This window comes from Xyrauchen texanus, chromosome 13, assembly GCF_025860055.1.
Source record: "Xyrauchen texanus isolate HMW12.3.18 chromosome 13, RBS_HiC_50CHRs, whole genome shotgun sequence".
Lineage (NCBI taxonomy): Eukaryota > Metazoa > Chordata > Actinopteri > Cypriniformes > Catostomidae > Xyrauchen > Xyrauchen texanus.
The window spans coordinates 29,515,822-29,587,910 of NC_068288.1; positions in this window are offsets into that span (position 1 = coordinate 29,515,822).

The window sequence follows — 72,089 nt, forward strand, 5'->3', positions numbered from 1 at the left end:
CCACCGGGGGACGTACCGCTTACCCGCTCCGGAGCTAACATCTTGGTTCCTGGATCGATAGGGCCATGGCATACAGGGTGGAAACGTCGTGTCCAGTGGCTCTGTAGGCTTTGGCAGTCAATGAAGACGTTGTCCTACAGGCCTTGGAGGGGAGTATAGGGTGACCCCGCCAGGTGGTAGGGTTCTAGGGACACAGGTGGAGCGCAACAGCATTAAAATGAATGTCACCAACATTTTAGTTGATCGCGCTGCCTCTGTCATCTTGTTTGCACTCTGTGTCGGAGGCGGGGCTCAGGCAGCGTGTCCACACACACACACACACACACACACACACAGAGAGAGAGAGAGCGGACACCGTCAGGTGAAGAGAAGGCGTGAACCAACTGCATTTTAAAGTGTTCTGTTTCGTGACATCTTCAGCGAGCCAGTTAGGAAGAACGAGTCCAACATGGAATTGATTTCAAAGCCGCAATCTTCAGCTCCGGTGTGGGAACATTTTGGCTTTAAGCCGAACGAGAGAGGAGAGCTAATTAACGTTGCGATTTAAAGTTGCCTTTTCAACATTGCTCGCATCTTCACGAAGGTTTGTCGGTTGTATACAATGTTTGCCTGTTTGAACATTCAAGCGATTTTACACTATTCAACTCAGCAAATGTGAAAACAACTCAAATACATGTTTGCGAGCAGATTGAGTGACACAGCGATCGAGCCGCGTCGTGTCTAACGCTCGCTCGAACGCCGATGAGATTTCGCTTTCGCTGCTGCTTGCGTCTGAACGGACAATTTCATACAACAAAGTGTAAAAATACATGATATATTGAGGAGTCTGTTATGTCTCAAGTGAACAAACAGTTGAGAAAGAAATCTGGTATAATTATACTGAATTCTGGCATTATTCCAGATGACGTCCTGCTATATTTTTCTCTCGAAACAGCGGAAACAACTTAAACAAAATACTACGTTATTTGTGCCCATACTGATACATTTAATACATCATCACAAACTAAGAAAGTCGTACTTTTATTTCTGTACACTTAAAATAACAACAAAACCTTGTGCTTTTGTAAAATAAAGAAAATAAACCGGCTGCGCTGTCTCTGTCTTCGCGATAATCTTTCTGAAACACGTCACAAAATTCAAGTGAACAAAATCAGCCATTCACGCAGTCTGTATTTTATCATCTCACAATGAATACAGATGCAACAAGCATGGCACAAAACGAAAATAATGATACTTCTCAGTTCTCAAAAGATTAAAATGAACTGTGCCTTGAATATCGTAACATGCGATAAAACCCTCTTAAAGAGACAGTAACAATTTAGCCTTCGCCCTGAACATAGACATCCCAAGTCATTGAAAAGTACAAATGGTATTATTTTAAGTTTTTAATTTCTCTCTTACGCTGTAAAATGCCACGTTTTTGAATGGCATGTAAAATGTAAAAATAATCACTCAATCTCCATTTTTTCTCTGATCTGTTGCTATTTTAATGATTTAAAAATCAAAGCACTGACCATTTAAAGTGTGAGCTTGTACATTTTGAAATGTATAAACAGTCACAGCAATGCAGTGTTATTATGTACCTAGATAGTCTTTCAAATAAAATGAGTTTACCCCAAAAATATATTTCTCTCATCATTTACTCACCCTCAGGCACGTGCACACATAGACATCAAAGGGGCTTGAGCACCTGCCCTTTTTCTTCCTCGAGAGAAAGTGCCCTTTTTTCTGGGGTGTTTATTTTTATTTTTTTATAAATAAATTAATATATATATATTCCTGTTTAGCACAGCTTCCTGTCAAACAAATATATTTATTAAATAAAAAATCAAAACATCAGGTCGGTAGATGAGATTTTGTCGATGCCCGCCCTCCCTCCCTCAGCGTCGTGTACAGTGCCTCGACTATACAGCTAATTAGCCAAAAGCAAATATAGTTAACTTGTGTCTTACTAACATTCATGACTCATGAGCTACTAGCTAATGTAATAGGTTAGCTAAAGTCTAGCTAAGGCAATATATCATGGCCATACAGGCCAATATACTGTACTTATTGGAGACATTACAGGTGAATACAGTCACATTTGTGTGATGTACTTAACATAATGATAAATAATCTTAAGATATTATATCGTATGCTATGTATTGTGAATACACCCATGTTAAACATAAAAATGTACTTCCATTGCATATCATAGGAACACATAAGCGTAAATTATAATTACATTGATAAACCTGTACAAAGACCTCCAGATAAATACTGGCCTTCTGGATTAACACATTTAAGTGCTGCAAAAGATTTTGACCTATGACATCCTATGACATTAAAAATTATTCTACATTTGAATTACCTCATAGATGTGACTATTGTGGTTCACGGTCCTAGGCCCTGTCCCAAATGGCACACTTCATATGAATTTTCAGTCTTGTGTACATATTTCATGTGTCCATTAACTCCATGAGACCGTAGGGTGTGTCATTTTTCATTTTAGATATCAGAAGGGTGCTTGCGCATACTTTGTGGTTGATATGTGCACTCGATGCGCACTTTTGAAGAGCTCACACTGATGCAAGCTCTACAGCACACATCTTCTCGACGGTCAAAGCAAGGTTACGTTATTGCCCATCGTGCACAGTAACCCTAAAGGCACGGGGGTGGCGGTGCCACCGGCTTGGGCCCGTCATCGCTGCTTGCAGCTATATTTAGGGCCCAAGCCTTGAAAAGGCAAGGCCCTATTGTTTTCGTTAGAATTATTAGGGCCCAAGCCTTGAAAAGGCAAGGCCCTATTGTTTTCGTTAGAATTATTAGGGCCCAAGCCTTGAAAAGGCAAGGCCCTATTGTTTTCGTTAGAATTATTAGGGCCCAAGCCTTGAAAAGGCAAGGCCCTATTGTTTTCGTTAGAATTAGGGCCCAAGCCTTGAAAAGGCAAGGCCCTATTGTTTTCGTTAGGATTAATATTATTATTTTTTTTACGACTATTGGGGCACTTTTGGGGATCTTAATGTGCTCGAAAACTCTTGAAACTTTGCACACGGGTCAGAACCCGCGGCCATTAGGGCCGGGCTGAAGCTGGTACCCGGGCGTGGCAGGGGGGCTCGACGGCGCCCCCTGGAGCGAGGTCCGAAAACTTGGTCCATAAATCAAACACGCTTGCATGTAATAATATGAAACTTGGTACACATATAGATCTCATCGTTTCATATATCCTTCATAATTTTACTTTTTACCTCAGCCCAACAGGAAATCGTCTATTTAGGGTTTTTGGAAAACGCATGCAATGGAATTTGAAATACTCCTCCTAGAGAATTCCACCTATCACCACGAAACTCGGTCAGCATGAAGTCAAGACATTGAGGATGAAAAATTGCCGGCTGATTTTTGATATGTCGAACGGTTTGGCCGTGGCGAGAAACGAAATGATGGCGTAAAAGAGAAACAGGAAGTGTGTTATAACTTCTGCATACATTAATTGATGTCGATGAAACTTCAGCAGTGTGTTCGCTGTAAGAGGCCGATCGCATGGATGTGACTATTGTGAGTCAAAGTTATAGCGCCACCAACTGGCAGAAGGAAATGTGTCACTTTCACAATGCTTTGAAATCACCCTCTTATTTTTACCCGATTTACTTAAAACTTTAGGTGTATAATGTAAACACACGGCAGATGTAGACATGTGAAAGGATTATTGATATCTTCGATACTGTTGCCGTGGCAACGCTTCAAACTCGAATATTCTTTTTGATGCTTTTGAGACTCTTAGCATACTTGAAATTGCATGAAACTCGACAGACACATCACATTTATTAGCCAGTAGACATGTGCAAAGTTTCAGAAACGGGCGTGGTGCAGGGGCTCAGTAGCGCCACCTTTTGACAAAAGTGGGGGGGTTGCTTTACACTTTGACCCACAGTCACAAAACTCAGTAATTATATTGTTCTCATCGAGCCGGACAACTTTCTAATTTACAGTCTTTAGCTCAGACCAACAGAAAGTCAGATATTTTGGTTTGAATGTGGATGTTTTGGAGAATTTTCTCTGCCTCTCTCACTGACCCTACGTCTCTCTGTGTCTGGGGGGAGGGGGGTGATTTGGCTGTTGAATGAGAATGCTTTTATTTTGGTTTTTCAAGGTTTTGGGGCCCTTAACGTGCTCGAAAACTCTTGAAACTTTGCACACGGGTCGGAACCCGCAGCCATCAGGGCCGGGCCGAAGATGGTACCCGGGCGTGGCAGGGGGGCTCGACAGCGCCCCCTGGAATGGGATTCGAACACTTGTCCATATATCAAACATGCTTGCATGTAATAATATGAAACTCGGTACACTTGTAGATCTCATCGGGCCGAACAACTTTCGTGCTCTAAGTTTTATGCCAGCCCAACAGGAAGTCGGCTATTATGGGTTGTTTGGAAACACATGCTCTGGAATTATATATATTCCTCCTAGAGAATGAATCCAATCGCCACCAAACTCGGTCGGTATGAAGTCAAGACATTGAGGATGCTACATACCGGACGGATTTTTGATATCTCGAACGGTTTGGCCGTGGCGAGGAAATTGATTTATGACTAAAAAAGGACACATGAAGTGTGTTATAACTTAGTTAGTTCTATCTACAGTTACAAAACTCGGCGTGTATATTGTTCTCGTCAAGCCGAACAACTTTCTAATTTACAGTCATTAGCTCCGACCAACAGAAAGTCAGATATTGTGGTTTGAATGTGGATTTCTTGGAATTTTTCTCTCTCTGACAGACAGAGTGGTGACTCCTCCTGCTCTGTGTTTTTTCTCTCTCTGTCTCTCTCTGACAACCTGCCCCCTGCCAATTCTGTGTGTCTGGGGAGTGGAGGGGAGGGGGAGGGAGAGGGGATTTCTCTGTTGGGTGAGATTTGCATTAAGATATTGTTTTTCAAGGTTTCCGGGACTTTTGTGGCCCTTAACGTATTCAAAAACTCTTGAAACTATGCACACAGGTCAGAACCCGCGGCCATCAGGGCCGGGCTGAATCTGGTACCCGGGCGTGGCAGGGGGGCTCGACAGCGCCCCCTTGAACGGGGTCCGAACACTTGTCCATATATCAAACATGCTTGCATGTAATAATATGAAACTCGGTACACTTATAGATCTCATCAGGCCGAACAACATTCGTTCTCTAAGTTTTACGCCAGCCCAACAGGAAGTCGGCTATTATGGGTTGTTTGGAAACACATGCTCTGGAATTATATATATTCCTCCTAGAGAATTAATCCAATCACCACCAAACTCAGTCAGCATGAAGTCAAGTCATTGAGGATGCTACATTGCGGACGGATTTTTGATATCTCTAACGTTTTGGCCGTGGCGAGGAAATTGATTTATGACTAAAAAAGGACACAAAGTGTGTTATAACTTAGTTAGTTCTATCTACAGTTACAAAACTCTGTGTGTATATTGTTCTCGTCAAGCCGAACAACTTTCTAATTTACAGTCATTAGCTCCGACCAACAGAAAGTCAGATATTTTGGTTTGAATGTGAACACATTGCAAATTAATCTTTGAAGCTCCAGAAAGCACATAAAGGCAGCATAAAAGCAATCCATACGACTCCATTGGTATAATTCATAATTCCCGCAGTGTACTTGCTTGTTATATTAGCTACTACAAAATATATAAATACATTTACTATCTTAACTTTAATGATGTACTTAACATAATGATAAATAATCTTAAAATATTATATCAGTATGCTATGTATTGTGAATACACCCATGTTAAACATAAAAATGTACTTCCATTGCATATCATAGGAACACATAAGCGTAAATTATAATTACATTAATAAACCTGTACAAAGACCTCCAGATAAATACTGGCCTTCTGGATTAACATATTTAAGTGCTGCAAAAGATATTGACCTATGACATCCTATGACATTAAAAATTATTCTACATTTGAATTACTTCATAGATGTGACTATTGTGGTTCACGGTCATAGACCCTGTCCCAAATGGCACACTTCATATGAATTTTCAGTCTTGTGTACTTATTTCATGTGTCCATTAACTCCATGAGACCGTAGGGTGTCTACTTTTTCATTTTAGGTATCAGAAGGGTGCTCGCGCATACTTTGTGGTTGATATGTGCCCTCGATGCGCACTTTTGCAGAGCCCATACTGATGCAAGCTCTACAGCACACATCTTCTCGACAGTCAAAGCGAGGTTATGTTATTGCCCATCGTGCACAGCAACCCTAAAGGCACGGGGGTGGCGGTGCCACCGGCTTGGGCCCGCCATCGCTGCTTGCAGCTATATTTAGGGCTCAAGCCTTGAAAAGGCAAGGCCCTATTGTTTTCGTTAGGATTATTATTATTATTATTATTATTATTATTTTTTTTTACGACTATTGAGGCACTTTTGGGGCTCTTAACGTGCTCAAAAACTCTTGAAACTTTGCACACTGGTCAGAACCCGCGGCCATTAGGGCCGGGCTGAAGCTGGTACCGGGGCGTGGCAGGGGGGCTCGACGGCGCCCCCTGGAACGGGGTCTGAAAACTTGGTCCATAAATCAAACATGCTTGCATGTAATAATATGAAACTCGGTACACATATAGATCTCATCATTTCATATATCCTTTATACTTTTACTTTTTACCCCAGCCCAACAGGAAATCGTCTATTTAGGGTTTTTTGGAAAACGCATGCAATGGAATGTGAAATACTCCTGCTAGAGAATTCCACCAATCGCCACGAAACTCGGTCAGCATGAAGTCAAGACATTGAGGATGAAAAATTGACAGCGGATTTTTGATATCTCGAACGGTTTGGCCGTGGCGAGGAAACGAAATGATGGCGCAAAAAGAGAAACAGGAAGTGTGTTATAACTTCTGCATACATTAATTGATCTCAATGAAACTTCAGCAGTGTGTTCGCTGTAAGAGGCCGATCGCATGGATGTGAGTATTGTGAGTCAAAGTTATAGCGCCACCAACTGGCAGAATGAAGTGTGTCACTTTCAAAATGCTTTGAAATCACCCTCTTATTTTTACCCGATTTACTTAAAACTTTAGGTGTGTAATGTAAACACACGGCAGATGTTGACATGTGAAAGGATTATTGATATCTTCGATACTGTTGCCGCAGCAACGCTTCAAACTTGAATATTCTTTTTTGATGCTTTTGAGACTCTTAGCATACTTGAAATTGCATGAAACTCGACAGACACATCACATTTATTAGCCAGTAGACATGTGCAAAGTTTCAGAAACGGGCGTGGTGCAGGGGCTCAGTAGCGCCACCTTTTGACAAAAGTGGGGGGGTTGCTTTACACTTTGACCCACAGTCACAAAACTCAGTAATTATATTGTTCTCATCGAGCCGGACAACTTTCTAATTTACAGTCATTAGCTCAGACCAACAGAAAGTCAGATATTTTGGTTTGAATGTGGATGTTTTGGAGAATTTTCTCTCCCTCTCTCACTGACCCTACGTGTCTCTGTGTCTGTGGGGAGGGTGCTGATTTTGCTGATGAGTGAAAATGCTTTTATTTTAGTTTTTCAAGGTTTTGGGGCCCTTAACGTGCTCGAAAACTCTTGAAACTTTGCACACAGGTCAGAACCCGCGGCCATCAGGGCCGGTCTGAAGATGGTACCTGAGCGTGGCAGGGGGCTCGACAGCGCCCCTGGAATGGGATTCGAACACTTGTCCAGTATATCAAACATGCTTGCATGTAATAATATGAAACTCGGTACACTTGTAGATCTCATTGGGCCGAACAACTTTCGTGCTCTAAGTTTTACGCCAGCCCAACAGGAAGTCGGCTATTATGGGTTGTTTGGAAACACATGCTCTGGAATTATATATATTCCTCCTAGAGAATGAATCCAATCGCAACCAAACTCGGTCGGCATGAAGTCAAGACATTGAGGATGCTACATTCCGGACGGATTTTTGATATCTCGAACGGTTTGGCCGTGGTGAGGAAATTCATTTAGGACTAAAAAGGACACATGAAGTGTGTTATAACTTAGTTAGTTCTATCTACAGTTACAAAACTCGGCGTGTATATTGTTCTCGTCGAGCCGAACAACTTTCTAATTTACAGTCATTAGCTCCGACCAACAGAAAGTCAGATATTGTGGTTTGAATGTGGATTTCTTGGAATTTTTCTCTCTCTGACTGACAGAGTGACCGCTCCCATTCTGTGTTTTTCTCTCTCTGTCTCTCTCTGACAACATGCCCCCTGCCAATTCTCTGTGTGTGGGGAGTGGAGGGGAGGGGGAGGGAGAGGGGATTTCTCTGTTGGGTGATATTTGCATTAAGATATTGTTTTTCAAGGTTTCCGGGACTTTTGGGGCCCTTAATGTACTCAAAAACTCTTGAAACTTTGCACACAGGTCAGAACCCGCGGCCATCAGGGCCGGGCTGAATCTGGTATCCGGGCGTGGCAGGGGGGCTCGACAGCACCCCCTTGAACAGGGTCTGAACACTTGTCCATATATCAACATGCTTGCATGTAATAATATGAAACTCGGTACACTTCTATATCTCATCGGGCCGAACAACTTTCGTGCTCTAAGTTTTACGCCAGCCCAACAGGAAGTCGGCTATTATGGATTGTTTGGAAACACATGCTCTGGAATTATATATATATTCGTCCTAGAGAATTAATCCAATCGCCACCAAACTCGGTCAGCATGAAGTCAAGTCATTGAGGATGCTACATTGCAGACGGATTTTTGATATCTCGAATGTTTTGGCCGTGGCGAGGAAATAAATTTATGACTAAAAAGGACATATGAAGTGTGTTATAACTTAGTTAGTTCTATCTACAGTTACAAAACTCGGCGTGTATATTGTTCTCGTCGAGCCGAACAACTTTCTAATTTACAGTCATTAGCTCCGACCAACAGACAGTCAGATATTTTGGTTTGAATGTGGAACACATAGCAAATGAACTTTGAAGCTCCAAAAAGCACATAAAGGTAGCATAAAAGCAATCCATACGACTCCATTGGTATAATTCATAATTCCACGCAGTGTACTTGCTTGTTAAATTAGCTACTACAAAATATATAAATACATTTACTATCTTAACTTTAATGATGTACTTAACATAATGATAAATAATCTTAAAATATTATATCGTATGCTATGTATTGTGAATACACCCATGTTAAACATAAAAATGTACTTCCATTGCATATCATAGGAACACATAAGCGTAAATTATAATTACATTAATAAACCTGTACAAAGACCTCCAGATAAATACTGGCCTTCTGGATTAACATATTTAAGTGCTGCAAAAGATATTGACCTATGACATCCTATGATATCAAAAATTATTCTACATTTGAATTATCTCATAGATGTGACTATTGTGGTTCACGGTCATAGGCCCTGTCCTAAATGGCACACTTCATATGAATTTTCAGTCTTGTGTACTTATTTCATGTGTCCATTAACTCCATGAGACCGTAGGGTGTCTAATTTTTCATTTTAGGTATCAGAAGGGTGCTCACGCATACTTTGTGGTTGATATGTGCCCTCGATGCGCACTTTTGCAGAGCACACACTGATGCGAGCTCTACAGCACACATCTTCTCGACATTTAAAGCGAGGTTATGTTATTGCCCATCGTGCACAGCAACCCTAAAGGCACGGGGGTGGCGGCGCCACCGGCTTGGGCCCGCCATCGCTGCTTGCAGCTATATTTATTATTATTATTATTATTATTATTTTTTTTTTACGACTATTGAGGCACTTTTGGGGCTCTTAACGTGCTCAAAAACTCTTGAAACTTTGCACATGGGTCAGAACCCGCGGCCATTAGGGCCGGGCTGAAGCTGGTACCCGGGCGTGGCAGGGGGGCTCGACAGCGCCCCCTGGAACAGGGTCCAAAAACTTGGTCCATAAATCAAACACGCTTGCATGTAATAATATGAAACTCGGTACACATATAGATCTCATCGTTTCATATATCCTTTATACTTTTACTTTTTACCCCAGCCCAACAGGAAATCGTCTATTTAGGGTTTTTTGGAAAACGCATGCAATGGAATGTGAAATACTCCTGCTAGAGAATTCCACCAATCGCCACGAAACTCGGTCAGCATGAAGTCAAGACATTGAGGATGAAAAATTGACAGCGGATTTTTGATATCTCGAACAGTTTGGCCGTGGCGAGGAAATGAAATGATGGCGCGAAAAGAGAAACAGGAAGTGTGTTATAACTTCTGCATACATTAATTGATCTCGATGAAGCTTCAGCAGTGTGTTCGCTGTAAGAGGCCGATCGCATGGATGTGAGTATTGTGAGTCAAAGTTATAGCGCCACCAACTGGCAGAATGAAGTGTGTCACTTTCAAAATGCTTTGAAATCACCCTCTTATTTTTACCCGATTTACTTAAAACTTTAGGTGTGTAATGTAAACACACGTCAGATGTTGACATGTGAAAGGATTATTGATATCTTCGATACTGTTGCCGCGGCAACGCTTCAAACTTGAATATTATTTTTTGATGCTTTTGAGACTCTTAGCATACTTGAAATTGCATGAAACTCGACAGACACATCACATTTATTAGCCAGTAGACATGTGCAAAGTTTCAGAGACGGGCGTGGTGCAGGGGCTCAGTAGCGCCACCTTTTGACAAAAGTGGGGGGGGGTTGCTTTACACTTTGACCCACAGTCACAAAACTCAGTAATTATATTGTTCTCATCGAGCCGGACAACTTTCTAATTTACAGTCATTAGCTCAGACCAACAGAAAGTCAGATATTTTGGTTTGAATGTGGATGTTTTGGAGAATTTTCTCTCCCTCTCTCACTGACCCTACGTGTCTCTGTGTCTGTGGGGAGGGTGCTGATTTTGCTGATGAGTGAAAATGCTTTTATTTTAGTTTTTCAAGGTTTTGGGGCCCTTAACGTGCTCGAAAACTCTTGAAACTTTGCACACAGGTCAGAACCTGCGGCCATCAGGGCCGGTCCGAAGATGGTACCCGGGCGTGGCAGGGAGGCTCGACAGCGCCCCCTGGAATGGGATTCGAACACTTGTCTGTATATCAAACATGCTTGCATGTAATAATATGAAACTCGGTACACTTGTAGATCTCATCAGGCCGAACAACTTTCGTGCTCTAAGTTTTACGCCAGCCCAACAGGAAGTCGGCTATTATGGTTTGTTTGGAAACACGTGCTCTGGAATTATATATATTCCTCCTAGAGAATGAATCCAATCGCCACCAAACTCGGTCGGCATGAAGTCAAGACATTGAGGATGCTACATTCCGGACGGATTTTTGATATCTCGAACGGTTTGGCCGTGGCGAGGAAATTGATTTAGGACTAAAAATGGACACATAAAGTGTGTTATAACTTAGTTAGTTCTATCTACAGTTACAAAACTCGGCGTGTATATTGTTCTCGTCAAGCCGAACAACTTTCTAATTTACAGTCATTAGCTCCGACCAACAGAAAGTCAGATATTGTGGTTTGAATGTGGATTTCTTGGAATTTATCTCTCTCTGACAGAGTGACCCCTCCGTTCTGTGTTTTTTCTCTCTGTGTCTCTCTCTCTGACAGACAGAATGGCCCTGCCATTTTGTGTGTGTGTGTGTGTGTGTGTGGGGAGGGTAGGGGGAGGGAATTTATCTGTTGGAACTTTGAAGCTCCAAAAATCACATAAATTCAACATAACAGTAACCCATAACACTCCAGTGGTTTAATCCATACTTTCAGAAGGGATATTATAGGTGTGGGTGTGACAAAGATAAATAGTATATATTGTATGTAGTATATATAGTATTTTTATATTTTTTACTATAAATTGTCCACCCTGCTCAGGAGGGGTGATATGCTTAAGTAAATCACCAAAAAAAAAACACAACTGAAAAAGAACTCTTAAGAGAGAAGAGCGCTTGTGAAAGTGAAAGTAGAGATTTATAGTAAAAAATGACTTAATTATTGATCTGTTTCTCACCACTTCTCATTTACTTACATTGAAAGGACCAACAGAGCTGAGATATTTGTAACCCAGATGATCCAGGCTACCAGTAGAAGAGTTGAGAGATGTGTAAAAAGATTGGAAAATTAAGAAAAAGCGAATAAGAGAGAACAGCGAGTGCTTTAGAAGAGAAAGTGTTTCATCCAATTATGGATCGTGCTGCATTGACTGACACTCCAAGGAGCCAATGGTAGCAGCGCACTGAGACTGCGCGGGCCACACTGCTGCTGTCAAAAAAACATTGGGAGAGAGCGAGCGAGTCAGACGAAGCAGATGCACCCTGAGTGATCTTCAGATACTCCTCATTAAAAAGTAGATATTGAGGAAAAGAAACTTGAATGCAATCAAAAGATTACATTTGAGTGAAAGTGATAACGTATCGGTTACCTAACGTAACCTCGGTTCACTCTAGATGAGGGAACAAGTATTGCGTAAGCTAGCTTACGCTACGGGAAAGATTCATCTTTTCTGAGATATTGAAGCCAAAAAATTATCCTTAATTTTGTATCCATTGTCAACGCAGTGCGGCAGCTGCAGACCTTGAGCGGGCTAGCTAGCGAGCTCATTGGTTGCTCTGCGGCAACTGCTGCAGCCTATAGACGAGCTTGGGCGAACTCGCATCCAATGAGAGGCGTCCGCGCGCTCACTGCATCAAAGCCCGCCAAAAAAGGGCGTGACTAGAGTGCAGATAAGCGTAGTTCGTAGGCTGGAACCCTGGTTTTCATTGACTGAAGCGAAAAGTCGCTCGTGGCGCGAGCACGGCCGGCTACGCAATACTCGTTCCCTCATCTAGAGAGAACCGAGGTTACGTTAGGTAACGATACGTTCTCTTACGAGAGGTTCTCTCATATTGCGTAAGCTAGCTTACGCTACGGGAACCCATTGTCAATGCCGTGCGCGCCAAGCATCCACTGTATGAGCCCCAGGGAATTAAGGGGGAACCCGGGGGAGCCCTTATGAGTGGGGAAATAAGATTTGGCCGGCAAGAATGCGGGTCAGTGTTTGTGTAATATATAAGCACATAGTGGGAAGGGAACGACAGAGCAGCGGTGCCGGTCTGTGTGGAATGTGTCCCATCAGTGCAGCTCACCAGGGGAGCTGTAGCGTATTAAACCGCTAGTAGTTTTGCCTGCAGAGCGGGCACTTCCATATTGTAAAATCTGACAAATGTGGAGGGGGAAGTCCATCCCGCTGCCACACATATGTCATGAATGGGAATCCCGCTGGACCATGCCCACGAGGATGCCATGCCTCTAGTGGAGTGAGCCCTAATGCCCAACGGGCATGGCAGGTCTTTTGACGCGTATGCAGCAGCAATAGCGTCCACTATCCATCTAGATAGTGTCTGTTTCGAGGCGGCGAGACCTTTGGTGCGCCCTCCGAACGAAGCGAAAAGCTGCTCAGAGCGTCTGAAAGCGGCGGAGCGCGCGGTATACAATCTCAGTGCTCTGACTGGGCAAAGGAGATTGGCGTCGCGTTCACTACCGGATGCTGGTAGCGCCGATAGGGAAATGACCTGTGCTCTGAAAGGAGTACCGATCACCTTGGGAACATAGCCGTGTGTAGGTTTTAAAATGACCTTGGAGTCACTTGGGTTCTAGCTCCCCTAAGGAAGCGGATGACCAGCTCGTTTTTTCCCCATGACTGGCCGTGCAGGGGTTCAGCGAATGCCGCAACGGCTGCCACATACACTTTGAGCGTGGATGGGGATCTGCCCTTATCCAGCAGCTCTTGTAGAAATACAAGCAGCGACGACACCCCACATGTCCGCGGGTCCAGGTCTCTGTCGGTGCACCATTTTGAGAACACAGACCATTTTGACGCATAGAGTCTTCTTGTGGAAGGGGCTCTAGCGTGTATAATGGTATTTATTACTCCTGGCAGAGCGACGGGTAGTCGTTGATCACCCACGCATGCAGCGCCCAGCGCTCTGGGTGGTGATGCCAGATTGTGAGAGATCTGCTCTCACTGGGATGGGCCACGGCGCTGTCAGTGACAGCTGCGTAAGCTCCGGGAACCATGTCTGATTCTCCCAACGCGGGGCTATGAGGAGCACCGAGTGACGCTTTCCCTGATCCTCTGCATTACCTGTGGCAATAGCGAGACGGGGGGGGAAGGCGTAAAGCGGGCGTCTGGGCCAGTCCTGGGCCAGCGCGTCCTCGCTTTTCGAGAAAAATATCGGGCAGTGAGAGTTCTCTTCTGACGCAAAGAGGTCTATCTCTGCTCTGCCGAATAGGTGCCATAACGTCTGGACTGTTTGAGCATGCAGGGACCATTCCCCTGGGGGAATATTGTCTCTGGACAGTCTGTCCGGGCCGTCGTTCAGGTGGCCTGGCACGTGCGTCGCCCTCAGCGAGCGCAGGTGGCACTGGGACCAACTCAGTATGCGTTCCGTCAGATGGAAAAGGTTCCTGGATCTGACACCGCCCTGACGGTTTAGGTAGCATACCACAGATCTGTTGTCCGAACGGACCAGGACGTGGTGACCCTGAATGACCGGGAGAAAGCGCACGAGCGCGTACTCAACCGCTATCATTTCCAGACAATTTATGTGAAGGAGCTTTTCCTGAACTGACCATAGGCCGAAAACCGGAGAGCCCTCGCAGACCGCGCCCCAACCTGTGTTGGATGCGTCTGTCGAGATGACTTTTCGGCGAGATACAGCTCCCATTGTCACTCCTCGCTGATACCACTCGGCCACTGTCCAAGGCTGCAGAGCTGAAATACAGGTCTGAGTCACCTTGATGGGCTGGCGGCCTGTGGCCCATGCCCGGCGAGACGCGCGGGTGCTTAGCCAATGCTGAAGCGGGCGCATGTGCAGTAAACCTAGCTGAAGTACTGCTGCGGCTGAGGCCATGTAACCTAGCACTCTCTGGAATTTCTTCAGAGGCGTGAGGCTGTTCATCTGAAAAGATGCGGCTAGTCGCTGAACACGGCGCTGGCTGTGTAGATAAGCGAGCCGTCATTGCCACGGAGTCTAGTTCTATCCCAAGGAAGGAAATTGTCTGACTGGGCTGTAGTGAGCTCTTGGTCCAATTGACTGCAAGACCCAAACTGTTCAGATGGCTGAGGAGAACTGCTGTGTGAGACAGAAGCTCCATATGTGACTGAGCCATAATCAGCCAGTCGTCCAAATAGTTCAGAATTCGCAAACCCTGACTCACGCAGGGGTGCGAGCGCCGCATCCATGCACTTCGTGAAAGTACGGGTGCTAAGGACAGGCTGAACGGAAGGATGCTGTATTGATAAACCTGGCCGTCGAGGCGAATCTCGAGAATGGCCTGTGACGGGATTTATCTGAATCTGAAAGTATGCATCTTTCAGATCGAGAGAAATAAACCAGTCCCCTGGCGCACATGCGCGAGGAGTTTCCTGATTGTAAGCATTTTGAATGGTCTTTTGCAAGCACCTTGTTCAAAACCCTGAGATCTAATATGGGTCTGAGGCTGCCGTCTTTCTTGGGAACAAGAAAATAACGGCTGTAAAGCCCGACTCGCTCAGAGAGGGTGGCACTTTCTCTATGGCCCTTTTGCACAGAAGGCTTGCTATTTCTGAACGAAGCATGCACGCTGCTTCCGTGTTCACAGTGGTTTCGAGCCGCGCTCTGAAGCGAGGAGGGCGGCGATCGAACTGTAGCAAATAGCCCTGTTGTATTGTGCTTAACACCCACTTGGATATCCCTGGAATAGCTTCCCACGCTTTGAAGCGTAACGCTAGAGGGTGAATGGCCAATTCGCTCTGATTGCCGCACACAGAGCGCTGAACAAAATTTGTGAGCGCGTTTAGTGTGTTTATGCATGATTGCTCGCAGACAGCATGAACAGGCTGTTTTGTGAGTGACTTCCGATTGGAATGAATGGGGAAAGAGTCACATCTGTTACGTGATGCGCAAGCATAGTCATGGGCACGCGACTTACACACAGAGGAATGTTTGCTGGCCGTGTAACAGAGCGGGCAGAGAATGGGCGCGCGCACGTATTCGTGGGCGCATTTATTGACTCTAGCGCTCGAGGGGTTCGTGAACCGCTTTATGTGAGCGTGCTCTGGTGGGGACACGAGACATGCAGTGCTTGTGTGCAGAAGTGAACACTGGATTGTGGGCACGTTTTCTACACATAGGGCTGGTCGTGTGACAGAGCGGCCAGAGAATGGGCGCAAGACGCATTTGTGGGCGCCTTCATTGACTCTGACGCTCGAGCGGTTCGTAACCGCTTTATGAGAGAGTGCTCTGATAGGGGCACGGGATGTGTTATGCTTGTGTGTAGGGGCGAACACAGGGTTGTGGGCACTTTTTCTACACATAAGACATGTTTGCTCTTTACAAGATTTATTTGGGTCGCCGTGAAAACGGCGTTTGAGTGCAGGCAAGCGGGCAGTGTCACCGGCTTGTTGGCTGCTAAATTCACCACTGCAGTAGCCTGAGAGAAGGGGACTGACAGGGGGCGAAGCTTTGACGGCGGTCCGGCCGCGGCGGGACTGAGCCGTCATTTGTTCAACAAAGCTATGAGGACTTTGGTTGTTCAGGTTTCAGCGCAATCTTAGGCCGAGGCCCGCGGGGGGCAGTGGTCTACGGCGGCTGTCTGAGCGCGATCTGGGGCGGCCGCCCTGTCGGCGCTGGGAAGTCTGGCTTTGTTGAGCTGGGCGCTGTGAAGATGCTCGTGCAGGAGGCTGGTTACGTGGGCGGCCTGCAGAGGAGCTAGCGCGGCGAGGCAGGAAGAGATTCATGGCTTGGGTGGCTTTCTGGACTTCCGAAAAACGGTCAACAATGCCACTTACCGCGGAACCGAAGAGACCGGACGGAGAGAGCGGCGCGTTGAGGAACGTGGAGCGCTCAGTTTCTCCCATGTCGGCTAGCGTTAGCCGCAGGTGTCTCTTGGTTACAGTCAGCGAGGCCATGCACTACCCTATAGCTTGGGCTGCAGTTTTGGTGGCACGAAGGAAGAGGTCCGTCGCGCTCCTTAGATCTGTAACAGCCTCTGGGTGCCTGCCTCTCTCATCCCACTCCCGAAGAAGGTCCGCTTGGAGGATCTGCAAGACGGCCATGGAATGCAGAGCAGATGCGGCTTGGCCGGCAGCGGAATAGGCGCGGCCAACACAAGCGGAAGTAGTTCTGCAGGCCTTAGACGGGAGCACTGGTTTAGACCTCCATCTCGCGGAGGGCGGGCAAAGGTGTGCTGCTACCGAATCCTCGACCGGGGGGATGGAAGAGTAGCCCTTCTCGGCGGCGCCGTCCACTGAAGCGAGAGCGGTGGAGACGTGGGATCGAGTCCTGGCAGAGAGAGGCGCGTTCCACGATTTAGAGAGCTCGGCGTGGAGTTCCGGCAGGAAGGGAGCCAGTGACGGCTTTGAAGAAAACAGCCGTCGAGTCTGTTGGGAGCCTGCTCAGGGGGCGGTGACCACTCGAGCCCGAGGCGGTCGACGGCCTGTGTGAGGAGGCGTATCAGTTCCCCTTCGACTCCGGCGCGGGTCCTGCTGGATTCCTGGGCCGTTGAGGAGGCTTGTGACCACTCCTCGCTGTCCGAAGCCATGATGGAACAGCAGCCTTTGTCCTCCGCCTCGCTCTCCGAGGTGGCAGCAGTGCGGCCGCTCGGCGGCAACTGCGTGTCCCGGGGGGGCGGGGAGGGTGAACGCGATGCTCGAGGGAGGGGCTCCGGCGAGACAGTCGCTTCTAAAACCGGTTCCGGCAGCCTTTGGGAGCGGCGCTTCTTCGGCGCGGCGAAACAGAAGGCGCGCGGCAGCTCGGTTTTGCATACTTCGAGTCGAGCCCGCAGGGTCGACATCGGAAGCTCCTCGCAGAGGTCGCATCCGCCGTCAGCGAGGGCGAGCTCTGCATGCCCCAGACCCAGGCAGAGAGCGCAGATGATGTGTCGGTCTCCGGCGCTGAGAGGAGCGCGGCATGAGCCGCAGGAAGTGCGAGGCATCTTTAAAAAGACGCTCGATACTCTTTTGTGAAGTTCGCTGAGGAACTTAGCTTGCTCTAAAAAAGGATACGTCGCCGGATGGCGTAGCTCGCAGGATGGTTGGAGGTGGCGAAGACGGCTGGCTTCTTCGAGCGCTGTCCACGCTTGCTAGATGCCCCTCGAACGGCGACGTGGCTTCCAGTTCAGAGATGTGAAGAGCTTCGCTGAAAACCAGGGTTCCAGCCTACGAACTACGCTTATATGCACTCTAGTCACGCCCTTTTTGGCGGGCTTTGATGCAGTGAGCGCGCGGACGCCTCTCATTGGATGCGAGTTCGCCCAAGCTCGTCTATAGGCTGCAGCAGTTGCCGCAGAGCAACCAATGAGCTCGCTAGCTAGCCCGCTCAAGGTCTGCAGCTGCCGCACTGCGTTGACAATGGATACAAAATTAAGGATAATTTTTTGGCTTCAATATCTCAGAAAAGATGAATCTTTCCCATAGCGTAAGCTAGCTTATGCAATATGAGAGAACCTCTCGTAAGAGAACTTTGAAGAGCTGACGCCGAAGTCGAGAATAAAAACCGATGTAGATACACGGAGCGCCAGAAAGCACTGCAAATTATCTTCTTGCAAAATAAGATGTGAAATTCTTGCCTTGGTGAGTTGTTTTTTTTGTTTATTGACTTGACATTTTACAAGAAACTGTTGCAGACGCAGAGGCAAATCAGCAGTGTGACATTAGAGTTCATATAGGCCGCTTGTGCATAGTGTGTGAGCTAGTGTTAATTTGCACGTTGGGCTAAAGCTAATCACATGTGAAGATGCAAACAAGTCGATGAAAAGTGACAATGTTGTGTGTAAGTGTCAAGATATTGAGTTAATACGTTGTTTGAAGTGTATACATGATATTTGTTGATGAAAGTGTTTGAATGGAAGATTAATTATTGTTCTGCCTTGTGTTTTTGCAAGGCTGTTTTTTTTTTGTTGTATGTGTGTTTCTTCCGAGAAATTGTGATCAACATCCTGGATACGTGCAACGCATATGAGCGTATGTAAAAGGCGAGCCACCCACGGAGACCATTTGATTGAACTTTGATCTTGAACTCATCGAAACTGGTATGAGAAACCTTTTCGTTTTCGGACAAATTGGACCGAGACTTTGTTTTTGCATATTTTTCCTCGAGCTTTGAACGGAGAGACATCGATTCTGAACTGAACGATTCTAAAGAGTCAAAAACTCTTTTGATCCGAGTCATTTGACTCTGAACTGACACTAACTGAATCAATTCAGTGGATTTTGAACATTTGATTCATTTGGCTGAAAAGACTGTTACATTTTAAATTGAAAGAGTGATTTGAGTTCACCACTGAGTCTGAGTTTTCCAAGTTTCATTTTATTATTTCATTTTCATACAAAGTATATGACAACTGTTGTCAATTGAGTTGATTTGTTTGAGTTGATGAGTCCAACTTCCTGGAATTTCAAAAAAGAGATTTGATTGTAAGCATTATCATACATTGTATGTTGTCAAATTACAGTATTGAGATTTACATGCTCCAGAAAAATTGCAATTAAGAATTTCTTCAACGAATACAAGATTCCAACCAGTAAAAAAAAGCTCTTGGTTTTCACCTACCTGCTGTGTTGTTTCCCTCTCTCCAGTAGCCGCTCCTTATCTTCTGATCAGTTGGCCCATATCGAATTATATTGAACCTTATACAAGTGTGACACACAAGACCTGGCACGTGTGCCTCGTTACATATTCTTGCATACTTTGTGGTTGATATGTGCCCTCGATGCGCACTTTTGCAGAGCCCACACTGATGCAAGCTCTACAGCACACATCTTCTCGACAGTCAAAGCGAGGTTATGTTATTGCCCATCGTGCACAGCGACCCTAAAGGCACGGGGGTGGCGGTGCCACCGGCTTGGGCCCGCCATCGCTGCTTGCAGCTATATTTATTATTGTGTTTGTTTGGGGTGGGGTTTTTTTTTCTCTCTCTCTCTCTATCTCTCTTTTTTCAATTTACAAAATGGATGTGACTAATGTTGATTTGGTGGAAGTTCCTAATGAGAATATTGATAATCCTGGGAAATCTGTAAATGTCCAAAATGATATTGAACAGACAGAGGTGGATTTTACCAAAGGTCCATTTATAACCAGGCGTAATCCGCCTGATGAAATAACTTCAATGATTAGTTCATTATACATGTCTGACACTGAACAATCTGATGATGATGATGATGATGATGATGATGAAAGTAGCATACTGAATATAGGCATGGTACAATTGATGCATACTGACTTGACTCAATGTAAAGGTAATTTATTGGCTCTAAATCAAAAATTACATACTTTGGAACAATATTTCAAACAGTCAATGGACAGTACATTGAATAGGGAAGCAAGCTTTAGGCAAGCCGTGGACTCTAGCTTGGCAGGGTTGGAGGATTACTTCATTAAGGCACTGGAAAAATTAGAAAAGGCTGTAACAGATTGTTTTCTGAGGAGAGATGCAAAATGGGAAAGTCAAATGAGGAAAATGAGGCTCACTAGCACCCCCACACTCTCCAGATTACAGGCCTACTCACCAGATTCCTCCCATTTTTCCATTGTCCGTGAACCACTGACCCCAGCTCTAGTATCTAGAGAGAAAATTCCCACTCATAAATCGCTCAATGATACTTATGTTGTTCAACCTCAGGTGCTTGCTCACCATCCTAATGTGCTTACCTCCTCTGTAGTGGCAGGTGCATCCTCATTCTGTGCCCGTCCGCCTATCCGAATTGAGTTCCCCTCTTTCGGAGACTCCTGTGAGACGGCAGAGGTGCTCAACTTCATCGAGCAATATGAGAACTTCCTGGAGATCCGGCCCCTTCCCTGTGCTGAACTAATAGGAACCTTAAGTACGGTACTGAAGGGACCCGCACTGAGCTGGTGGAAGGCAGAGAAGGTCAAGGTAATGGATTGGAGGTCCTTCAAAAGGGCATTCATGGCTGCTTTTCTCCCAGACGATTACCTCTCAGAAGTGGAGGAAAAACTGAGGACGATGGTTCAGCAGCCACGACAACGCCTGAGAGACTTTGCTTATGACTACCGGGCCTTATGTCTAAAATGGAAGCCAGAGATCTCTGAGGAGGAGCTAGTAAATCGCATACTCAACAACATCAACCCAAGAGTTGCCGGGTGTATGAGGGGAACAGTTACCTCTGTTGAACACCTGGTGAAAATCGGATCCATGGTGGAAAAGGACTATATGGGAGCTAAAGACTACTGGCAGAAAGTGGGAACTCAGAGCAGCAAAGAAAAGACCAACAAGAAATCTACTGAACGTACCTTCAATAAAAACCTGGCCGGAGTAACACTAGCTCAACCCCATCCAGTGTCATCTCTCCTTGTGGTGCCTGTAAAGGTAAATGGCAAAGAAGTGAAAGCAGTGTTAGACACAGGTAGCACTTACACTTTAATGCAAGAAAGCCTGTGGAAACAGTTGAGAGGGGAGATTACATCAGTGGTTACCTCCAGTCCACAAAGGTTCATGATGGCAGAAGGAATGATTCACCAGTCCAGAGACTTGCAAAGGATTGAGTTTCAATGGCATGACCACTTATGCCAAATGGATACGTATATTCTAAAAGACACTCACCTAGCTTTTCCACTCATTGCTGGTCTGGATTTCCTGAGAGCCATGGGAGCAGTACTAGAAGTGGGACGAGGCAGATATGGGTTAACATCTGACGAAGGATACACCTATTACACTTTCATACCATCACAGACGCCCACTAAGACAAACAACCCGTCCGGTCAAGTGCTTGCTAATATGGCTGCGCAGCTGAATCTATATTATGCCTTACCCTCCACTGGTAGACTGTCCGAACTCATGTCCTTTCCTCAGAGATCCCTGAGTGGGACACTGACAATCAGGGGGAGTTAATGAAGTTAATCTCCGCCTGGCCACGCACCACTTCAAACACCCTGGGTAAGACCTCTATTATACAACATAAAATCACATTATCAGATGACATACCCCTCAAGTCCCGTGCATACCGCGTGTCTCCTCTGAAGAAGCAGATTATTGAAGAACAAGTAGACCTGATGCTACGGGACGATCTCATTAAACCCTCCTTTTCACCGTGGTCTTCACCGGTAGTCCTGGTCCCCAAACCTGATGGCTCTTAAAGGTTCTGTGTGGATTACAGGAAGCTGAACAGCAAGACCGTACCTGACGCTTATCCAATGCCGTTGATTCATGACATCCTTGAATCCCTGGAAGGAGCTTCCTGGTTTACTTCCTTGGATCTGCAGTCCGGGTACTGGCAGGTGGAGATGGATGAAAAAAGTAAAGAGAAGACTGCTTTTATCTCAACCAAGGGGCTGTTTCAATTCAAGTCGATGCCCTATGGGCTCAGAAATGCCGCTGCTACCTTCCAACGGTTGATGGAGAGAGTACTGTCAGATCTGAGAGGGAGAATATGTTTTGTATACATTGACGATATCATAATCTATTCCAAATCACTTGAACAACATATTCAACACCTAGATATGGTTCTGCAACGGCTGACCCAAGCCAATATGACACTGAGCATGAAGGAATGCCACTTCTTCAAACGACAGCTCAACTTCCTCGGCCATATAATCTCGGAGAGGGGAGTGGAGGTGGGCCGAGAGAAGACCAGGGTCGCTGCAGAGTTCCCCCTACCGCAAGATCTGAAAGCTTTGCAACGATTTCTGGGGCTGGCAGGCTGGTACCATAAGTTTATTTCCCACTTTGCTGACATTAATGCTCCATTGAACCTCCTAAAAAAGAAAGGAGTTAAGTGGGAATGGACCCCAGAGTGTCAAGCTAGTATGGAAGAATTAAAACAAGCCTTGCAAAATTCACCGGTCCTAATACAACCTGATATTAACCAACCCTTCCAGGTTCATACCGACGCAAGTGAGGTAGGACTGGGAGCCATCCTCACTCAACATTCTGAGGAGGGAGAAAAGGTGGTGGCATATGCATCAAGGACCTTAACTGGAGCTGAAAAGAATTACAGCACTTCAGAAAAAGAATGTCTAGCCGTGGTTTGGGTGGTAGAAAAGTGGAGACATTACCTGGAGGGAAGACCCTTCGACGTCTTCACGGACCATGCGGCTCTTGCCTAGGCGTTCAACTGCCCTAAGACCTCCTCACGCCTTACCCGCTGGACACTCCGCCTGCAACAGTTCTGTTTTCAAGTTCATCACAGGAAAGTTTGTCTCAACCAGGGACCTGATGCGTTGTCCCGGGTCCTGGAGAAACCTGGTGCTGATGACGCTCCTTGCCTGATCTTGTCTTCACATAATGCATCTCCATTACCTCACTCTATGGAAGAAATATCAAAGGCTCAAAGTTTGGATGATACCATCTCTCACCTGCAGTCTATCCTGAACCCCCGAGCAGTCAAAGACCAATCCATCAGCTTTGAAGACCTCCAAGGGGTGTGGTACCGCAAAGTTCCCATAAAAAAACCAAGGAGTGAAATATCAACTGGTGTTACCACAATCCTTAACATCAGATTTCATGCATTACTATCATGATAATCCACTTGGAGGCCATCTCGGACAGTTGAAAACCCTGCTGAAGATCCTAGATGTGGCATGGTGGCCGTCTGTCCGGAAAGACGTATGCCAATACATTAAAACCTGTGAGATATGCCAGAAATACAAGCCCAGCAATACCAAACCATCGGGATTGATGCAGAGCACATTGATCACAGAACCTGGACACACGTTAGGGGTGGACCTTATGGGACCCTTCCCCAACAGTAAAAAACAAAACACGTACCTCCTTGTCATTGTGGATTATTTCACAAAGTGGGTAGAAATGTTCCCACTCAGAGACAGTAAGACCCAGAAAATAGTGAAGATTCTGCGGGAGGAGATATTCACTCGTTGGGGGGTACCCAAATACCTGGTGTCCGATAGGGGCCCCCAATTCACTTCCAGCCTTCTGGGCGATCTGTGCAAAACATGGGGATGTGTTCAGAAACTCACCACGAGTTATCACCCACAGTCAAACCTAACAGAGAGGATCAACCGAACCGTACAAACTATGATTGCTGCCTATGTGGGACAACAACATCAGTCCTGGGACCAGTGGCTACCTGAATTCCGCTATGCCATTAACACCGCCCAGCAAGAAACCACAGGAATGTCTCCTACAGAGCTCATGCTGGGTAGGCAAATTCTAGGACCACTGGAACGTCTTATCCACCAACCACCTTCACCAGATCAAGCTGCTTATTCCCTGGTAGAACGACAAAACATCATGATGGAGGAAGTGAGGAACAGAATGAGGATGTGCCAAGCCAAACAAGCTAGGTATTATAATAACCGTAGGAAAAATGCGCAGTTTCAAACGGGTGACCTAGTTTGGATTAAAACTCATCCTCTCTCTAGTTCCTCAAACAAATTCTCTGCCAAGCTAGCGCCCAAGTGGGAGGGTCCAGCTGAAATAAAAAGTAAAACAGGGCCAATAAATTACACTGTGTGCTGGGGCAACCCACAAAGAACCGATATATTAAATGTGGTAAACCTGAAGCGCTATTATGGACGCTCTCCTCCTATGCCACTGGCTGGGGGGGGGGGGGGGATTATGTAGCGAAGCCACATAAGGGATGAATATTTATATCGCTGTTAATTACCCTAATTATGCTTATAATACAGCTGTAATGTTCTAACTATTCTTCCTGTGTTTATTGCCAAGATAAGTGTTTGAGTTCTCGTTTTACTCACGCGAGAGTTCTGTCGCGTAGCTCCAAGGAATTCCCAGTGACGTCACTCCAAATCAGCTGGGTGACTTTTTCTTCCGTTTAAATGGAGCCGGGAAACCGGCGTTCGAGAGCGACACGTTGATGCTCAAGGGGAATTGCGATCGATTGCTTGAAAAACCTCCGCCAAGGCTATTACAGACTGTGAAATAGAAAGACACTGTGGGATTATCTTTTTTGTTGATTTTTTTGCCTTTGGATTTCGTCACAGAACAGCGCTGCTTCACATCGAGCTCACGGACTTAACATATCCACCGGTGAGGCCGATTCATCACACACACACACACACACACACACACATAAACAGGACATTGTACGGGACTCCTATAGTCATTTCATTTACTTTTCATTTATTTATTTATTGATTTCTTGTTGGTCTTTTGTACATTTATATATATATATATATATATATATATATATATATATATATATATCTATCTATATATATATATATATATATATATGTCTGGATTCACTTTGATGTTTTTTTTCTTCTACTTATTGTAAATACACCTTGGGTTTAAAACAAATTGTTGTCTTCCTAGCCTTTTTTGTTTGATAAAACTTCCCATCACCTTACGAACTTGGGGTCAAGACCGTAGTTTTTTGTGTATTATCTCCTATAAATCTAGGCTGAGCGTTACAAGTTAATGTTCAATATCAAGTATCAGAGGTATGAAATAGGATTTACAAACTATATTTAAAAATAGAATAGTTAAGCACTGTAACAATGAAATAAGCAGCAAATTGTATATTAAATAATTAAGATCTTTGGTATCAAAGAATGTGCAAGATAACAGGTATAATATACATTTTGACATTCAACTTACACATGACAACAAGTTTGAACAAATACAATTAACAGCAGAAAATCTGGCTGTAGAGAACACAGCCAATCAGAATGGCTGGAGTGGTCTGGATCGCCTCATCAGTGGCATCCTGGGTTCCCGGGTTCTTCCAGATGGCTCCTGTAGAAAATAAAGCTCTGTCATTCCATTTGAATGGCATAAAGTCATACACATCTACTTAAATATAAAAAAAATATCCAACTTACTTTGAACAATGGTCTTCAGGAACATTTCTCTAAAACATGCTTTATCCCCTACACCAGTCCAGGTTGTATTGATGGAAATGTGATTAGAGAAGATACTCTGAAGCATTCGCCACACGGTTGTCTTTAGGTCCCTACCATATTTGATTGCAGTGTACAATCTTAATTGTACTTTTTAGATTACCCTATGGCATTATAAACGAAATCAGCACACTTACAAATCGTTGCTGGAGCTCTTTATCCTGCCTCAAACTGTTGTCAAGCAACGGCAAATCTTCCTGGGTGTCTAGGGGGGAGTAACAGATCCCCTGGCAGGGATAACTCTCCAACAGACACATTGGCACTGAAATGTTGCAGCATAGCGTCCATTTTGTTGTCCACGCACAACATCGCCTAACTCTCCAAGACGTTGCAGCATTAGGGTCTGATCTGCACCTACAGGGGTTCCCAGAATAAAAGAATAAAGTAGTCAGTCCTGGTCCTTCAACTACTAAACTATGACATTTATATCTAGGTCTACTACATGTACAGGTGGCCCCAGTGGGAATTAAACCAACAACCACAGGGGTTGTTTGCAAGTTGTACCTTATTGCCCAGTGCGAGCAAACACCTTCAACATTGTTCCAACTTGCTTCACCTGCTCTATAAGTGAGCCGCTGTCACCTGGGAAGTAACAATATATTGATTAGCAATACACTAAATATAATAGTAATATAATATAACCACAATTATCATACCAGTAACTTTCCCTGTAATTTCTATCCACAGTATGTTATGCATGGCATACAAGTTCATAATGAAGAACCCTTATGATAACATCAATTTCATTTTTTTTCTTTAAAGCAGAATATTTGTTTGTAAAAGGGGAGGAAAAAGAAAATAATGAAATATTGGTATACAGATTTTGGTTGATATATCATACTGTACAGTGAGATTTGCTATTGTTATATCCCTACTCACCTGAAGGACGGATAGATCAGGCCTTTGTAGAGAGTGTGCTCCTTTGTAGAACATAAAACTTTCATGAGTGGGAAGTTGCATATCCACAGGTATTTTAATTCAAACATGCAACATATTGTAATAAATCTACAATATTCAGCCTTTACCTTACACCCTAGGTTGTTTCTCTACACTTTTATTACATTAAATACTTATTTATATAGCTTGCTCACTGCATAATCATGATAGCCTAATACCTATAACACAAGATTGCATCTTAAACGAATGACTGAGTTGAAAACTTGAATAAGAACGCATTTTACCCGGAGGGGACCAGCTAGGAAACTTACCTGCCTACAATAACTGTTTTCATTTGATTTGAGTTACATTAAACATGAATAACCTTAGCCCGAGTCCCCAGGAACATCGGGCTAATAAAGTAACAAGCCTATAACTGCTGTCTTATCAATTCTAGCTTCACCATACACTCAAACTGTGAGGTTTCTCCGTTTTCCTCATGGACCTGTAACACAATGCCCTGACAGTGACTTCACCTGTGCCCTGATCTTTATTAGAAACTGAGAGGAGAGCAAGTTAATATAATTGATATTACAATTATCACAAAAATTAACAAACAGTCTGCTTTAAAACTAAGAAAAAACAAGCTTCTATACTAACGTTACATTAAAAATGAACTCGTGGTGAACTAGCTTAGCCGCTATCTGCCGGCACACCACATTAGATTAAAATACTTACCCTTGTAGTTGTGCAGATAACTCGATATGTAGAGTTTAAAGCCCTTGTCCCTCTTGCTTGTCGGAGCAGGGGACCAGGCATCAACAATGCGATGAACATCGCTGACGCAAATTTTGGAAGATCCTGGAGACATCGAGTAAAAACAGACATTTTGTGCGACGCGCAAGTAAACCGTAAAAAGATATGCCAAATTCTGGCGACAGCGGAAGTTCGTCACTACACTTGTGCACGTAGGCTATTCAGTACTCCACAGTTCACAGTCTTTGTAATGTCTTTTAGCAATACATTTAACATTTATAATGTGTTTAGATTTTTTTTTATTGCCTTTACAGGGACTTTAACACTTTCTTAAACATTTGTACAGGTCATAATTGCAAATGAATCCCTTACCTGCAAAAGTTCGAGGTTGGAAAAATTTCCAATCAAGGTTGGAAAAAATGAAATTTCTGCGCAACTGTGAAACCAGAGGATAATTTATCCTTCACGTCAAAATGGGGATTTTCATGTTTATGATAGATATCACCATGGTTGCAAATTAATAAAATATATATAAAGTATACCCAAGATTTTGGCCATGTTGCAGATGTCTTTCACTGTTCACTGATAGTCAGGCATTGGTGAAAAGTCTAACTTCATCAATTTATTCTGCTAAATTGTTCATACCATGAATGAAATATCTATTTTAAAACTTAATCAGAAAGATATTTATTGCCAAGTAAGTTTTACAAAAGGAATTCTTTTTGGTTTATTGGTGCATGTCTCAAATGTGCATCAATCAAAGAAATGTAAACAATTTTCACCTAAGTGCATAAAATAATTCAATATATTTTACATATATTTCCTAAACCTTGCCTTATCATGGAATCAAGAGTCAAGACTATGTTATAAACCCTAATGGCTTTGGAGCAAAAAATAATAATAGCCAACATGGCTGGTCGATTTTGAGAGTCTAAGCTGTCCTTGTATTTCAAAGCGGCTTGCTGCCAGCCGGCCGCGGTCAATTAGCCTGAGGCAACCGCCAACTTTTCGCGAGCGGCATCACGCAAGAAATGGGAGTGACAAATTTGGCGGCAAACGTTTCATCCCCGCAAGTGGGGGGGATGAAAGTTTTTTTTTTTTGTCATGAATGTGTGGTTTGTCCTTGTTCCTTACTTTGTGTACTGTTCAGCACTTTGGTCAGCCTTGTTTGCTGTTTTTAAATGTGCTATATAAATAAAAACAAACTTGAAACTTGAAATGGGACACACCTATAGCCGACAGCTTAGGGTCGGCGGCAAAAAGTAGCCGTGCGGACATTTTTTGCTATCTGGGTGAGGGCTGTTCTGAGGTTGCTGCAACAAGCAGGACTTATGATGTTGGGTCTCATGTACTCTGATATGAGACAAAGGCAGGCCTACATACAGTCATAAATCCTGACTGAGGCCTACATACAGTGATAAAGCCAGATAACAACAATCGTGCCAAAATCAAACAAAGGGAGTCCAAAATAGACTACAGATCCCATGAAGCCTTGCTCACTTTACACCTATGTGTGAAATTCTGAAGGCTCGAACTCTCAACTCCTATTGGATGAGGCGCACAACAGAACACGTCCCTCAACCGTCATTGGGAGAATAAAAACCTCCGAGATCTTTGTGAGTGTGGCTTCCAGCGACAGTATGTGTCTCTACAGTAGATGCAGCTCTGCTGCTCTCAGGTGTAGGCTCATTGACCAAGGAAGTAACGTATGTACCTGAAAATTTGGCCATACAATCTCCATCTTGCTGGTCTAGTTGAGATTTCTCTGTGTTCTACTGAGTATGCTAATGGATGCCACTGAGCAATTCGCATCATCACCCTTTTGCTTGCAGAAGTGAAGAAAGAAGATTTCTCTTCCCTCCTCAACCAAGTCGACTTCCCTGTTCTCCACCGTCCCGCTGATAATCAGCTGCTTTACCGCTCGCCGTTAGAGCAAGGATAAGGCATCCCATCATCACTGGGCAAACGCCATTAACCAGTCAATCCGCCCATATTCGCAGCCACCTTCTGGCCGGAAACCTTGCGTGTGACGTACCACGTCCGCCATTTTGTGTGCTCCACTCCACACACACACACACACACACACACACACACACACACACACACACACACACACACACACACACACACACACATACATACATAAACACACACACACAAATTCCTCTCATGTATTATAGGCTTATCAATAAATTTATTAAATGAATAAATTATAAACTTAATAAACTTAAAGAGAAGTGTTTTGGTATTGTTCTGCATGCACCTGTGTCAAGGGCTGGCAGGGGATGTCAGTGCTCGGATTCAAGCCTTCATTTTTTACCTTTTGAATGTTGATGTTCCCTGGGTGTCAATTTTCCTAAGAGAACAATCCTATATTGACTCTGCTATACTGTCTGGTTATTAGTCCCTGATTCCAGGGTGGTGTCCCTGCAATATTAACCCTTATTAATATTCTTTTGATTTTGATAATTGATCATTATCTTTTATGATTGTTGATTTTAAGTATCAGTAAGCTAATGTTAATTCTAATCAATGTTCTATTGATTTTTATTAATTAATAATTATCTTTGATAATAATTAATATTTTATTGATTTTGATAATTGACAATTATCTTTGATGATTGTTGATTTGAAGAATCAGTAAGCTAATGTTGATTCTAATCATTGTCCTTTTGATTTTAATAATTAACACTTATCTTTGATAATTATAATTATTGCTAATAACCAAACCCGGTCCTGAACGAAGCACCCAACAACCGCAAACCCCAAGAAGTGCACAATTAGATGGGTGGAGGTACAGTATCTGGGGTTCCACCTGAGTCACGGGCAGGTGCGCCCCCAGATTGATAAGACTGCAGCGGTTGCGGCTTGCACTATGAGAGAGAGAGCTAGCACACAAATGCCCTCACTGTGGATTAAGGAAATTAAAGATAACCTGTTTGAGTTGAAGTCACATTTCCCATTTCCTCCTTGTCTCCACTAATGAACCCCATTACAGTTGGTTTAATAAATGTTAACTACTGTAAGGGAGGTTAAAGGGAAAGGAGGAGGCGAGAACCAGCTTAACAATATAAATAATATTTAATTAAATAAATAGACACAAACACATTCAGGGCAGCTGCCCGTAATTCTCTCTCTCTCGTCACCGGCCGCCTTTATCCCTCACGCTCCCCATCAGGCTGATTGGCCCTGCCACCCTCAGCTCTACACTACCAAGTTACATTTACATTTATGCATTTGGCAGACGCTTTTATCCAAAGCGACTTACAGAGCCCTTATTACAGGGACAATCCCCCTGGAGCAACCTGGAGTTAAGTGCCTTGCTCAAGGACACAATGGTGGTGGCTGTGGGGCTTGAACCAGCATCCTTCTGATTACCAGATTACCAGTTATGGTGCTTAGACCACTACACCACCACCATCTCAGTTGTATGAATATTAGGAAATTCAATCAAATGACCAATTTGTATTGATTATGTCATCACATGTCAAACTTGTTTTGATTTATTTAATGTATATTTTGAAATGTCAAATCACTTCTAAATTTTATTTTATCTAAAACAAATGGCATATTAATTAATAAATGTTTTATTTGACAGTTAACATGCCAAAATATAAATCTTTTTACCTGCATGAACATTAATTAATGACTTACAATATAGTTTTTGATGAAAATCATTCGGTTATGACTAATTTACAAGCTTAAATTCCACCATGTCGAAATTGACCCACAAATGCAAAAGGTGTTTGCAATTTAACATGACTTTGTTTCCAGGTGGACATAAAACAGAAAAAAGTGCCTTTATTCTAAAAGCGTAAAGCCTACCAACCATTTGTTTCAACCACCTAGCCATTGTTTTGTGCAATATGCATCGGACTGTCTGTGGAGTGTGTGAAGTCAGTGGGTGTGCCATCTATAGCTGAGAAAAGGCATGCCAATGCACAACCAGGACACAATAACCCCACTTATATTTTCATATTTTATTTAAATATTTGGACAAATAAGTATGGAAAATACAGTAAGACACATTTACACAACTTTAAAAGTTTAACACTTCTGAAACTTAAAAACAGTGGATTCTGTGTGTAACATTGAGGGTCACTGAAGTGTTCTTGAAGAAGCTCCCCAAAGCCATAGGGACTCAAAAAGGGTTTACTTCCCTCTTAGATATGGCGGCACTGATCGCATGCTGATAGCAATAATGTGACAAACAAAATGAATGAATGCATTAATAAGGGGGCAAGACACAGGTCCTTAGATGTGCGCAATCAGTCTGGTGTCACACTGTGCCATGCGTCTTTGCATGCAGTCCTCATTAACAGAGTTCTTGGTCTACTTTAAATGTGACTCCTCTCAGAAAGAAATTACTTCCGGTGAAGAATCATAAATATTTCTTGCTGAATTTTCAGAAAGCTTCTTACCCTTAGGAAACTTAGCTTAGATGGTAGTTCTGCAAGAGGGTGCCTGGAGCACTCAAATCAGCTTTGGATGGGTCTATTATGTTCATGTGAACAAGAGGCTGACTAATGTTTCAGTAACACTTTATAATAACTACACGGTATAAAGTATTTGTAAAGCATTAGTTTATAGTTCATTGATCATTTATAAATTATTTTTCTTACATTAAATGTCAACCCAGAAAATATAGGAAAAGACATGAAGTGTAACATGAGGCATCTCCAATCTACAAATATAAATATATGTGTGTTTTTTTATTTTTGTATTTCATTCTTACCAGAGCTTTAGAAAATTACAATTATGTTTATAACATGAGACTGCGGTCTACACTCATCTCATTTGCCTCATGCGTCTTGATTTGACTAGGCTTAAAATTGAAAGCAATGGAGTTTCGAGTTGTTCGTCTATATGACGACACCTAGGGGTACCTTTAGCGTCTTAATAGTGACGCGCAACGTGCTTGACCATGCTTCAGTTTTTGACGCCTTCAAAATGAGAACTGGTTGTGATTCAGTGCTGGTTCTAGACATTGAGAAGCCCTTGGCAGAATTTCATTTGGAGGCCCCACAAATGGTTGTTTTTGTTTTTATTTTATTATCTTGTTCAAATAATCACTAAAATGTATTTATTTGCAAGCTTTGGCAAATCAATCAAAAGTAGTTTTCAACAATAGATCTTCCACAGAGATGCTCATTGTTGTAGCCTGGTGACTTAAACAAGATTTTGTTATCTGATAAAGTGATAAAAGCTTGTGTATATAAGATCTGCCAGCCAATCAGAATGGATTTTCTGACATCTCTTGCAAATATCATGCCGTCTGAGACTGAGACTAACCCTAAGCATTGACCAAATGAAATTTACATTCCAAAATTATTTACTTAAATGTTTAGTGTTTTAAAAGAACAGAAACTAAAACATAGAGAGTGCAAAATAATCAATCCCATATCCATACCATATTTTGAAATAATAATGACATACTTGTATTACTATTAATATTCATGTTCAGCTAAATTCTAGCCATTTCTGAAACTCCAACACCAAAGTATATGCATTTTCCTAGTTCCTGCTTTGTAGTAACACTACAAGAATAAATACAATCATTTTAATACATATTTGTATTAACATTTATTACACATTATATTCATTATAATATTATTATATTACTTACATTATCTTTCGACTACTAATATGGTTGCGTTTCCCGAACGATGTAACTTCCAGCTTTATTTATTACAATCTATTGAGAAAAGATCATCCCTATGCTTTACTCCCTTCAAAGTCTTTACCGTCCATTGTGACATCAGTGTAGGGTTGAATGATGTAGGGCTCCAAAATAACAGCCATTTGGAAATCACTTTTTAAGCCATTTTTATTGAAAATTGGGACGCAGCCAAAACTGCCACTTGTGCATTAACATGGACACATACTTTTTTAAATACATGTAAACGTGATTAAATCCTTCACAGAATGACACATATGGAATAAAATATATAGAAGCCTCAGTGAAATCAAATGATGTCCACAAAGCAAACTAACTAGCCTACCACAGGTAAAGTGCTGTAGTTTCAACCACACAACTTTGTGATGCTGTTTGCGAATGTTCGTTTGAACTACGGTTTCGCGAAACACTAAAGCATTTAACTATGTTTGTAATGAAGGAACTTATGACCATGATGCTTTTGGGAAATGCAGCCCATTGAATAGTCTAGACACATGGCATGGTGTTTCTACAAGAAACATTTTACTGTGTCAAAGTTCCACATCCTTAAGCTAGTTCTCTTCAAGTCAAGCTTAAGACTCACACACATGACTTGTTGGGCAAATGGAAGAATATTTGGCATTTTATTTGATCGCCCCTCTTGTTTTTGGAAACTGAACAATTGCACACATAACAGGATATAAAATGATGGACATCAGTATTGAACTACTCATAGACCTGTTTAAATATGAATAAATCATCTGGTTAAAGTGTTCTTGTAGCCATGCAATTTGTTACTGCCTTGTAAAAGACTATATGCAAACTGATATGAACCAGCCATTGGTGGAAAAAAGAAGAGGAGGAGGATGAAGAGCGAGAGAAGGATTCTCTCATTGCACACTCTCACTCTAATCTCCACTGTAACCATATTTTATTTATTTATTATGGCATTAAAGTATTAAACTGAGTGGTCACATTACTCACAGTGTCTTAATCTGTTTAATAATAATAATAATTATAATACTAATAGATGTTATTCATAATAATAACAATAGGCTAATAATAATGCATAAAATATCTATATAAATGGATGAGTAGATAAAATAAAATCAGAGAGAGCAGAACGATTCAATGGCTTGGTTTCCTGATAAGTATGCAACTTAAGCTTTTACGATCATCTTAACTAATGCCCTGGAGAGAATATGTGATCACAAATAAAATATCCAAGTATGATGAGAAATTACCCAATTTCATTACAATATGTAGTTGCAAAAAAAGTTGAACAGCATTGAGAAACTGATGATGACGTGGGTTGACCGATCAGTGTAAAGGCGTTTTTCATGCCCACCCACATGTGCAAATCATATATCTATCTATTTTCTTCCCATGAACAATTTTTCAAAACATACAATCAAATGGACACAGCTGATCTCTCTACCTGTAGTTTTGGTCTTCAGCAGTCAACATCCGATCATATTGCACCACCTACTGGTGAGAACGAATAACGTCAGGTAAAGATTGTGCATCGGTAATCTGCTACTTTTCCTGCAGATCCCGGATGTGGAAGTTTGAATTTCCAACCGAATTTGAACCACTAAGCGAAATAGAACACTCTGAATTTTACCTGTAGAACAATCTAGATTGTATTTTCAAATTAACTGAATATTTTGGAAATTAACTTTGGAAGGTGAATATTTATTACTGAATTTGTAATATTGAAATGTTTACAAATTAAATATTCAATGCTTAAAAATACACCTATGTTATAATTCAGCTTTCCAAAATGCAAGCACTGTAAATTCAATGTATTTAAATGCAAGCACTGATAATGCAATAATTGTTTTGATTAGAGCAATTCAACCTGCTTTTATGCTTGAAAGACTTTAGTAATGATTTTAGCTCCATAGATTCAGCTGTGAAGATGTTATTGAAGCACTTTATTTGATCAAATATTTTAATTTAATGAACTCTTTATTAATTCATTTGATTAGTCATATTTTTTTTATTAAAAAAAATAATAATCTTTTAAACATGGTGTGACGAGGAGGAGGGCGTGGCTGGGCTGAGCAGATGCACACCTGGCTCTGAGTTGCCCAATCAGTGGGAGAGAGATAAAAGGAGGAGATAGAGAGAGAGAGCACGCACGCACGCACCAGTGTTAAAAGATATTTACTTCTTCGGGAAAGGAGGAAGCAGGAACCAGATATCAATCAACTGACTTTTAATAAAACAAAGACAAAAGTGCTGACACACGAACACTGCTGCCTGTGTGAAATTTGTCAACAAAGTGGTGATTTGGCTAAATATTGCTTTCAATGAAAGACAGACGTGTCTTTCTGAAGGGGGTGCCTCCAGGCCTGAATCCTGAAAGCGGAATTCTTTGTTGATCAGCATTCAAATCTTTGGACATTTTTGTCAAACTGCAGACATTTGTACATTAAATACTGTGCTTGTATCATTTTACTACAAGGATTGGTACTTGAGATACAAATCTGCCACTGCAATCTCTAGAAAATTATTACATAATAAGCCCTATTCAGTAACCACAAACTAGGTCTGCGTTTATTGTTCCATTGGCGTCACTTGTACACTTCAGCAGCATAGTAAGGACATTTTCACTAATGAAGTTTAATAGGCACTGAAGTCAACAATGTAACGTTACACGCTCTTTCCTATTTATGTTTTCTTTTATTCATTTTTTATTGCCATTTCATCACTGTCATGTGACGTGGTGACGTGCTGGCTGTTTCAAGAGCGCGCACACAGAGACTGTAGCGGGATATTTGGACTTTCCTTATGTAATAGGATTACATTTAATGAAATATCTACTGTAGGTCTACTGGTAAATCTGAATTAAACAGTAATTTGAATTAGCAATAATGGGAACAAGTCTGCTGCACACAAATCTCAAGAATGAGCTAGAATCAGCCAGTTGCCGAGGTAGTTGCAGGTGCGAACGCTCACTTCCCTTAAAATTCTCTGTGAGTTTCGTGCAGATGCGAGGCGACAGAGACCGACCGATGGGGAGGACCTTGTACTGATATGTCCGGACCTCGAAGGCAAACTGTATCGGTGGGGTCTGTGTCGAGGTAGAACTGAGACGTGGAAGTACGTGTCCTTCGGGTCTACCGCCGCAAACCAATCTTGATTGGACGCATGCAAAATGCTTTCTGCATCAGCATCTTGAAAGGGAGTCTGTGCAAGGCCCGTTTCAGAACTTATAGGTCTAAGATTGGCCACAACCCACTGCCTTTCTCTGGCACGATGAAGAGCTGTAGAATCTTTTCTTTATCTCATTTGGAGAGATAGCCTCTATCGCGTCCTTCTGCAGAAGGACCACGATCTCTGCGTGCAGAGCGGTGGCATTCTCACTCTTCACCGAGGTGAAGCAGACACCGCTGAACTGGGGGCGGGCACCTGATGAACTGAATCGCGTAGCAGAGTCAGATGAACTTGACCGGTGCAAACGATGGAGCCGCACCCATTCCCAAATTGCCTCCAGTGTCAACCGACCCGGCATCGTACCCATAGGTAGAAGGCCCGGCACGGGGGGGTGGCTGGAGTGGCTTTCCCCAGGAAGAAGGAAAGCCACAACTGCAACGTTGCCACATAACTTAGCACCTGCAGCGAGAAGGCTCACTGCTACTCTTCAGTGTTTCAGTGAAGATTTCCTCTGACTCACCATTAAAGACACTCTCGGTGGACAGGATCATCGCTTCAGATGCTTGTCGTTGATCAACGCGGCACAAAACACCTAACCGCTTCCTGTAATGTTCCGGCAGGAGCTACTGTATCCTTTTATAATATATATAGCTAAACTGTGCCAAGCCCATATATTCATAAAATGAGCTGTTTGCGTGTATTAACGCATCTTTTTCAAGATGTTGTTCCGAAGTGTTCCATATGCAAGTGGCACATTCCGCCATCAGGCAAACTTGAGAGCTGCGTTCTCTTTACTCCATGAGCTGCATGCCGAAGCTGAACGTCGCAATGAGAACATGAACCATCCACAAACGCTGGCTCAATGTGATTAAGGCCCAAGCACATAAGGCAGCGATAGTGGCCATCAGAAGAGGAGAGATAGTGACCGAAACCAGGAATTACACACAGACGGAAAGTTGTCTTTAAAAAGACGCTTTCCATCAGTGCACACTCTTTTAGATGAAATATACTCTTTTTTTTGCAAGAATATATACTCTTTTAGCTGTCGAAGCACCCAGGGGAGTACTCTGCATCAATCGCACAGAGGGAGAGAAAGCCGCTGAAATGTGCTGTATATCCACAGCATATTCTTCTTAGAAAGGTGAATGGACCGGCAGTGAAATTCAGCTCTCTGAAAATCAAGAGTTTGGCTCCGAAGAAAAAAAAAGGAGTGGTTGCGAGCCAGCTCCTTTTGTACCCATATATCAGGGGGAGTGGCATGAAGATTCCAATTGCCAATTCCCATTGGATTTTTCCAATGGGAAAAATTTGGGGCTCCCAAGAGTGACCCCTAATGTCACTACATCGACACAATGTCGAACAGATAGGGAATTATGAACTAACAATGAACAACTGTAGTTTTATTAACTAACATTAACGAAGTATATATTGTTTAGTGTTTGTTCATGATACCTAATGCATTAACTAATGTTAATGAATGTAACCTTATGGTGCAATGTTATGATTATAATCATGTTTACTTTCTTAATGAGTACGCCCTATGCACTTTTCTTTTATGAATTTTATCTTAAACATAAAATTAAACTGATTGTCTTATCACATTTATTAAGTAGAATTAGAATTAACCAGGGAATTGCTATAAAAGAAAAGAAAAAAAAAAAACACAACTGCCTTCCCCAAGTCCCATGAAATAAGATTATTCATCATTATTCTCTTGAACACATTTCATTATGATTTAGCACAATAAAAAGCTTGTTTTGTATATGCTCTCCTAAGTCCCTAAATTCACTGCTCAAATATGTATTTCTTTGGGTATACATGAATTCAAACAGTAAATAGACACATGTCACTGCTTACAGTGCACACTATTGATGCTGCAAGTATTTAAATTCATCTAGACTTGGTATTATGCTTGTTGAGGCTCTCCACTGCTTTATCTGTGACTCCCACACAAGCCTTCATTTCTAATTTTCTGATAACAACAGAGCAAGAACTCCTCCCCTGAATGACATGACTTTAAAAGCCAAATGTGCAATTGCACTGAAAGTGCTTGCTCCCTTTACAGATGTAGAACAAAACTTGCTGTAAAAGACAGTCAAAATGAAAATAAATAAATAAGTAATAAAAGGGTTTGTCAAGTATCTAACAATTCAACTTGATAAACACAGTGCTGTTAATAATTAAAATATCTGCTTTTAGCAAGGCCCTGTCACTCTTTGCCAAAAGCTATATCTTAAGGTTCAGCTTTATCTGGAAAGCAGCAACGAGAAAGCAGTCATGCTTCTCCCTCTCTTATCTACATATGCAGGCTGTCCTCAACCCCATCCACCCAGATTATCCCTGACTATGGGTTGAAATGGGCAACCCTCAAAAGATTGTAATCTGCATTTTCTGAACACTGTGTCAAAATGCGTCATCCAATATGCCATACAAGAATAGAAAGTGATTAAGTGAGCAATGAGCATAATTTAGATTACACTATGAGTTGTGGAGAATTATGAGACATGCCTACAAAATATCGCCCTGAAATGCTGAATAACAGGCATTGATGATTCTTTTTTTGAATGCATGAGGCTCAGAAGGGATTTGAGTAATTTGGCATTCAGATTGCAAATTACACATTGTTCACTTAAATTAGGGCTTTAAATCACACTCATAGTAACACACTTGCCTAAAATATCATTAGGTCTTTATTACTCTCACAGGACCCTGCCTGTGGAAATCACTCATTCAGTGTGTAGGGGGTTGTATATTGTGTGTATTAATCATAAATGTAATAAGACTCTATCCATGAGGACATCAATACCCTCCACATAGGTGACATAGGTGAAAATGTGGCCAGAGATTTTGTGTAAACAGATTTAATTTAGCAATGTCTGTTATACTGTAGGCCTATGGACCTTGTTCACAGTAGCACAATCAAAAAAACAAAAATATGTTGGGAATGACAAAAAGACTTTCAGACATTTCAATGAGTAATACTGTTATTTAAAGTGTTTTGGGTTGTTCCGCTGACAGAATGTTGTAAAAAACATCTATACAAGAAAGTTCAGAAAATATGAGTTGTGGAAAATTAGATATTATTTAAAGGAATTTTCCGGGTTCAATACAAGTTTACATGCTGTAAAATACTCATTTTAATAATATTGATCATCACAAAAAAATGATTTTGACTCGCCCCTCCTTTACTTTATAATAAGCAAGAAGCTAGGTTACAGTGAGGCACATGTAATGGAAGTGGATGTGGCCAATGTGGAGGGTTTAAACACAGAAATGTGAAACTTATAATTTTATTAAACACTTACCTTAATTCTTCTGTTAAAATCATGTATTATTTGAGCTGTAATGCTGTTTAAATTGTTATTTTACAGTAATATAGAGTTTGTTGACATTGCATCACCACGGAAACAAAGTTGTAAAATTGGCTATAACTTTACACAGAAAAGGTTACTAAGTGATTGTATCACACTAAAATCATGTTTACATTCATGTTGTTTTTGTCTTGTGGCTATACTTTTGAAAAAGTGAGTATTTTAGCATTAGCAAATTGACCGACATTTACTTCCATTGAAAGTGCCACACTGTAAAACAAACTGTTTTTTAAGAAAAGGAGGGGCAACTCAAAATTTATTTTTGTGGTAATCAATATTATGCCACAAATGCTGTCGATTGAGCTTAACTTGAATTGAACTCAGGACATTCCTTTAAGGGCCTTTTATAAAGGTTTGAGAAAGTACATGCCATTGAAGAGACTATCCCTTACAGCCTCGTTTTCATTCACGTCAAAAATAAAATATTTACATTTACGCATTTGGCAGACGCTTTTATCCAAAGCGACTTACAGTGCACTTATTACAGGGACAATACCCCTGGAGCAACCTGGAGTTAAGTGCCTTGCTCAAGGGCCCAACAGTGGCATCTTGGTGGTGCTGGGGCTTGAACCCCTGACCTTCTGGTCAGTAACCCTGAGCCTCAACCACTGAGCCACCACTGCCTTCAAAATGAGACTATGTTCTATTTTTTTATTTCAAAAGAATGACTGAAAGGTTAAATTCTGAATAGTGATGACCTACAATTATTTAAAAATCTTTACTTCTGAGATTCAGAATTGAGTGAATGCTTTGAACCAATAATTCTTAGCATTTCTGTCTGCTCTCTTTGAAAGATAATACATAAAAAAGTCACCAACTGTCCTGTTGTGGCAAAAATGATTAACCAACCATTATCACTGCATAAGAGACACTCACAAACAGTCTTTGCAAAGAATTTATTCTTGCAAGAAGGACCCAGTCATTACACAGGAATTACACTGTGACATGAGTGAGACGTTATCAGGAGGTCTTTTTATACCTCTTTTCCCCAAGGTCTCCAACAGAAGCATATCTTCCCCCTCTACATTCCTTAGATACAGGGACTAGGCTACTAGCCCTGATTTACTACTAACTAGCCCAAACATACCCCCCTGTACTAAATGACCTCTGACCTGAAGAGGGCAGAGGACCCCACTCAGCCTTTCCCGAGGTGTCGCGGTTCTGCTTTTCAGTCGTAAATACTGTCTCGGTTCAGACATAAGCACATACATACATTTTCTATCCTCATCTCCCTCTACGAATGGTCAAGGTCAAGGTCAAGGTAACTTTATTTGTCCCCGAGGGGCAATTTAGATTACAGTCAGCAGTAACAAATATATTATTCAAACAACAACAATAAACACAACCACAGAAGAACATAATTTATATTTGAATTTACCGAGTATTGTTAACAATGGTGATAACAGTCGAAATAAATGACCTTTTTAATCTGTTTGTTCTGCATCGCGGCAGACTGTATCTGCGCCCGGATAGCAGCAGCATAAATTCATCCCACTAGGGATGACTGGGGTCAGCCAGGATGGCTCTCGCCTTCTTCAACGATCTGACCTTATCCAGGTCATGTAGGTCATGTAAGGGTGTGCCAACAATTTTGCTGCATACCTTCACGATACCTTGCATGCGATTTTTCTGTTTAATAGAAAGTGACCCGTGCCAACAGATAAAAGAGAAAGTAAGAACTGATTCAATAAAACAGGAATAAAACATTTCCATAAAAACAGTGTCGACATTAAAACTATGAAGCTTACGAAGAAAGTGCATGTGCTGATGTGCTTTTTTACACACAGCATCAACCTGGGACTCAAAGCACAGTTTACTGTCGATTACAGTCCCAAGATATTTGTACTGCTGCACTAGTTCAACTGGCTGATTGTCCATCACAACAGGGGAAATGTCCATCACAACAGGGGAAAATCAATGCACATCTCTTTCGTTCTTGCCACATTAATATTTAAAAAGGAGGATTTGCACCAATCAATAAAATCATCCACTACAGGACCGTGTTCGGGGTCATCACTACTGAGGAGGGACACAATGACAGAATCATCCGCAAATTTAATAATGTGGTGCCATTCATGATGGCTTTGGCATTCATTTGTATATAAAACAAATAAAAGAGGGGAGAGGACACAGCCCTGGGGGGACCCAGTAGAAGAAAAAAGTGCATCTGATAAAACACTGTTCACTCTCACCCTTTGGGACCTCACTGTTAAAAAATCCATTAGCCAGCAGATCAGGCCAGTATCAATGTTATAAGTGTTCTTCAACCTGTCTGCTAAAACGTGGGGCTGAATGCAGTTAAAAGCGGAGGAAAAGTCAATAAATAGTAGACGGACAAGGGACATGGCCCCCTCAAGATGTTTAAAAACCATGTTTAAAAGTGTCCCTATTGCATCGTCCACACCTCTGCCCAACCTGTAGGCGAACTGGAAAGGGTCTAACTTATCCTGTACAGTGTCCAAAAGTGCATCCTTCACTAGCCTTTCAAAAGCTTTCATGACAAGAGATGTAAGTGCCACAGGTCTGAAATCATTGAGGGTCTTAGGAGTTTGAATCTTAGGCACAGGAACAATTACTGAGTCCTTCCAAAGACAAGGGACCCTATGTAGGTGTAGAGACAACTGGAAAATGAAGCGGAAGATGTCTGCCAGCTGAACAGCACAGTTCTTCAAAACACGACCCCCGATCCCATCGGGACCTGGACTTTTCCTTTCTTTTACACCACAAAAGAGTTTCGAGACCATGAATTTATCAATGGGAACAATATTATTCACAGGATTTAAATCAACATTTTTTAAAAAAACAGCCACCTCCTCACTAAAATCATTGATATTAAAACTCATTGAATGAGAAGACCATGTGGCATTCCTTTGCAATGACTATTTCTGATCAATGAGTATTAAAATTTCTACAACAGTCCTTACTATGATGAAGAGTTGGCAACGTCTTAATTTACCATTTTGTATAAAAATTAATATCTACATTAATTACAACTAGAGAAGTAAAGTTCATCAGGACAAACTTTAAGTTTGCTTAAAAAGCCTATTCTGAAAGTTTATTGATAGATAGAATGCGTAGCTAGGCATTGCTAACATGTTTTAGCATTTTGCTATTTGGTGAGCAAAGATTTTGAATTTGGTAGCTGAGCAGTTACCATGGTGATACGAACAAGCATTCTTGCTAGCCTAAGTCAAATGATCCAATCTGGAAGTCTTTACGATGTTCTGGTGCAGATATATTTTTATGGTGCTAGGGTAACCCATATGGTTGTTAGGCAGCTAACAGTGTGATACTTAAAAATGTCTTTGCTACCCTGAGTCAAATGACCTAACCTGGAAATGTCTATTATGTTCTTGTGCTGACATATTTTTTGCTACTTGGTTGCTAGGTTGACCCTATCTGGTTGCTAGGGTGATACTAACAAGGCTCTTTGCTAGTCTGAGTCAAATGACCCAAGCCGGAAACCTCTACGATGTTCTGGTGCAGAGATATGTGTTTAAACACTTGGTTGTTAGGGTGAGCTCATTTGCTTGCAAGGCTGTTACTAAGGTAATACTCAAAAGTCTCCTTGCTACCCTGAGACAAATGAAAGAAACCCAATGTCTCTATGATGTTCTGGTTCAGAGATATGGGATTTGTTACTTGGATGCTAGGGTAACCCCATCTGGTTGCTAAGCAGTTATCAAGGTGATTCTCACAATGCTCCTTGCTAGCCTGAGTCAAATGAACAAAACCAGCAGTCTTTATGATGTTCTGTTTGAGAGATATGTGATTAGTTTTTTTTTTTTGCTAGGTGTGATGTCCTTACATTAATACACCACTAGATGGCAATCAGTTCCTGGTGGTAGTGATGCAAAGAAAGAGGAGAAGAGAAGAGTGAGAATGCTGCACATGTACATGTTTATTTGTCCTGTTGATTCTGAGCATTTTGATTGAAGTTTCCTGAAGGAATATCTTCTTAGTCTTTCTTGTCTACATAAAGACACAACAAATTGGCGACGAGGACGTTTTTTTACTGAAGATGGCATCTGTAAGTGCTCCGTTTCCAAGCCCTTTTTTGCCTTGTCCCGGTGAGCCCGCAATACCACTAGTCACATGGATGAAAATGTTTCAAAACTATATGTTAGTGATAAATGCAACTGGAGATTCCTGGCCAGAAGCCAGAAAACGGGCTTTGCTTCTTCATTGCCTCGGAACGGAAGGTCAGAGAATATTTTATACTTTGCCCAATACCGGTGACAATCTGGCAGATGCTGTTAAAGCTCTGGAAGAGCATTTCACTCCAAAAAGAAATGTGGTAGTGGAAAGACATGCGTTCAGAAAACGAATACAGCGTACAGATGAAACAATTGTGCAATACATTGCTGCATTGAGAGATTTGGCTACTACTTGTGAATTTGCTGATAATTTAGATGATATGCTGCGTGACCAGCTAGTTGAAAAGATTGCTAACCCTCGCATTCGTGAAATATTATTAGTGGAATCTAAATTGACTCTGGATACCGCAATTACAATCGCCACACAGCTAGAGGCTGCTGATGCTCAGGCGAAATCAATGAGTACAAATAATTATTCTTCAGTACAAGCCGTACACGCTACTCCTGCATTCGGACGACAGCGTCCAAAGGCCAAATTCAAAACATGTACCTCATCAAAAAACTCTTCTTCAGCCCCTTCAGCTCGGATATGCTTCCGATGTGGCTCAGCTGGACATCTTGCAAACGCACAAAACTGCCCTGCTGCATCTGCTAAATGTAAGAGTTGCAGTAAGACTGGACATTTTGCACGAGTCTGTCGTTCCGCTCCTACTCGTTCAGTACATTCAGTTGAATTACCAGAGGTCTGTATTCTTAATCTGCCTGGAGCAACTGACCGTTTGATGTGCGATGTGACCATAAATGCTACACCTGCTGCTACACCTGTGTCTCTTCAACTCACAGTTGACTCTGGTTCAGCTGTGTCCATCCTGCCGAAACAGTTGTATGAACAGCATTTCCGCTCTGTGCCGTTACAAGCTCCTACTGCCTGTTTAGTTACTTATTCACAAGAGCCAATTTCAGTACTAGGCTGTTTACTTGCAATGGTAACTAAATATGGCCTTACATGTCCTGCACACTTCTTCATTGTCGACAAGGGCACAGCTTTGCTAGGCATGGATCTTATTAAAGGACTCCAGCTCCGATTTGATGGACACACTGTGTTGCCGCCACCACAATCTGCTTCAGTGTGTGCCCTCTCCACTCCATTACAGCATACTGCATTTGGCTGTGTAAAGAATTTTACAAACAAGGTTAACATTTCTGACATTGTACCCCCTGTCAGACACAAATTACATCGCTTACCTTTCTCTGTGAGAGATGCTGTTTCCACAGAACTAGATCGACTCTTGAATGCAGGCATAATCGAAAGAATTGACTCATCTCAATGGGTTTCTCCGATCGTTGTGGTCCAAAAGAAAACGGGGAGGATCCGCATGTGTGTGGATCTGCGAGGACCCAACAAGGCAGTTATAGTAGACAGCTACCCATTGCCACATATGGAAGAGATGATGACATTACTGCAAGGTGCAACTGTGTTTTCAACTATAGATTTGGAAAGTGCATATCATCAGGTACCGCTTCATGAAGACAGCAGGGATCTGACTGCATTCATTACACACGAAGGCCTCTTCAGATTCCGTAGAGTACCTTATGGCTTGGGTTCTGCTCCATCTGCTTTTCAGAAAATGATGGTTGTCATTCTAAAGGGAATTAAGAATGTTGCAAATTACCTAGATGACATCATCGTCTGGGGACGTTCACAACGCTCAAAAAGCGCTAAAAGATCAAGCGCTAAAAGATGTGCTGCAACGTATCAAAGATGCTGGATTGATGCTAAATGAGTCCAAGTGTCAATTCAGAAAGCAGAGCTTGAAATATTTAGGACACATAGTGACTGCACAAGGTATTCAGCTGGATCAGGAACATCTCTCTGCAATAGTCAATGCACCTGCACCATCAGATGCTGTTCAGTTACGTTCTCTGCTGGGACTCCTCTCATGGTACAATAAGTTTATTCCAAATTTCGTTACAGTAGTGGCACCTTTGCGTGCATGCCTGAGGGTCGACAGTGGATTTTACTGGTCTGATGAAGCTCAACAAAGCTTAGCTGAAGTCAAACAGTTACTTGTACATAGTCCTGCTCTTGCACTATTTGACCCGGGGCAGTGGTCATTCTACTGACGCGTCTGATTACGGATTAGGTGCTGTCTTTTCACAAATAGACACTGATGGTCAAGAACGTACTGTCGCTTTCACATCCAGAACGCTCACCCTAGCTGAACAGAAATACTCCACTGTTGAGAAGGAGGCGCTGGCATGTGTTTGGGCAGTAGAGAAGTGGAGGACATACTTATGGGGTCGCAGATTTACTTTGCGGACTGACCATCAAGCATTAACTACGCTGCTGACCACAAAAGGGAATGATAGAGCTGGTATACGCATAGCTCGGTGGGCTGCTCGTTTGCTCTGTTTTAATTACACAGTTCAGTACCGTGCTGGATCTGAAAACCACACTGCAGATTGTTTGTCTCGCCTGCCCCTGCCTCTTACTTCAGATGCTGAGTCGGATACAGAACCTGAGTTTGTTGCTTTACTGTCCACCAGTTCAACTGTCATATCTCAGGATGAATTTGCTGCTGCCTCTGCTCGTTGTCCTGAACTCTCTGCACTGCGTACACAAATTGTGCGTGGTTGGCCTCTATCTTCAGCTGCTTTGGATCATGTTCTACATCCGTACTACAAACTAAGGCATGATTTCAGTGTGCAAACTGATTTTGTGTTCAGAGGTTCTCGGCTGGTGGTGCCTGGTGAGTTGCGTGAGTCACTGGTTCGCATTGCTCATGAGGGTCATCAGGGAATTGTAAGAACGAAACAAGGACTACGTGAAATTTATTGGTGGCCTAAAATGGACACTTGTGGCAGAAAAATTCACTGCCTGTCAGTTATGCCTTTCTTTGGATAAAACTGCTAAAGCTTCTGTTGTTCCACTTCAGCCTGTTCCTTTGCCCTCTGCACCCTGGGAAAAACTGGCGATAGACATTGTTGGCCCTTTCGAAACCGCTGTTTGGGACTGTCGATATAACCCCATCTGGTTGCTAGGAAGTAACTAAGGTGATACTCACAATGCTTCTTGCTAGCCTAAGTTAAATTAACAACACCAGACGTCTCTATGATGTTCTGGTGCAGAGACATGTGATTTGTTGCTAAGGTAACCTCATCTGGTTGTTAGGCAGTTACCAAGGTGATACTCAAAAGGCTCTTTGCTACCCTGAGTCCAATGAATGAAACCAGATGTGTCTACGATGTTCTGGGACAAAGGTATTTGTTTTGTTACTTTGTTGCTAGGTTGAGCTCATTTGGTTGCTAGGCAGTTTCCAGGGTGATATTAACAAGACTGCTTGCTGGCCTGTGTCATTTGAGCCAACAATGAAGTCTTTATGGTCTAGTTGTGAAACGCAACCTCTAGTCAAGAATTTTTTATGTATGGTGGATTCTTTTAATCTCACACAGTTAGTTTCAGGACCTACTCATGTAAAGGGTCATACTCTTATTTGGTATTAACATCAGGTCTTCATGTGACCAATCTTGAAGTAGTAGATTCTGGAATCTCTGACCATAGTTTTGTTTTATTTGAGTCTGTGCAGCCACATCCTGTACCTCTACCCCCTGTGCGCCGGCACCTCTCTCGTGCTATTCATTCTTCCACAGTTATGCAGTTTTCAGAGGTGTATGCTTCTGCTCATCTGTCTCATATCACTGATGTCATTACTTGTACTTCAGACACCTCACAGTTGGTTGAAGTTTTTGACACCACTTGCACTGCCATTTTAGATCAGGTTGCTCCTTTAAAGTCACGGAGATGTAAAAATAAGTCAGGCATCCAGCCTTGGCTAAATGAGCATACTCGCTCTGTTAGGCAGGACTGTAGGAAGGCAGAGCGTAAGTGGAAGAAGGATAAACTTAAGGTTTCATTTGAAATGTTTTGTGATTCCTTAAAGCAGTATCAAGTCTCTGTCATGACTGCAAAATCGAACTACTTATCTGAAATAATTGCTAAAAATGCCCATAGGCCTAAGATAATTTTTAATACAATTGATTCTGTTTTGAAACCTGCCCCTGTGGGCTATCCTGATGCAACCCCTGAGACATGTGAAAAGTTTCTTGAATTTTTTATTGACAAAATTCAAGACATTAGAACACATGTCATGGGCCAAGCTGTGATACACTCTGATCCCACGCTGCCATCCAGTTATTTTAGTCACTTTGACCCTGTTTCATCTGCTCAACTGTCGGATATAATTTTGTTAATGAAACCTACAAATTCTCCCATGGATGTCATACCATCACGGCTTCTCAAAGATGTTTTTAGTACTGTTGCCTCCATTATGCTGGCCATAATCAACAGTTGTTTGAGAAATGGAGCAGTCCCTGCCAGCTTTAAACATGCTGTGGTTCAGCCTCTGCTGAAAAAACCTAGCCTTGATCCTATAGTTTTTAAGAATTATAGGCCTATATCAAAATTGCCCTTTCTGTCCAAAGTCTTGGAAAAGGTGGTTTATTCGCAGCTCAATTCTTATCTAACCACCTTCAACATATTCAACAAATTTCAATCAGGCTTTAGGGCACTGCATAGTACTGAGACTGCACTAGTAAAGGTGACAAATGACATATTAGTCTCCCTGGATTCTGGAAACGGGGCCATTTTAATCCTTCTAGACCTCGGTGCAGCATTTGACATGATTGATCACTCCATTCTCTTACATCGTCTTGAGAAGGTGGTTGGCATCAAGGGAGTTGCATTAAACTGGTTTTCATCATATCTTAAGGAAAGAACTTTTTCTATCAATATTGATAATCACTTCTCTTCCCCAACACTGCTCACATGTGGCGTTCCTCAAGGCTCCATATTGGGTCCTCTGCTTTTTTCTCTTTATATGCTTCCTTTAGGCTCCATCTTTCAGAAGTACAGTATAGCTTATCATTGTTATGCTGATGACACACAATTCTACCTTCCTGTCAGGTCTAACGATTGTTGTTCTATCAGTAATCTCATCTCCTGTCTTGAGGACGTTAAATTATGGATATCTGAAAACTTCCTCATGCTTAATGAGGATAAAACCGAGGTAATTGCTTCTGGCTCTTCGCTACATATCGCTGATATTGAAAATCAGTTGGGTACTTTGTCTTTAACCATGCACAAGAGAGTTAAGAACTTGGGTGTCATCTTTGATTCTGACATATTTTTTGATAAGCAGATAAATGCTGTTGTTAAAGGAAGTTTTTTTCATCTAAGGTCCATTGCTAAATTAAAACAGTTTCTCTCACAGAATGACTTAGAAATAGTAATTCATGCTCTTATTACATCCCGGCTGGATTACTGCAACGCCTTATATGTGGGTCTGTCTCAATCTTCTTTTTCACGTCTGCAAATAGTCCAAAATGCAGCAGCTAGACTCCTAACTGGTACCAAGAAAAGAGAGCATATTACCCCAGTTCTCGCTTCCCTACATTGGCTTCCAGTTCAATACAGAGTAAATTTCAAGGTTGTGATGTATGTTTATAAGGCATTGCATGGCTTAGCCCCTCAGTACATTGCTGATTTACTCCATCTACATTCTGCACCTATGTCTCTGAGATCATCAAATCAGTTACTCCTCTCTGTTCCTCGTTCCCGGTTGAAAACTAAAGGTGATCGGGCGTTTGTAGTTGCGGCCCCCAGATTGTGGAATGCACTCCCATTTACTGTTAGGTCTTCCACCACACTGCTGATATTTAAATCTAAATTGAAGACACATTTGTACTCTTTAGCCTATAATGTTGGTTGATAATTTTAATAGTTTTCTGTGTAGGTTTTATAATGTTTTATTAATTTGTTCTTTTTTCACATTTTATAAGTTCTATTAAATTCTGTTATTAATGTTTGTAAAAAATTATACAGCACTTTGGTTACAACATTTGCTGTTTTTAAGTGTGCTTTATAAATAAACTTGACTTGACTTGACTAGTTTCCATCCACTTTTCATGCTATTTTGTTATCGACAAAGTGAAAATGCATAAAAAGTTTTTGCGAAATTTGTCGTCATCTGCCTGTTTACATTCAAATGGCCTTTTATCGATAAAATTGGTGTGCATAATGACATCATGCCTAAAAAATATGTTTTCACATAAGTTTTGGTTTATCGCAACAGAAATCTGCCCTTCAGCCACTTCCATGCAGAAATATGTGTTTATCGCTAATTAGCCTCACAGACGTCGCTATTTTTTGGTAAAATGGGGAGATTATTGAGACAATTCATTGAAATTAGCCATCTTAATGTCATATTAATTTCACAAATAAAAGCAAACAGAAGAGGAGGAATTGCAATCAAAAACACCTTCTGATAGTACTGTAATATTGGTCCTGATTTTGCGCCTATCGCAGGTTGCCACCGGTTCCGACCCGAAAGTGAATCGTCATGGCCCTGTTCAAGCTGGTAACCTGCACCAAGTAGTGGGGGAAGCTTTTTTTTTTTTATACACCTCATCGATGTGTATATGCTGTGTGCAAAGCAATTAAAGAAAAAAAGATGCAGTGTAATATCAGGGTTTACATATATGTTACATTCCTGATATTCAACAAGCTATTTTGAACAATCATCTAATCTAAATCATTTCCATCACAACTGCATTATGTCCCACATATTTGTCCAGCAACTTTTAACATCCAACTGACCTAAATGTAAATACAATGTATTTTAGTGTGATAATGCAATTTAAACTTTCTGAAGAAAAGTAAAGGGGGTTAGATTTAAAATATTTAAATGTTTTAAAATGTTCAAAAGCTCGTTTTCTGAAAATGAACTCATTGGACAAATAGTTCTGACTATAAAAATGTGCAGAACATTCTGAGAATGTCATTCAGCTGACTTTTTTAATCTACAGAACAGGGTAAGGCTAATTTAAGTGATGATTTGTTTCGTTTGGTAAGTTTTTTATTTTATACAGGGAATTTTGACTGCATTTTTTCAAAAGTAATCTAAACAATAATTTAATAGAATTGGGCTGTAAGTGTTCCAAAAAAAGCACACTGAAGATTGTGTCCTTGTATTGTGTATTTATTTATTTTTTTTATTATTTTACTTTGTGAATAGAAATAATGTGTTTTATGTTTTGTGGGCTAATTCCGTGACTGCCGTCTATTATTTTGAATGGTATGGAAAAGCAACTTTAATAAATAAATGGATGGCTACCGCAGTTAAATTAATCACAAACAATTGCCATTCATTTGTTCTCCTTGCACTTGTTGATGTGAATGATATGAGATATTTGTGTTGGCACTCCTGGAGTGTCATGTTTGCAGTATCGGATCTATATGCCGTTAAGATCAATCCATAATCACTAACAATAAATTGGCTTTTAAGGATGTATACCTTGTCATCATGATTAACACAGTACATTAATATGAATAATAGCGGGTAAATTCTGCAATGTGACACTACATTTTCTCACAAAAAGTGTTTCCAACCCAGTTTTTCGCGACATTTTAAGTATCGACATAGTGTTCCCCTTCTGTCGCTCACTCGATGTTGTGTTGAATGAAGCGACACTAGTGGTCTTTCTTGAAGGCCTCGGATACCTTTGATCTTGAGAAAAGGCAAATGAGAAATTGGCAGACAAAATTTGCATGTCCCTCATATGGGTATAAAAGGAGGGAATCATGCGTCTGTCCATTCAGATTTTTTCTTCGGAGCCAAGCTGTTGTGCGATCAGCGAGCTGAGATTACTTATGTTCCACTCACCACTGCAGAGTATTTGCTGTTGGATCTATAGCGCGTATCAGCAGCCTTCTCCTTCTCTGCACACCATTGCAGCCTTTGCCCCTGGGTGCTTCGACAGCCCTTTTGAAAGAGTATATTCTCTCACAAAAGAGTATAATTTCAATAAAAGAGCACACACAGCAGGCGTTAAACGCCCTTTTCAGGACACGTCTTTTTAAAGATGTCCTTCCTCCTCTGTGTAGTTGCTGGATGCAGTCGATATCTCTCCGCTCCTGGCAGTCACAGATGCAGCCTCGTTTGAGGCGCCGTTTGTGGATGGTTTGTGTTCTCACTGTTCTCCTTCCTGAAAAGGAACGCCACTCCAGACATCCCCCGCGTCACTCCTTCTTCCCATGGGATTGAGGATGACCGAGCTGGCGATGGAGGCGATTTGTGGATGGCAGGGGGCTCTGTTTCGCGGGGTAAATCCCCACAAACCACCCACCCCCTGGCACACTCGTTGACTTCCCTTTGGGCTCGAGGTGAGAGCGGCTCGCCTCACATTCAGTCTGACTACTCCCTCGGACCTGCCAAGCAGGATGGCGAATTGTCGCTGCATCGGCCAGATGGCCAACATGCTTGCCCAGGCCGCCGTGAGTGTGGGGTTGGAAGCGCATGCCCCCCGTCTCTTGGACATCCTCATGGACCCGGAAGGCTCCCAAGTGTTCCTGAGATGGACAACCCAGGGAACAAGACGTTTGCTCCAGAGCTGGTAAGCAGACCACTCAGTCCCCCAGTGGTGGGCCGGGAGGAGAATCCTCATTTACCTATTATTTATTTTGCCACATCCAATTCGGGCTGCGGTACTCACATTCTCAATAAAAGAGCTATTTCCTCATTCCCTGGGTCATCTGGCCTGCAAATGCCATTCTCATGGCAACCCGGCACTAAACACCAGCAGTCCCGGCACCCCGGATGCAGACCCCTCGCCTCCAGACCCATGACTGCTCTCCCCCAACCAGCCGGTTCTGACAAGTCCAGAGGACGCCTAGACAGGACCTCCTCCTCAGTCTCTAACCCGCCCCCTGCCGGGTGTGCGGAGCGAGGTAAGTGCTTTGAGTCCTTTCTCAGCACCAAAGCCTCAGGACGCACTTTTGCCTCCCGATGCAACACTACCTGCTCCGCCCCGCTGCGAAGCCCCGACAAGGTACGTCAAATAAATCGTCCCCTTGATGCCCCTCGCACGGAGCTGGGACACGTGGCTTTCACTTCCCAACCCATCATGTTGGTTGGCCAAGACCATCCAACTCTGCTACTCGATTCAATTCGTCAGGCCCTTTTGGCGGCATCCGCTTCACCTCGGTGCACGGCAAAAATGCCAGCACCCTACATGCAGAGATCGTGACCCTTTTACTCAAAGACGCGATAGAGCCTGTCCCTACAGCCGAGATGAAGAAAGGTTTCTACAGCCCTTACTTCATCGTACCCAAAAAAGTCTTTGGCTTGCGACAGATCCTGAACCTGCGAGTTCTCAACCAGGCCTTGCACAAACTCCCATTGAAGATGCTCACGCAGAAACACATTTTAACATGCGTCCGGCATCAGGATTGGTTTGCAGCATTAGACCTGAAGGACGCGTACTTACACGTCTCTATCTTGCCTCGAAATCAACCCTTCCTACGGTTCGTGTTCGATGGCCAAGAGTATCAGTACAAGGTCCTCCCCTTCGGCCTGTCCCTGTCCCCTCGCTTCTTTACGAAAGTCGCAGAGGCAGCCCTTGCCCCGCTATGCGGATGCACACTGTATTCAAACAGATTGCTGGTCCACTGTGTTGTCGATGCCATCACTTTGAATGGCTGACCTGGTGTTCCACTTGCACATAGCGCCTTTTGGCCGGTTTGACAATCACGGATTAATCCCCTGTGTGTATTTTCCGTGGTACGGTCTCCCTCTTGGCGGATCCACGTCTCGCTTGGGCAGTCCCTTCTGCCCCTGTTTGCTGTGTTTGCAGCAACTCCTCCCTTGCTACGTAGGCTCTATCACTGCGCCACTTCCACATGTGGCCATAAAACCCATTTGACGTATTCGCCACATTTAACCTTCCCCCAACCTGGGCAGGATGTTGTCTCCATGGGGTCTTTTCCCCCTGAAATAATAGGAGTTGCAAAAAGAAAGCCTGCCCTGATGCATGTTATAGCTTTAAATGGCCCCAGCCGCTTTAACTCTTTGCGAGAAACATAGAGAGAGAAAAGGCATGGCTGGTGCGGCCTGCTCCCATGCTTGGCATGTTGACTGTAACTTCGGGGATGTCGGGAAAAAAGTTTATGACGTTTTAATGGGGCGTTGGGGAAGGGTACGTGCAGTCTGACGCAGCGTGCTGCTTTGGCATGCAACTGCCTGCCCGCACCTGCATCAACAGTTCACGTACACATTTCAGCGCATGGCGTGATTGAATAGGGACCCCTAGTGTCGCTTCATTCGACACAACATTGAGTGAGCTACAGAAGGGGAATGTCTGAGTTACTATTGTAACCCCCGTTCCCTGATGAGGGAACGAGACGTTGCGTCCCCCCAGCCACAACACTGTACCGAGCCACTGTAATGGCTGAACCTCATTCTCGGCTCTTCAGTGCAAAACCTGAATGGACAGATGCATGTTTCCTTCCTTTTATACCCATATGTCCGAGGGAGGGACAATCAAATTATGTAGGCCATTTCTCAATTTCAGAGGTAACCGAGGCCTTCAAGGCCTTCACCCCTAGTGTCGCTTCATTCGACACAACGTCTCGTTCCCACCATCAGGGAATGGGGGTTACAATATTAACCCAGACGTTTATGCGCTAGAATTAAACAGAAAAATATTATGTCTACACTTTTAGCAATAATTTGCTTATCCATCAGCTTTATTTTGATGCTCTAAAAATTTTTTTGATTTTTTTCGCAAAAAATCCTTGGATGGAAATGACTAAAACTATTTTTAAAATTATTGTTTTAATTTAAACTATTAATATTAATAAAAACAACTTTCTGCATATTTGCTCATTTGTGCAAATGTTTTTATTATTATTTATTATGCAGTTTTTTAACAGGATTTTTATTTATTTTTTCCCACAAGCTACTGTTTGGTTTATAATCTATTCGTTGCACCCTCTTGTGGACTTATGACATTTTAAATGTATATATTTGATTCACAACTTTATTGCATTTTTGCATAGACTGTGGCAGAGAAAAATTTTTCAGAACCTCTAATAAATAATATGTTACTTTATTTGATACCCTTATGGATCATCAAAGCCTATGGAGGTTTGAATACTGTCTATTTAAGCCCTTGTTTACTCTGTTATGAGGTTGGAGATGGAATGGTAAATTAAACAACAATATATTGTTGTTGTTGTTGTTGTTGTTTTAAGCTCTTGACTGTACGAAATACTGTAGACGCTTTTCGCTAAAAATCCACAGAGCAAAAAAAGAAAATCATATTTTTACCCAGATAGCACACGTACATCACCCGGACATCTATTTCATATATGTGCTTTTTATTTGGAAGAGGTATTTTTAGAGTGATTGCTTATCTGGAATCTACGCCCTTGAGTTACAATGTCTAAAAATCTTTAAAACAAAATACAGTACATGTACTTGAGCAGAACGTTTTTATAATAATTAGACATCTTTTCAGAGAATATATCTTAAATTAAGTTTATTGTTCTTACCTTGTTAGTTAATAATTTTATCTTGTTTTAGTGTCAATGGGGTAAGAAAGATAAGTCAAAATTTTCTCTGACAACAAGTCCTATTATCATCTACAATTTTGCATTTACTGTACATACATTTAGCTGGTTATAAGGATGTTTAGATTTTGTAATGGAAAACAAGACAAAATGCTGGGTATTTTCTTTGCAGTTCAGGGCTGTTTGCAAATTGCTGAAGTTCAATAACAAGTTAAATTGCCCAAGGAAATATTGCACATCTTTACCTCTGTCTTTCTGATATGCTTCAATTGCAAACACATCACAACTATTCCAGCAATTTAAATGTGAAACTCTCTGCATGGATTCAACAATCCATAGATTTGACCAGATAACCTTCTCTGATATGTGTTTGTAGCTGCTGAACTGCTCAAAGCTATTTCCAAAGATTCTGTCCCAGGGCCACTCAGCTGTAGGGCAGCAATGATCCTGCCCTACACATTACACTAAAAGCAAAGCCATGTTTTTTTAAGTCGTATAGCTAACCCCTCTACATAAATTGAATAATTTGCTCTCCTTGCTGTCCTACTGGCAGACAGTTGATTATGACATGTGACCCCGAAGTAATAACTTTGAGAGGTATCTGGAGGTGACCTCAGAGAATTGCATGCACATGAACTTGTTTTGTCAGAGCAATCTATTAATGATATGCACACTTGAATTTTTAATTTGGCTGGAAGAAAGAACATGACAAATGAGACATACGCTGGGATGCTCAAGGATAGCATTGCCTGTTTGCAAGAGCCAAAAATACATCTCATTGCATTGAATTAATTTAATGTCCACATATTCATAATAGCCTCTGGCTATGCCATGATTTAACAATAAGATTTGTTTACAACAGACGTACAGTTGACACAGAGTGACCAGTTGAAGACAGTACTTTGATGGAAGGGTATTAAAATTCCCTTGTAGTCAGTGCCACAAGTCACAATTACCCTTAAGAGACAAACTCTAAATGACATTGAGAGGAACATGATCGTTCTGTTGATAGCATCCAAACTTTTGGTTGTCACCTTTAATCTTGCAGTAAAGATAAATGTAATTAGAAGTGACGTTTCTTCTGTGTGGTTTAGGTACATTTCAAAGTGAGGTGTAATTGGACTTAAAGGAAATGTTCACCCCAATATACATATTATGTCATAATTTAGTCACCCTCATGTCATTCCAATACCACATGACTTTTTTTCTTATGTGGAGCACAAAATATATGATTCAATGGATATCGAGGTCCATTTCCTCAATATACTGAGTGGATAGTTACATTTTAAAGCTTAAAAAAATACCCAAAAGTGTCATAAAAGTAGTTCTATCAGGAAGACTTTTGACATTTATTTGATAAATATAAAACAGAAAAGTAATGTCTCTCTTTGGCGTAGGCCCCGTCTGGCGGTCCGAAGAAGTTGTACTCAGAACTGTCATATCCTGCCGAGGATAGGAGGCAAGGACGAGGAGCCTACCCCCGTGCAGGACGGGACTCAACTGGTGATGGTGGGGTGGTGAAGGTTGCCGTGTTAGCACACTGAAACAGCAATGTGATAGATTGTGTGAATTATAAGGCAACAGCTTACATGTGTTTGGCTGGGAATTACCCATCTAATGGTGCGATGATGTACAGCTGCTAGTCTCCCCGCTAGAACAATGCTGTGCTTACATTTCATGCAATTTTTGCATTATATTCCAAGTCTTTTGAAGGCATACAATATGTTTTGTTGAGAAACTTCACATGGGAGAAGTCTGTTCACAGAACTTGTGTTGTTTTTTGTGGTAAATAATACATGTTCTAGCATGAACATACTAGGCACTGTGAAAGAACAAAAGGACGTCAAGATTTTCACTAAATAAAACTAAGAGGTTGTTCAGCCAAAAATGTAAATTGTCACATCATTTACTCATCCCATGCCATCCCAGATCTGTCTTCTGCAAAACAAAAATTAATATTTTTAGAAGAATATTTCAGCTTTGTAGTTCCTGACTATGCAAGTGAATAGGCACAAATGTAAAGCTCCAAAATGCAGATAAAGGCAGCATAAAAGATCCATATAACTCCAGTGGTTAAATCTATGTCTACAGAAGCAATATGACAAGTGTGCGTGTTAAATGGATAAATGTTTAAGTCCTTTTTTACTTCAAATTCTCCTCCCTGGCCAGTAGGTGGCAATATGCATAAATAATTGCCAAAAACAAAGTAAGAAGAAAGTGAAAGTGATTTGTCATAAAAAAAATACTTATATATTGATCTGTGTCTCACCCACACTTATCATATCACTTTCTGAAAACAAACAAACAATGGAAAGAAAAAAGACTGACAGAAGACATTGCATAGTCTTTTTTTCAATTTCTTTGTTTGTTTGTTTTATTCAGAAAGCGATATGATAAGTGTGGTTGAGAAACAGATCAATATTTAAGTACTTTTTCTGTTTAAGTTTAAACAGATTTTGTTCAGAATATCCAGTATCCAGCTTGTGCTTGCAAATGTGTTTAGGTGTAAATGAGTAAAATGCACTTTAAATATGCCTATATTAGAAAATCAGCACATTATAATGATTTCTGAAGGATCATGTGACACTGAAAACTGCAGTAATGCTGCTGAAAATTCAGCATTGATCACAAATTGCATTTTACAATATATTTAATTAGAAAACTGTTCTTTTAAATTGTATATCTATGTTGTTTCTGCATTTTGGATCAAATAAATCCAGTCTTGGTAAGCAGAAGAGACTTCTTTTAACAGTATTGTAGGTCTAAAATTAAGTGAAGTCTTTATGTAAAGAAAATATATAGTCAGATTAATTATTTTAACTTAAAACTTGATTTGGATCATTAAGTCTCCTCACATTCATTCTCTATCCCTCATTGATAGGCCCAGGGGAGGGGTTTTTGTCTCTCATGTGTGAATTACAATGAATATTCATGATCATTCACGCCTCCTTGCATATTAAATTTCTATATTGTTTTGTATGAATGAGTGATCAGGATGGGTTTCACATCATTTTGTAACAAAAAACTTTAGGCTACAAGATCCAGTCCTCAAAGGTCTTGTGGACAAATGTTTAGTATGTGTTATATGACCTTATTTCAGTGACTTAAAATGTTAGTTTTTTCAAAAAGCATGCATAATCTTTATTTCCTCAAGAATACAAACCTGTACATACATGTTGCTCACATATTATTGTAGCCCAGTTTGTGCTGAATACAGTGTTATCAGACTTTAGCCATTAATAAGTTTTTAAGCAACTGAAAAAAGCACAAATGTCAAGGCATGTCAAAACTTCTCCAGGGCCCAAAATACCCTCAGACCCCAGAGGGTTAAAGATGTCTTTTTGCCTTTGTGCTACTGGGTGTGGCCATTATCTCTTCCCACAGGATGGCCACAAAATCTGTCTTGAGTGCTTGGGTATCCAGCACACCGAGGCAGCTGTTGTGGAGGGGTCATGTTCTCACTGCGAGAACATACCCATGACAATGTTGTGGTTGCAGCTCTCTTCCTTCATTGTGAAGCAGAGAGCCACCACGGCTGCCTCCAACCCGGTCTGTCTTGGGTCGAAACTCAAGACGGTGGAGTCGGCGAACACTGCAGGCTATCTGGATGTGGATATGGGAGCATTTCCACCGGCTCAATCCCTGCAGTCCTCCCAACCTCCGGCACACTCGTTCTCGTAGAGTTTACGAGAACGGCACCTGTGGCTCGACCTTGCGGAGATGTGTGATGCTGAGAAGGTTCGCTTTCTCTATGCACCCATCTTCCAGGGGTTGCTCTTTGGCGACACTGTCAAGGACTTAACCCATCAGTTCTCGGCGGTGAAGAAGCAGACGGAGGCCATCAAACACATTCTGCCACTGGGCGACTCAGCCGCCTACAGACCCCCGCAGTCCCATGCCCCATCTGCCTCTTGCCAGGGCCGTCTTCCTGCGGCGTCGGGATTTAGAAGGAAACCGTTAGAGTGCCCTCATTCTTACACCATTATATATAAGGGTTTTTGGTATGCTAAATTTAGAAGGTAATTTAGGGTCTTGAAATATGTCATACGCATCCGCAAATATCAATCCGCATCATTTTGGTATTGTACTCCCGCATTAAATTCCGTAACCATTCGCCCCTCTTGTTCAAAATAAACTGTCCTAGAGGGTAATGCTCTCACTCAGACTGCTGTACAGTACTTTCCTGCCCTGTGCTGGTGTTTATATGTCTGAAAAGACTAACATATAAAGAAAGTATGAGAAATCACAAAACATAATGTAATTCTACAAATGCTACAATTTACTTGATAATAATAATATCTTAATATGTTAAATAACCATAATGTTAATAAATACTTTATTATTACAATTGTAATACAATAATGCATCTAATGTTGTTATGGAACAACCACTTTTAGTGTTTGAATCAATCATATCTCTCACTAAACACTTGAAATGTTTATTTTTTTACTTATTTGATTTATTTGGCATGTAGGAGTAGATAACAGTTTGCTTAATAATCTAATTCCACATCTGGATAATTGCTGCAATATCATAGAGGATAAATTTCCTCCTCTAAGATATTGCATTATATTAGTTTTGTAAAGTACATGAACTTAATAGCCAAAATACTTGGAGATACGTGAATAAGAATAAAGCTGACATATGAATGTGTTTCAGTCACAATGCACATTATGTAGATTAGAGACAATTTAGAGACATTTAGAATGATACAAATGGCTATTTCTATTTAAATTAACGTTGTATTCTTAAAAATGTATATTTGTCCAAGAATCTTTTTTGCAGCAATGAAGGTCTTTGGCATTTTGAAGCTGCTAGCTTAGGACCTGTGTGGAGGAGTTTGTTTCTCAAACTAGAGATAGTGACTTACTTGTCTTTTTGTTGTGCATCTGGCCATCCACTTCCCACTCTATTCTGGTTTGAGATTATTTTTTTCAAAACAGTAATGCATGGAATAGCCTTTATCTCTCTAAACTAATAGACTTCACTGGTAAATAATTGAATAAATACCACTTAAAACAGTTATTTCAAACTGTAATAATAATTAGCAATTAATGATTTTGGCAGTGTTTTTGATCAGATTAATGCATCCTTGGTGAAAAGAAGCATCAGTTTCTTTCAAGAACAATGTCTTTGTGTTCTAAAAATGAAAGCGTATATACTATATAGAATACAATTTTCATAAAGTAACTTGGAACTTAATTACTTGAGTAGTTTTTTGGAAAATTACTTATTTACTCCAACTTGAGTCATAATATATCTCAGTACTTCTACTTGTACTCAAGTAAATTATTTCTTCAGTAGCAGTACTTTTCCTTAAATGTAAAAAAAATCTGTACTCTTTCCACCACTGGTACCACCCCAGTGATGGCTTTGTACCTTTTTTTTTTACAGAGTGACCTGCCACACAGTAAAGCTATTTGCACTTATAATAGTCTGGTGGAAACACTGGAATTAAAGAAAAACTGCATCTCCAAATGTAGCTTTAATGCCATTGTAACTGCCTCACATTTTGTAGTTAAGTTTGTTACCGTTTTTTGGTTCCTACCTGAAAAATAATAGGAGATCCTAGAGGCGGAACTAGTTAGCGCCGATCCTGTGTCCTGCTCGTAATTAATAGACACAACACCCGCAAGAAAAGCGCTAAAATCATAGCATGGCAAGAGCTCTCAAAGCTAAGTAAATATTAAGAATCTAAATACATCTGGACATAGATTACCTGAGAATAAAGAAGACTAGGAAGAAGAATTTAAGATTTAGCCCCTCTTAAGTAGAAAGCATCCTACGAGGTATGTTTCATTTGTATCTGGGTTTCTGTGAAATATTTCAATTGCATAGTTTTGTGTTAACTAGTGTCATGCTCACTGTTGTCTTTTGTTTTTGTGCTTTTATGTTGAAGTTTAGTTTAGTTCCTGTTTGATTTTTGTAGTCCTTTTGTAGTTTCCTTGTTTCCTTGTTAGTTCTTGCATGTTTTTGTATGCTCTGTGCCAGGTTTCCCGTGTTTTTCTTTATTTTGAGTTTTCTTTATTTTTATTAAATAAACTGCTGCACTTAGATGCTCATTCTCTGCCTGCTTCATCACAGAAGAACTAACCACCATTGTGGATCTAGCAGCCATCAGAATTCTCCTCCTCAGGCAAGAGGACCGTCCAGTTGAGGATCACGTTCGTGAATTTTTAGAGCTGGCAAATTTAGTGGACTACCCAGAATTTTCCTTGGTGGTTTTCTTCAGAGCAGGTCTCAGTAGTTCACTAAAGGAGCTGTTGCCTCTGGTGGATCCTCACTGGATGCTCCTCGAGTTCATGGAGGAGACTCTACGAGTTAGCTGCTCGCCGTTCACTGTGGGTGTAGAGGAGGAGGGCTTAACATCTCCTCCCACTGTGGTCACCCCCCAGACTTCCATGGCTCGTCACCCCATGCCTGCCACGGCAAACGAGCCAATGCCCACACCTGCCACGGCCAACGAGCTGGAAGTCTCGTCCGTCCCAGAGCCAGCGTTGCCAGCTTCGTTCGCCCGGAGGAGGAGGAGAAGAGGAAAGGCTTCTGCTCCCCAGTCTCCGCCTGCCACGGTCAGCGAGCCAGAGCCCACGCCTGCCACGGTCAGCGAGCCAGAGCCCACGCCTGCCACGGTCAGCGAGCCAGCGCCTGTAGCCTCGACCGTCCCAGAGCCAGCGCCTGTAGCCTCGACCGTCCCAGCGCCTCTCGAGCCTCCCAGGGCTCCACCTCTCGAGCCTCCCAGGGCTCCACCTCTCAAGCCTCCCAGGGCTCCGCCTCTGGAGCCTCTCAGGGCTCTGCCTCCCAGAGCTCCGCCTCTCGAGCCTCCCAGGGCTCCGTCTCTCAGGGCTCCGCCTCTCGAGCCTCCCAGGGCTCTGCCTCCCAGGGCTCCGCCTCTCGAGCCTTCCACCACTCCACCCACACAGCCTGCCATGAATCTGCCTTCCACGGCTCCGCCTTCCATGGCTCTGCCCTCCACGGCTCCGCCTTCCATGGCTCTGCCCGCTGAGCCTTCCACAGCTCTGCCTTCCATGGCTCCGTCTCCCGGGCCTTCCACCACTCCGCACACACAGCCTTCCAGGAATCTACCTTCCACGGCTCTGCCCCCTGAGCTTTCCACAGCTCTGCCTTCCACGGCTCCACCCCCAGAGCTTTCCACGGCTCCACCACCAGAGCCTTCCCCAGCTCCGCCTCCCATGGCTCCGCCTCCCGGACCGCCCACGGCTCCGCCTCCCGAGCCTCCCACGGCCTCCTCCCAGGCCCCCTGACCCTGTTCCCATCCTGTGGCCTCCTCCCAGGCCCCCTGACCCAGTCCCTGTCCTGTGGCCTCCTCCCAGGCCCCCTGACCCAGTCCCCGTCTTGTGGCCTCCTCCCAGGCCTCCTGACCCGGCCCCAGTCCTGTGGCCTCCTCCCAGGCCTCCTGACCCAGTCCCTGTCCTGTGGCCTCCTCCCAGGCCTCTTGACCCGGTCCCTGTCCTTTGGCCTCCTCCCAGGCTCCCTGACCCAGACCCTGTCCTGTGGCCTCCTCCTAGGCCCCCTGACCCAGTCCTCATCCTGTGGCCGCCTCCCAGGCCCCCTGACCCAGTCCCTGTCCTGTGGACTGCTCTGTTTGCCCCTTTTGCCCCCTTGGACTGCCTGTCTGCCCCTTGTGCCCCCCTGGATTGCTCTGTTTGCCCCTTGTGCCCCCTTGGACTGCTCTGTTTGCCCCTTGTGCCCCCTTGGACTGCTCTGTTTGCCCCTTGTGCCCCCTTGGACTGCCTGTTTGCCCCTTGTGCCCCCTTGGACTGCCTGTTTGCCCCTTGTGCCCCCTTGGACTGCCTGTTTGCCCCTTGTGCCCCCTTGGACAATTTGTTTTTTGTTTTTGTTCTTTTTGCTTTTTGGAGCATCTGTAATCCGCTCCTTAAAGCGGGGGCTCTGTCATGTTCACTGTTGTCTTTTGTTTTTGTAGGCCTTTTTGTAGTTTAATTTTATGATTGGTTTTCCCCTGATTAGTTCTTATTCCCTGATTGTTTCCCCAGGTGTTCCTCATTCCCTTGTTTGTTCCTTTTGTGTATATAAGCCCTTTTAGTTTCCTTGTTAGTTCTTGCATGTTTTTGTATGCTCTGTGCCAGGTTTCCCGTGTTTTTCTTTATTCTGAGTTTTCTTTATGTTTATTAAATAAACTGCTGCACTTAGATCCTCATTCTCTGCCTGCTTCGTCACAACTAGTGTGTAGCTAAAGTGGCACAACTGTGAATTCCAGACATACGTACATGCATTTTATTATTTTATCCTTTTATTTCTTTTCTCTTTTTCCACCCAGTTTTCCAACTCACGGTTTGACATATGTTGGATAAATAAAACCCTGTTTTTTAAACAAGACCTCGTGCTTCGTGTTGACTACTGGAGGGAGCTACACCCATGGTGTGTACAGATGCTGTAGATTTGTGTTTGTTGTATGGACAACCGGGTTTGATTCCCCTAATTGTCCCAGTTTTTCCAATCTTGTTTCCTTGTTTACTCTTAACATTTCCTTTAATCGTTAATTTACTCAATGATTTGGTCACGGTGAAGGTTGGGGAGTTTAGAGAAAATTTTGATCTGGATCAAATGTACCATGATTTCACTATATTAATATTGATATTGTAGCAACCAACCATATTTTAATTAACCATGGTGTTACTACAGTAATGGTAAATTGTCTGCACTTATATAGCGCCTTTTTAACCTTAGGGGTATTCAAAGCGCTTGACACTGTATCTCATTCACCCATTCACACACTCATTCACACACCAATGACGGCAGAGCTGCCATGCAAGGCACTAGCCTGCAAATGGGAGCAACTTGGTGTTCAGTGTCTTGCCCAAGGACACTTCAACATGTGATTACTGGACACCCTGCGATTAGTGGACAACCCGCTCTACAACCTGAGCCACAGCCGCCCCAGATGTTACTATGCAGTAATATGTTTGTTTTATTTTTGTGGTACTATGTTGTAGTAAAACCATGGTTGTATATTGTAAGGGAAGATTCGGGTTAGGGGTAGGGGTTAGTGTAGATTGTCTGTGGGACTCTAAAGAAACAAAATAAACACGATGTAGTGATGCCCAGATGCAGGTTGTTAGAATTTAAATAGGGGTGTAAATAGTATCTGCTATTAATTGCAACAGGTGAAAATATGATCTTACACTATTTGCACTTAGTGCAAAGAAAATGCTTTTGGTTGGTATTTACACTTAGTATTATAGCATCTATCGCTATTTGCACTTATTGCAAATAGCCTCTGCCAATTCATCTTCTTCTTTTTATGATTATTACTATTATCATTATTATTATTATCATATTTATTTATTTTCTATGAGAGTATGTGACGTTCTTATGTGTAACACTTAATGATAACTTTTAATGAATATCAGTCTGTCATTTAAAAACAAAGGGTGCTAATTGTGACTTTAGGAATAGTTCTCCAAAATGATAAATATCTCATTATGTACACAACTTTCTGCAGTATCAAACAGAGATAGACGAGAGAGACGCCACCTAGTCAGTGAGACATCGCTAGAGTGCGCCTGAGTTGCTGGGGCGATCGAATGAGTGATGCATGCTGCTCCTCTGGATGCCGGCTGCAGAGCGAAGCAAGTCTTTGGTGCTGACGAGAGCTAGCAAGTTCACCAGGTGATTTCCTGTTTTACAGCCTTTAAACCTCTTTCCTTCAAAACTTTCCTCCCTGCTATTATTGGCCAGCGCTCAACTCGCATACACACACAAACACACCATTTTTTGCCACACGCAAACCTCCACAAACATTCACGCAACCACATTCATGAAGCACTTTGTGATCGTGCTGTTTGTTGTGATTCAATGCACAAAAACATTTATTTAATAATGTTTAAAGCATGATCAGAATTCACTATTTAATGTTCGCTTTTTGTTTGCTCTATTTTTGTCTTTCCATCTCATTACTACTCTCGCTGTTTTGGTGAGTGTTTAATCTGCCGAGGTTTTCCATCCTCCGAGATACTTCTATCTTTGAGGCACCAACTTTCACTCACTTTAAGGTTGTTTTTTTTATTTTTTATTATTGGACAACAAAAAGGTGGAACGACTGTAATTGAACTTGAGCCAGTTTCTATGTTTTTTTTTTTTTCATTAAATTTTTTTCTTGTTTATTGGTGAAAATATATCTGTGAAATTGATTTTGTACTTGAACTTGAGCCAAAGAGCCAGTTTCTATGTTTTTTGTTTGATTCCTTATTGATTGCTGAACATATAACCGAAAAACTGAACTTTGTGTGTGAATCTGATTCATGTTTTGTAACTGGTGGCTTAACGAGCTATTCTGGGTGAAAACAGTATTATTTTGACAAGATTGACCTTGTCTGGCACCCGAACTAAGTATGTTGGTTTGTTAATTTGATTATTAATTTAGAATCTCTTTAATGTGCTGATTTAATTCTCTTTGGGGGTTGCCACCATTAGAACCTGCTGCTCCACCTCCGGATCGGCCTATGGTTCTCGCCCTTAAGTCTCCACCTCCTGCGAACAAGCCACCTCCCAAGCCTCCTGACCTTATTCATGCTCTGTGGCAACCTGCCAGGCCTCCTGACACAGTCGCTGCCCTGTGGTCAACTTCCTGGCCCTCTGATTGTCCGTAGACTCCTCCTTGGCCTCCTAATCGTCCCCTGGATCCTTCCTCATCATTCGCTTCATTCTGCACTCCTCGTCCATCTTTGGGCTTTTGTGTGTTAATTATTTCCCGATTGTCTCCCATCATTGTTTCACAGGTATTTGCTCATTTCTTCCTCATTTAGTCTGTAAATATTTGCCTTCATTTTCTCTTGTTTTTTTGTCAGTTCTTTTTGTTAAGATTTTAAATGTGCTTATTTAGTTCTTTTTATTCCTCCACTTTGATTGTATCACCTTCTTCTTCATTTCCATTAAACTAGCCTGCGATTAGGTTAATTGCTCTACGTTACAGCTGTACACATTCATACGAGTTTGAGATGGCAAAAGGGTGAGTAAAGATGAGAGAATTATATATTTTTGTAAAATATTCCTTTAAAAAAACTGCCCAAAAGTATTATAAATGTAGTCCATGTGGTTGGTGCATAATTTTATTCTTCTGAAGGCATGCAAAATTACTGTAAAATTAACTTTTCAGTGAAAAGGTCTCACTCCTTCATGATGCTTGTTGTCTCGAGAACTTGTTGTTTTCCTTGCATGAACACGTGAACCACTGTAAATTAGCTTTTCTCAGTGCTCATGAACGCACAATGGAAGTAAAGATTTTTTCCTTATGTGTTCTGCATGAGAAAGTAAAATGATAGACCCCAAAAAAAAAAAAAAAAAAATAAATATATATATATATATATATATATATATATATATATATATATATATATATATATATATATATATATATATATATATATACTGTATATAATATACACAATTGTAATCAAATCACCCAAGAGAAATGTTAATACCAGTTCTGATCAGGGCAAATGAAAATTTTATTTTCATTTTTGGGTAAACTATCCCTTTAAGACTGGCTGGTCCCCATAATGTGATTTCAAGTTTTACAAACCTTGTGGGGAAATTTGTTCCCCGCAATGTAGGCAAAACTTGAGATGTTCGGTTGAGTTCAAGTCTGGCTGAGCAACTTAAGAACATCCACAGAGTTGTCCCTAAGCCACTGCGTTATCTTTGCTTAGGGTAATTTTCCTGTTGGAAGATGAAACTTCGGCCCAGTCTGAGGTCCTGAGTGCTCTGGACCAGGTTTTCATTAAGGATATCTCTGTATTTTGCTGCATTCAGCTTTCCCTCAACCCTGACCAGTCCTCCAGTCCCTGCTGCTGAAAAACACGCTCACAGCATGATGCTATCACCACCATGCTTCACTGTTGGGATTGTATTACGCAGTTGATGAGTGATTCCAGGTTTTCTCCAGACATGATTCTTTGAATTGGGCCAAACAGTTCAATCTTTGTTTCATCAGACCAGATAATTTTGTTTCTCATAGTCATTTAGGTGCTTTTTAGCAAATTCCAAGCTGAATTTAATTTGTCTTGCACTGAGGAGAGGCTTCCGTCTGGCCTCTCTGCCATGAAGCCCAGTTTGGTGGAATGTTGCAGTGATGGGTGTCCTTCTGCAAGTTTCACCCATCTCCACACATGATCTCTGGAGCTCAACCAGAGTGAACATCGAGTTCTTGATCACCTCTCTTACCAAGGCCCTTCTCCCTCGATTGATCAGTTTGGCCAGGCGACCAGCTTTGGGAAGAGTCCTGGTTGATCCAAACTTCTCAGTTTAAGAATTATGGAGGCCACTGTGCTCTTGGGAACCTTTAGTGCAGCTGAAATGTTTTGTTGGCTTCCCCAGATCTGTGCCTAGCCACAATCCTGTCTCTGAGCTCTGCAGGCAGTTCCTTTGACTTCATGGCTTGGTTTTAGCTCTGATTTTTTTTTCAGCTTTTCAGCAAAGACCTCTAGGAAAAGGAAGAAGTGAATATGAGATAAGTGTGCACCCCTGCTCCTTAGGCTCAGTAGTTAGGGTCCCCCTGCTGGACAGTGTTTTGTAGAGACAGGGTCACCAGGACAGTGATTATGTTACAGCCTCTAGTGGCCTAACCATGAGCAATGGTACTAATCACACTTATGGAACACAGGCTGACTTCCCAACAATGTGAAAAATGTGTTGCCCTCTCCATTAGCTTCAAAGTCTACCGCCATCTAGAGAAAGCCGACTGCATGTACTTATAGAACTGGCATGTGACATTGAAGTGTTCAATCCTGATATCCCTGGAAAAAAAGTTGTGTCTGAAAATTTTCAATTGAGGCTAGGATGACAGAAAATCTCTTCCTCTTTAGGAAGATGACATCATAGACTGTCCATGGTTTAATGGTTTATTGCCCAGCTATCTCAAAACAATTATGACAAATTGTAAAGCCATTATTGCCAAATATACTCTACATCAAAATCAATCTGCCTCTCGTTTTTTCTGCCTTCCATATTAAAACAGGGCCACCTTGAATCTCCCAGAGAAAACTAAATGACATACCCATCTGAAATTGTATCCTTGTCTGGATCAAGTCTCTCTTCAAAATACAAACGTTCATCTGAGTCCTGCTATTCTTCTGAGGAAAAGTTTAACTCTTCATCACTATCGAGGAGTTTTCTCACTTGTGTATCATGCGATCTAGACCCTTTATAGTCTCTAATGATGTCTTACATTTATATGTATGCCCCAAAATGACAGAATTTTATGTTGTTTCCGCTGTAATTATGAAAAAATCCAGCTGGATGCACTGCGTCCAACTGAAAAAGGCACAAATGTCAAGGCATCTCAAAACCTCTCCAGGGCCCAAAACACCCTCAGACCCCAGAGGGTTAATAAACTTACAGCCTCTGTGACAACACCACTCACAGTGTAGCCAGGTCGATGGATGTGAAACAACATGATCACTCCTATTGAATAGCTTGTAAGTTGATACCAAATTACATAACAAGGGAATTCCATTCTCAATAATATGGAAGTAGTTTAAGTCCCTTCATATTTGGTACTAAATTAACTTGTTGAGGTTATATTTAATCTCGCAATGCAGAGAACCATGTAACCAAAATAAGTGCACTTTGTTTACAGCTTGGACAGTGCCATAACAAATCAAGTCAATCCAAACATGTAGGAATTGTTTTCCTGCTAAATATGCTAAAACATTTTGTTAAATGTTTATCCTTAGTGTTGTTTACAGAACTTAATTACTTTAGGTTATCTTTTGGAACATCATCTTCTTATACACTTAGGTTTCACAATAACCTTAAAAGGGAATACTTTCTGATGTCTTATAGCTCATATTTTAGCACTAAATACATATATATTGAGCCATAATTTACTCTTAATGCCAATGGTCAAAGGATGAGGTGAGGTGTGTATTTGTCCATGTTGTTTCTTCTCAGGACCTCGGCCCAATTAGATCCTCATTCAGCCCAAGAATGGGTATTTGGTGTACGGTCGGACTATATGACATTACAGGAACCAGTTTATGGCTGACATGAGCCCCTCCCTAACTGCAAGGCAAAGAAGAGTGGCTTCATTTTGATTGGATCATGGCAGGACCAATATATACAAATGCCAAGCACAGCCATCAGATAAGCTGCTCTGACAACTACCAGATACTTCACAAAGGCGACACTGGAACTTACAACACATTGGACAGGACTTCTTATTGGTCTATGAGTGGTTTCATAGCAACATCTCAAACCCCATCCTAAGGGTTGTCCTGAGACCAGAGGTATAAAGGATAATAAACATTTGTTAAACTTCAGAGGTAAAATGAACTTGTCATGTGGCAAAAGCTGAACAAAGAAGCCAGAAATACAAATCTTTACTCCTAACATGGACACCAACTGCGACATATTCACTCCATGTTTGTTTACAGAACTGTTTATGTTCTACTGCAGTTTGTCTCTATGTCCTCAGAAAAATGTGAAGAGTATTTTTAAAGAGGTTTGGAAAGGAAACAATGTATGATAAAACTTTAAAAACACTATTCATAGTATGTACTTTAAAACATGCAAATTCTCCACACAGATCACAAATAATGGGCCATAGTGTGTGTTCCACCTCTCATCTTAACACCCAATCACAACCCTCAAAAAGGTAGGCACCAAACTTAAATATCCTCTTAAGGAAGGTATAAAACTATCCTCCAGGTGATCACACCTTTGTTCTGAGTTCCTGGTTGTTTGAGTTTGGGAGCAATACAGAATAATAATCAACATTCTGCATCTCTGGCCTGAGTGGTAGGAGATAGAATACAACCATCCAATATGCTAAGTCTCCGCTTCACAGAGAGAGAGAGGATAAAAGATCACCCAAAGTTCTTAGTGTCCATCCAAGAGACAGTAGAAGATTGACCAAATACCAAGTCTCACTACAACAGACTAATGCAATCCCAAGTTCGGAATCCCAATACCAGGGAGATAATTCCAGAGACAAGGTTTAGCTCTGGTGAGCAAACCTTTTCATCACGTTTTGTGCATCTGAGTGTTCTATCAGGAAGACTCACAGACTTGAGTGAAATTTAAGATGACATTTATTTGATGAATATAAAACAGAAATGTAATGTCTCTTTTTTCGTCATTACGACATTTTCGTAATGTCCCGTCTGGCGGTCCGAAGAAGTTGTACTTGGAACAGTCATATCTTGCTGCAGATAGGAGGCAGGGGTGAGGAGCCTACCCCCTGTTATGATTCAGATGAGGGCAGATGAGGAGTGAGGATCTAAATGCAGCTTTTTAATGATGGAGCAAAAGGTGAACAGGATAACTACAAATAAAACAACACAGGGCTCAAACAAAACATCCACGAGGGGAAAACAAAACATAAACATGAAAAACATCCACGAGAGCACGGGCAGGAGAAACAAAGAGGAAAACCATAACATTCAAAGACCGACAATGAATTAACAAAAAACAGGGCTTAAATACACAGGGATGATGAGTAAATTAAACACAGGTGGAAACAATAACACTGGCAGTGATGAGGGCAGAGAATTATGGGAAGTGTAGTTCGGGACAGGTGACAGGGGAGAAACATAGAGCAGACAACGGGGAATCGTGACATAATCCCCCCTCAAAGGAGCAGATTCCAGACGCTCCTAAAAAAAATAAAAAAAAAAACCTACAAAAACAAAAGAAAAATCATCCAAGGAGTGAAGGGGGGCAGGCAGACCAAGGAGGGCACAAGTGGCAAACAGACAGTCCAAGGGGGGCACAAGGGGCAAACAGGCAGTCCAAGGGGGGCACAAGGGGCAAACAGGCAGTCCACGGGGGGCACAAAGGGCAAACAAGCAGTCCAAGGGGGGAACAGAGGGCAAACAGGCAGTCCACGGGGGGCACAAAGGGCAAACAGGCAGTCCAAGGGGGGCACAGAGGGCAAGCAGGAAGTCCAAGGGGGGCACAAGGGGCAAACAGACAGTTCAAGGGGGGCACAAAGGGCAAACAGGCAGTCCACGGGGGGCACAAGGGGCAGACAGGTAGTCCAAGGGGGCCACAAGACGGGGACTGGGTCAGGAGGCCTGGGAGGCAGCCACAGGACAGGGACTGAGTCAGGAGGCCTGGGAGGTGGCCACAGGACAGGGACGGGGTCAGGACGCGGCCACAGGACAGGGACTGAGTCAGGAGGCCCAGGAGGTTGCCACAGGGCCACAGCCATGGAGAACTCCAAGGGCGGAGCCGTGGAAGGCGGAGCCATGGAAGGCTCAGGAGGCGGAGCCGTGGAAGGCGGAGCCGTGGAGTGTTCTGAAGGCAGAGCCGTAGCCGAGGGAGGCTCTGGAGGTGGAGCCCTGGGAGGCTCGAGAGGCAGAGCCCTGGTAGGTTCTGGAGGCGGAGCCCTGGAAGGCTCGAGAGGCGGAGCTCTGGGAGGCTTGAGAGGCAGACCCCTTTGAGGCTCGAGAGGCGCTGGCTCTGGGACGGTCGAGGCTACAGGCGCTGGCCGTGGCAGGTGTGGGCTCTGGCTCGCTGACCGTGGCAGGCGGAGACTGGGGAGCAGAAGCCTTTCCTCTTCTCCTCCTCCTCGGGCGGACGAAGCTGGCAATGCTGGCTCTGGGACAGATGAGGCTGACTTCCAGCACGGCGGCCGTGGCAGGCATGGGTGTTGGCTCGTTGGCCGTGGCAGGCGTGGGGCAAGGGGGACACTGGCACTGGCAGCCCCTCAGGGACACTGGCAGTGATGATGGCAGGGAATTATGGGAAGTGTATTTCGGGACAGGTGACTGGGGAGAAACATAGAGCAGACAATGGGGAATCGTGACACCCCCAAAGAGAGAAAGTAGAATACTACCCCAAAAGAGAAGATCCAGTCCGATACAAACCAGGTCTTGTGTAGAAGAGGGGAAGAAAAGAGATGTGAACACCTTGATTTGACATGAAATGCACAATATCTCTGGCATGATTGTCCAATAACTTGGCAATAGGTAAAG